Genomic DNA, 72,089 nt, shown 5'->3' with positions numbered 1-72,089 from the left:
ATTTAAACGAAGCATGAAGGAAATCTCTGGGAGAAGTCAGTAGGGCATAGCTGTTAAATGAGCAAGCATTACAGATGGAATTCCTCATGCCCATCTGCACCCACTACCTGTGAGCTTCACTAGCTCAGGCCAGTCATTATTCCTCTCAGTCTTGATCTCCTCTTCTGTAAAGTAAAAAAAAATAATAGCCCCTACCTCAAAGGGCTGTTGTGAGGAAATGAGAACATGTATATTAACAACTGCAGACAGAGGTCAGTAACTGTTAGAAATCTGTTTTTTCTTTACATTTTGTAGAATGGAATTTAAGAAAGAAATCACATTATCTTTTTAAAAATTAGTAAATATATTAGCATGCTATCTAAGGATCTTTATACAGTTATAATCTACTGACACTCTTTAATGATAAGATTTGCTACAAAAGCTACCATTTAAAGTACTTTTACTAGGTATGAGTATACTTAGTTAAAAGTACACTGAATTATTCAGGATAATTAAGATTGTTGATGCTTTGTTAAAATCTGAATACATCATAGTTTTATAGTAATAAATAGAGTTTTGTTATTTGTCAACCCTTGTTATATGACAAAGTTTTGGTCTGATTGAGCAAATGAGTCAAAACAAGAAAATTAAATAATAGACTTTGTACACATTTCATGACCCTGAAGATTGTGCCATAATTACCCAACTATCACTATGTAGCTGAGAATGATTTCACAAAGGCCCACCTTCATCCTCTGAACATACTCCTCACTGAAATCTTCGGTTTGTAGATCTCTGATTATACTCATTACGTATGTACAAAAGTGATATTTGCTTACAGATATGTCTTTGCTGGGTTTTATTTTTGTGAATAAAGAGAGGACAGTGTAGTTTCAGGAGGAGGGAAAGTAGGGGAGGGAAAGAATTCATGTTCACCAGTAGCTTTTGACAAACCCTATAGTAGATAATCTCAAGGATTTTCTTCTCTTCCCAACCACTGTGATAGTCCAGGAGGGCCAACAAAATCAACTCTTTGCAAGACTTAGAGGAAGCTTCAGGAGTATTGGTATTCTGTAACGTCCGACTTCTAAGAAAATGATCATCATAGGCTGTGTGCTATTGTAGAGATTATGCAGAGTAAATGTGTGTAGGGCCACAGAGTGTTCTTGAGACATACACTGAATTATTCAGCAAGAGGGAAATCATTGGAGATGGGTTTGGGGACCAACTGGGCTCACTGAGACTTGTGAGTCGGCTAAAATTCCATCGATCTTCTATAAACTCCCTCTGGGATTTGTGAGAAGATTAGGTTTTATTGGTCCTTTGATATAAAAATTAGAACAATAATCTAATTACTTGTGATTTTCTACTTTGCCTATTTAATTTGCTAAGAGCAGCCTTTTGATATGTGAACTATTGAACTATGCTGCACAGTGGGCATCGTTGTAATGCTTTTGTCTTTAATGAGAAAAATTCCAGTATTTTACCACTGTCACATTTCTGAAAGGTGTCTGGCTGATATTGTCTGCTATGGTGAGGGTTTTCTCTCTTTTTTAAAAATCTATGCTAAAAGTGCTGCACTGCTACATAATTTTACAGACATTACTTCACTTGTTGCAGCAATTAGTATCATTATTCCTAATTTCCAGATGAATAAAATGAGACTCAGAAAGATTTAACGAGCCGCAAGTTCATGGAACTAGTTAGCGGGGGCAGAAATCAAACCAAGGGGCATAAATACCATGAACTTTCAAACTTTCACTGTTCTGTAAAGCACTTCCCTACTCTATTTTTCTGTTTCCAGTTTCCCACTTTTACAACATATCCTACAACTCATAATCATATAAAGCCTTCGAAGACAGCACTTTCATAATTTCATTACTTATTTTCAGATATTGCCAGTGAATCTTGTTCCATTTTATAATAAAATATTTTATTATTATTTCGACAAAATTACTGGCTATTGTGTGTCCTAGGCACCAAGATCTATTCCCTTTTAGTCCCTATTAGAAATTCTCAGCCCATTAGACCAAAACAGCATGCATGAACAAGCTCTGTATTGGGCACACATTTACAATGACATTCCAATAATTTTCCTCTATTCTATAGAATAAAAATTTTGAATATCTGATGTTTCAGATGTCCTAGAAGCTAGAGGAAGCCATGTAACATAATTTTGGCCGAAAAAATATAATGAAAAGTGTTTGAGTAGGACTTCTTGGAAAGCAGTTTTAAAAAGACAGGCTCAACTGGCATCCCTTTCTTGTGTTTGGCCACCAGGTCTTACCCTTCTTCCCAACTGGAATGTAAGTACCAAACCAAAGGTGAAACAGACATATTGTAGCCATAATGAAAAGTTACTTGCTCCAGATAAAAAGGACTTGCTGGATTGATAATATATGAGCTTCTACACTAACTCACCTCTGCCTAATTCTGTACTTACTTTATATATATATATATATATATATATATATATATATATATATATAAATTTACATTACTCTCATCAAGATTTCTGATATAAACATTCCCTGTCTTATTGTCTTCTTTCTTTTAAAAAAAATATTTTTTATGAGAGGAAGGGAAAGGGAGAGAGAGGAACATCCATGTGAGAGCCAAACACTCGCCTGCTGCCTCCTGCATGCCCCCTCCCAGGGACTGAGCCCACAGGCCGGGCATAGGCCCCGACAGGGACTGAGCCCGCAGGCCGGGCATAGGCCCCGACAGGGACTGAGCCCGCAGGCCGGGCATAGGCCCCGACAGGGACTGAGCCCTCAGGCCGGGCATAGGCCCCGACAGGGACTGAGCCCGCAGGCCGGGCATAGGCCCCGACAGGGACTGAGCCTCAGCCTTTTGGCGCACGGGATGATGCACATCCAACTAAGCCACACTGGCCAGGACTTAATACCCATTTCTATCCCTCTCTTCCGGTATCAATCTAGTATGTGCAATATATGCCCGTAATATCAATGATATTATAAAATATGTACTGTTGTTTTTTGAATATGTCATTTTAATTTACACAAATGGTACTAAGCTGTAAGACCTATTTACTATTTTTTTATTCATCTCTGTATTTCTGAGGTTCATCTATGTTGCTGTATGGATTTCAGTCCCTCCCTCTTACTGATTCTAGCTTTCCTTAGTATTTCCCAGTTCCTTATCTATATACCTGTCAGGGCAAAGTTTCATAAATACCTGGTTACATGTCTTCTCAGGTACTTTGAGATTTTTTCCTATAGGAACATATTACACAGGAGTAGAATCACTGAATCATAAGTATACATATACTGAGTTTCCCTAAATACTGTCAAGCATTCCCTTTCTTCAGGGCATTGTTGTCAGTAGATTGTATACACTTTTCTAAACTTTTTCACTCTGATGTTTTACTTTGCATCTTGGCCAACTACTTAAGAATTTTGCACAGCCACTGAGCTACAACTTCCTGTTCATTCCTTTGTCAGTTTTACCCCTGAAATATTTCTCTTCTTACTCTCCTGTGTTTAAAGCTCTTTCTTATTTATATTACTAATCTTTTTCCCCACTGGTTATCTAGCTATAAATTTTATTATAGAAAAATGTTAGTAAAGATAATTCTTAAAAAATTTTTGTTTTTTCAAATCTGCCTTTTTATTATCTTATTTGTGCTTTTTTAGATCTCATTTAAGACATTTTCCTACCCTTGGTAACCAAAACAGTTCTTCCCAGTTGTCTTCCGTTATCTTTAAACCTTTTATTTTCTTGTACATTTAGACATTCACACATTTTGAGTGCAATGCTATTTGGAATAAATTAGTGATATAGTTATGCTCCTTTTCCATAGAGTGGGGCTATTAGCTTTCTCAACCCTACCTACTAAAATAACCCATTCTTTCCCCTTTTATAACAAATCATTTCTCATTTTTACATAAATACACACAAGAATATATATATTTATGTATATATACAGGGGTGGGAAAAAGTAGGTTAATAATAATAATAAATAATAAAATAATAAATAAATAATACAAGAGTAAACCACCCTTATAGAAAATTGTATGCTTCTAAACAAAAAAATACATGTTTATATTAATCACCAATAAAAAAGTAAATGTTTGCCCGGCCGGGCGTGGCTCAGCGGTTGAGCGTGGACCTAGGATCCAGGTGATCAGGGTTCGATTCCCAGTCAGGGCACATACCCGGGTTGCGGGCTGCAGCCGATCAATGACTCTCTCATCATTGATGTTTCTATCTCTCCTCTCCCTTTCCTTTCCTCTCTCTGAAATCAATAAAGACATATTTTAAAAAAAAATTAAATGTTTACCATGAAATCATGTACAAAGTCTTATATTTTTCTCAAAGAATCAAGAGCAAAATGTGCTTTCCATTAACAAAGCAATAAAATTAACTTTTGTTTAAATATGGCAAAAAATACTAAATGTTTGCGTACTAAATAAAATACAACTTACTAACATTTTGGTCAAAAGAGAAAACAATAAGGAAAATTAAAAACACTTAGAACTGAATACCAATGAGAACATTAGAAGCCAAAATTTATGTGATACAGAAAAAGGTACATAGAAAGAATTTTGTAGTTTAGACACATTTATGAGAAAATAAATTAGAGGAATAAAACTAAGAGCTAGCAACCATTTCAAGAAGCTGGAAAAAAAGAAAAGTGGAGAAAACTGAAAATAAAGATTAAAATAATAAAAATAAGCATAAAAATTAGTAATATAGGAAACAAAGACTATATAAGTAAGGCTTACAGAAGCAACAATGGATTTTTGGAAAAGATCAACGAGCAGTGCTAACTTCTAGTGATGCTGACCAAGAAGAAAGAAGGTGAAAATACATGAATAAAAGTGTTAAACATGTACTAACACAATAGGCCTTTAAATAATAATTACAGAATATGCTAGAATAGCATTAAGAATTAGGAAACTTGAATAGACAGATATACACTAAAGAACCTGAAATGAAGTAAAAGATAACCCTCTATATATTTTTTAAACACATTTCACACATGTGAGCCATCCATGGTAACTAGACTAGTAGCCCCCCAAGACGTATAAACCCTGATCCCTGGAACCTGTGACTATGTTAAACATGGAACAAATGAAATCGAACAGGCCTGTATAAGTGGAAGAGGGGACAGAAGAGTCCCTGAGAGGCATGCAACAATGGAAGAAAAGGCAGAAGGGGTTCTAAGCAAACAGGGAGTGGGCCCATCATTGCTGGCTTCGAGCTGGAGGAAGGAGGCCTGAGCCAAGGACGGTTGGCAGCCTCTAGATCTGCCAGCCATACAGAAAACAGGGACCCACAGTCCTAAATCGGTAAGAAACTGTTACCTGCCAACAACTGAAATGAGTAAGAGAATGGAGTCAATCCCAGAGCCTCCACAAAAGAAAGCAGTCCTGCTGAAGCCTTGAAGTTAGCCTCAGTGTCAGACATCCTAACTACAGAATTCTAAAATAATTAAGTCTCTGTTGCTTCGTTATGTTTGTGATAATATTTTATAGGTGCAGTAGCATACTAATACATGATTTGAACTTATTTCAGCTTTTATTTTCTGCTTCTCCTCAAAAATCTTGTGCTCCGATTATATTAATTTACTTGCAGCATCACAGATAACTCATAGATAATAAATTGTAAGCTTGGACAGTTTTTTAAAAAGTTTTCTTTAGAATTCCCTTTCTTTTTTATTTTAAACTTCTTTTTTTATTGAATTTATTGGGGTGACATTGGTTAACAAAACTAAGGAGTCCTGATTAATTATCAAGCAGAACAAAAAGAACTCTTCTCTGTAAAGACTTCTCTAATGCTCTTGTTTGCAATTCTACTGCCTCTCTTCTCCACTCTTTGGAAAAAATAATAAATCTCTTGAGTCTGCTAGGAAAAAAGCTGTATTTTATTTAACTTTCAATTTCTGGCTCAGAATCTCACAAATAGGCAGAAGTAACAAATACTTGTTGTATGAATGAATGGCACATTGGCAGGAAATCCCTGACTCCATAAATCTAGGGAGTCAATCAGCATACAAAATAGGAAATAAATTTCAGGATACATAGAGACAGAGAGGAAACACAGAAATGAGGCTTTGGAAACATTTGTATAACTACCCAACACTGAAGAAAAAAAAGCAAAAGAGCATAATGCTTGGATGTGCATTTTCCCCCCTGGAAATTGTCTTTCTGTTGATCCATGCTTCAGTCAATTCCCTTTGACAAATAGCCTCCTGCATCAATACTGACATATCACTAAACTCTGGTACACATTTTGGGCCAGAGGAAACATCTTGGAAATTATTTCCAGGATTGCCTGACTGCCTACATGTCCTCATCTTTTAAATATTTTATTTTTGGTGACTGAGCAAATGTTATCTATCTCTAAAGGAAAATTCTCAAGGGTAAATAGTAGGTCTATATTTGATTTACCCCTCAATATGTACATATATATATATGTGTGTGTGTGTATATACATATATATATATATATATATATATATATATATATATATATAACATGTAGATGAGTATTCTGTACCTTGTATACATTCAAATGATCTAAATCATTTTTTTTTAATTTAGAAAATGAAATAAACATGATTTCACTTCTCACTAGATTTTTCCTCACTAGCCAAGTGAGTCAATCTGCCTCTCTCTGTGCTGAGCACCCAGCTAGGTACATGGACCAACAGGCATTGTTCAATACTCTGAGCCCTCCAGATGGCTTTCCATTTGTGAAACCTGCAACCAGAAGTCTGGCCTAGCTTATCTTTTGATTACACTTCATTCTGGGCTGCCAAGATATTCAAAGGATTGAGTATTGCATGTGTATACCTTGATACATATCAGGTGCTCTATTTTTTAAAGTGTCATATAATTTATTGAAACTAATATCCTAGTCAAAATAAAATAGAATCAATATTAAGCTGAAAATTATTTTAATTTCTACTTCCATTTTCCCCTGATCATTCATAAAGATGTTTTAAATGGTTGTTTACATAAGCTTGATAAATCACTAAAGAATGAATTAACAAATTAAAAAAATCTGTTTTTAATGACAAATGTGCAGAAATGAATTGAAAACAAAGTACTATTGATTTCAAATAATACTGCCCATGTTAAATAATTTATCACATGAAAAAAATTATATTTTAGAACTTTCCAAAATAAGACAAGATACATACTCAAAATCTCTACAACACTTATCAATCTTTGGCTTTCCCAGTTTTTCAAAATCTAGAGCTTGAAAAAAAATACTTACATAAACAAATATTTATTTTGAATCCTTATGACAATATTATGAAAAAGCAATATTATAAAGATCATGCAACATTAGCTACTGTTATTCATTTTTTGGAAGTAGGAAAAATGAGGCTTACAGAGGTTAGTTTAAAATAACCTAGTGTAGCCCGGCCAGGCGTGGCTCAGCGGTTGAGCGTCGACCTGGGATCCAGGCGATCAGGGTTTGATTCCCGGTCAGGGCACATGCCCGGGTCGCGGGCTCAATCAATGACTCTCTCATCATTGATGTTTCTATCTCTCTCTCTCTCCCTCTCCTTTCTTTTCTCTGAAATCAATAAAGATATATTTAAATATATATAAATAAATAAAAAATAAAATAACCTAGTATATTTCAGAGTCAGAATTCAAATCCTATGAATTTACTCCAAAGTCAAATAATATAGCTTCTATTATACTTCTCTTTTCTCAAACTAATAAAAATAAATGTGACTATCTTTTATTTAGCATATACAAGTATCAGAGTATAGTAAAATTTTTATATGTAAAATATTCTTCATTCTACACAACAACCCTGTACCGGACTATTCCCTACAAAAAGCGCTGAATTCAGTCCCATGTTGTAATTCACACTCACTGTTGGTTTTCACACTATGAGTATTGTTATTCTTGTTACCATCTCTCCTTTAGAGATTTAAAAACATTGAATTCAAGAACCCAGTAATTTGCCCCTAAATCATACTGATAGTAAATGGCTGAGTAAAAATTTGAAAACAAATTGTTTCTTGCTCTATTTACTAGAATCTACCAAACCAAATCTGTCAACCATAAAGTGTGCATGTCCAAAAGAACAGCATCACAAAACATCCTTGTTTCCCAGTTCTTCAGCATCCTGGTAGCAATATATGTATTGCCCTAGTGATGTGTTTACCGTTGTTAACAAAATCTCCCTGACGTGATTTAAAACAAATTTCTCCCTCATCTATTTATTTTGCAAAACTAATCCTTTAAACTCAACAGCTTTGTTCCTGAGCATATAATTTACTTTTGTGTATTCATCATGTCACCAGAAATACATAAGATTGAAATTATAATATTAATTTCTATTTGTACAAAACACTGTGTGACTTGCACAATATGCTGGTATTTTCTTGTAAATAGTCATTGAACTCTAATACCAATCATCTAAAAAAAATAAAACCAAAAAACGTGAGATAAGACAAAAATATTTTACTGCATTTATCAATTAAGTAAGTGTTGAGAAGATGAACAACATATAAAATTACATAGCTAGGAAGTATCAGAGCAGCAATTAGACTAAGACATTGTATGTTTGATTACCCAGATTTTTTCATAGCACCACATTCTCCTGATCTCAGGAAGTTCCAGATTCCAAAAAATACACTGAAGCTGCTCATAAAGAGATGATGGAGCCAGAACATATATTTAACACTGTCCTCTTCTTAAATTGTTGTCTTTTAGTTTTTTATTTAATAAGAAATACAATAAATATGTGAGAAAGAATAAAATATTCAAAGATCTTTTTGTTGTTAGTCATTTTATGTTCATTATAAAATAAAAATTTTATAGAACAATTAAATTTCCATGAAAAAAATGTCTTCTATGAAGTAATACCACAACTGTGAATACCAATGCTATAGTTTCCTATTAATGTATATCCTTTCCACTTATAAAGTTAACTATGGAAACACAGCATTTTGTTCATTTCATAGTGGTATTAAAAGTGAAATTTCTAAGAAAAATGATATCTAATTATCATTTCTAACTTGAGGCCTGTTAGACTTTTGTGTCACCATCACTTAAGCTATTAGTCTTACTTTTAGAATTATTGACATTTTTTAGCTTTGTATTTAAATAGATTGAAAGTCTTATCTTCAAAGGAAGAGCTTGTGATTTAAACTTAGTGTAATGCCATTTGACTTTTATATTGAAACTCATATTAAACCACATTTGTATAGAACAGAAAAGAAATATTGTGTGTGTCAATTGGCTACTGTTTTATTAATTTACATTCATTTAAAATGTCAAAAGTAAAGGAGGCAGTTAATCTAAAGCACAGAGTTAAATTTAAGAACCTAATGAGGTATGATGTGATGTTATTTAGGAAAAGTTTTATTATATAAATCTATAAAAGTTTCTGCCATGATTTTAAAAGCTTTATTCAAAAATTTATAACACACCAATTTCCTAAATTCTTGGATGATAAATTTAAAGAACTGAAATATTTTTCTGACAATAATAAAAGCATTTTCTATTTTACTGAGTTTTCTTTTGACCCAGCCTCTAAAACTAACTATCCAAAAACGTATGTGCACCCATGTAGATCTACTGCGTGTTCTTTACTGTTTGTAACACCTGTTCTTCTATTCCATGTTGTGGCCTCCCTCCTCTGAGCGCATATTTGATTCTTGAATTTCTTACTATTTGTCATTCAAAATTGAGAGTTGAAATGTCACTGGATGCTGATTGGGTTGTACCGTTTTAAGAAATATATTTTTATTGATTTTTAGAGAGAGAGGAAGGGAGGGGAGAGAGAGACAGAAACAGCGATGTGAGAAAGGAACACTGATCCACTTCCTCCTGCACGCCCCCTATTTTTGGTGCATGGGAGGACACCCACCCAACTGAGCCACACCAGCCAGGGTGGGTTGTACCATTTTTTTATTTGTTTTTGTTCTGGTTTGTATCTTATATATATTGTTAAATATTTTATCTATATGTAGAAGATAGTATAAAAAATCCCCGTGCGACTACATTCAGGTTTGTTGAATGTTAACATTTGTCATATTTGGTCAAACTCCTTTTTCGAAACAAAAATATTACAGGCACAGTTGAAGTTCTATGTAATGTTCCACAACACAGTTATTCTCACAAATTTTTACTTTCAATAACAAACTCTACTCAGTTGTTGTGTTTTATCCACACTCATGTACTTTAGAATTATATTACATATGCATGAGTTTATCAACAAAATATACCAGTTGTAGCATGTTTACTTTTTAAATTAAATTTATTGGGGTGACATTGATCAAAATGATCATATAGGTTTCAAGTGTACATTTCTATGATACGTGATCTGTATATTGCATTGTGTAACCACCAAAAGTCAAACCATCTTCCATCACCATATTTTTGGCCCCCTTTATTATTTACTACCCCATCTCCCCTTCCCTCTGTAACCACCATACTGTTTGTGTCTATGAGCCTCAGTTTTATATCCCACATATGAGTGAAATCATGTGTTTTTTAGCATTTTATGATTGACTTATTTCACTTAGTATAACATTCTCAGGGTCGGTCCACGTTGTGGCAAATGGCAGTATTTCCTCCTTCCTTACAGCCGAGTAATATTCCATAGTATATGTGCTACATCTTCTCTATCCAGGCCTCTATCGAAGGTCAGTTTGACTGCTTCTGTGCCTTGGTCACAGTGAATAATGCTGCACTGAACAAAGCGGTGCACATATCTTTGTGAATAAATATTTTTTTAAAGTTTACGTATATCATATCTGTGATACTATGCTTCAATTTGCTCTTTTTTTAAAAAAGCATTCCTTCAGATTTATCCATTTGCTGTATGAAGGTAGCACAAGTTCATCCTTTGCTGCTTTTCTGTATATTTAATCATGTAAGTACGTATGCCCAGATAGACTTATTCTCATATTGTAGTTGCTTCCAGTTTTCACTGTTGCAAACAATTCTGCAGTGAACATCAGAAATATCTTCTAAGTAAGTTTATGCTTGTTGTATAAGTGTAGTAGCACATATGCCTGTTTTATTTTTATTACATATTTTTATATACTCTCAAGGGTAGTTGCACCAATTCTCCTGTCACCAAGAGTGACTATTTCTTTAGTTACTTTCTCACCAACACTTGATGTTGGCAGATTTTACATAGTCTCCAATCTGTTACTCTTGTTTAAAGTTCTCTTTAGTTATTAATCATAGGCTGAACATCTTGTGTTATTTAGTCTTTTTGTGAATTGATTGTTAATAACCTTTACCAATTTTCTATTTAATTGTTGTTTCTTATTGATTTGTTGGAATTTTTAAAAACACATTTTGCACATTCATCCATGGTTTGTTATACATGTCACAAGTATATTTCCAGACTCCATGGGTATACTTGTGAAGTTTTTTCTTTTAATCTAATCAAATTCTTTCAGCTATTTTTGCTGGTTTATCCACTTAACAGGTGATAGGTTAGAGACTGTCTTTTTGCTTTTATTCTACAGGGTGAAAATTTTGTTTTGTCTCATGTTTTATATCTAAGTGTTAAAAATACCTAAAATAGATTTTCTTGTACAGGTAAAGAAATGATCCAATTCTATATCTTTTTTACACAAGAATAAGCAATTTCCCAGCATATTTCTTCTTTCTGTATGTGGAGTAATTTCATTCATCTCACTCTGAACTATAGGTTCATAAGTAGTTTGGGGGTGTATCTTTCCAGTCAATAATCTCCTAACAGAAACCATCGTATCAAGTCTGAAGATACAGTCATGTGGTCAAGTGCATTAGTAACACAGATTTGATCACTGAGATACAACTTTACCTGTTGAATCCTATCTGTGTCACTTTGTCATGCAATTTACTTGTTTTCTCAGGATATACTTGGTGCCATTCCCATACATTCATCTCCCTTTAAACTGAGGTAGTGACCCTAAAGTCCTCTAAATCTTCTTTGGGGTAATTTTTTCCACTTGTTGAAGAATAGCACATGTTCACAGCTGAATAGCTCTATTATCATGTCCTGTCAAATCCAAAAATTTCAACAGCCTTCCTTCATCTTGTTCCATCTTATGCCCCTTCAGTTCAAAAGGGCAGTGTTTTTATTTGCATAATCCCATAAACTATTTATTGTGTGATAGTGCAGCCATACCCTTGGTTATTTTCAAAATATGCTTTCTCATTTTTTTGCACTATATATAGATACATTTTTTTCTCAGTCATTTAGTTCTGATTCCTTTTTATTTAACAAGTTATTCTTCAATACATTTCACTATGACAGTCAGGGGGAACCAAGGCACTCCAACATCTTTCTTAGAAACCTCGTCAGTTGAATATACAACTTTATTACTTGAAAGTCCCACCTGCTACAAAACACTAGAACACAGTTCAGGCAAGTTCTTTGCCACTTTATACAAATGTCACCTTTCCTTCAGTTTCCAAAAACATGTTCCTCATTTCTGTTTTAGACCTCACTGAAATTCCCCTTAATGTCCATATCTCTAGCCTCTACCCATAACCAGTTTGAAAGCTGCTTTCAATTTTTTTAATGATTTTTTTTTAAAATATATCTTTATTGATTTCAGAGAGAAGAAAGGCGAGGGAGAGAGAGAGATAGAAACATCAATGATGAGAGAGTCATTGATCGAGCCCGCAATCCAGGCATGTGCCCTGACCGGGAATCGAACCCCGATCTCCTGGGTTCTAGGTCGACGCTCAACTGCTGAGCCACGCCCGGCCGGGCTCAATTTTTTTTTTTTTTTAGGTATTTGTAACAACAGCACCCCACTCTTAGTATCAAAATTTGTCTTAGCTTGGGCTGCCATAAAAATACCATAGTCTGAGTGGTTAAACTACAGAAATTTATTTTCTCACAATTCTGGAGACTGGAAGTTCAAGATCAAGTCACTAGCATGCTCCATTTCTGGAGAGAGCACTCTTTCTGTGTTATAGATGGTTACCTTCTGGTATGTCCTCCCATGGCAGAGAAAACAAACACGCTCTCAACTGTCTCTTCTTATAATGGCACTAACCCCATCATGAGGGCCCCACCCTTGCAATCCCATATAAATCTAGTTCTTTCTCAAAGGCCCTTTCTCTAAATACCATCACACTGAGGTTAGGGTTTCAATATGTGAATTATGGGGGTTCACATTTCAGGCCATAGCACTGGGAACTGAGTAATGGGAAATAATTAGATATTGGGGAGTTGTTATACACTGTCTCTAACTTACACAGATTTTTGTACACCAAAACATTAGTGGTCCACTAGCCAGAGTTGGGGCAGAGGATTTTCAGGTAATTTATCTAAGGTTTGTTTCTTGGTCAGTTGAATGCGTCCTTGATTCTATCCTGTGATTATCCCAGTTCTAAAATGTTTAATAAGAACAGTGTACATAGCAACTGTCAAAATTTTTTATATTAGTACCTTGACATATGTCACAAAGCTAATCATGTAGGGCAAACTCATTGAAACTTCCTCAATCTACCAAAATGGTAGTCAAAGAGATCTGCATTACTGAAAAAAATTAGATACCAGTGCCACCACCAAGGGCTTGAAAGAGGCAGGGAGTAATAATTCCTATCCCCTGTACATTTGACATGCCTATTTGAATGGTGCAGAACAGAAATGTATTTTGGATGATAACAAATTATTATAAACTTAAACAGGCAATGACTTCTATTACAGTTGCTAATCCAAATATAGTTTCATTGCTTACACAAATGAACAAATTCTCTGGAAAACATACGCAGCTATGGATCACAAAAACATTTTTTCCTCTATACTTGTAACTAAATACCATCAGAAATAATCCCCTTTCTGTTGTTATAGCCAGCAGTACATCTTCACTATTGTGCCTCAGGGTTATATTGACAGACCAGTCCTATAGCATAACACAGTCATAAGGAATTATATCATATATCCATTCTACAGGACATCAAGTTGGTTTATTAAATTTACAGTATTATGCTGATTGTATCCTGATGAGCAGGAAATAGCAACTACAATAGACACATTAATAAGACACATGCATGCCAGAGTGCGGGGAATAAATACCACAAAAGAACAATGTCCTGTCACTCAGTAAAATTTGTATGTGTCCATTGATCTTGGGCAGGGTTTCGCAAATAATATTTTAAAGAAGTAAATGGTAAATATTTTAGGTTTTGACATACAATTTTATCACAACTACTCAATTCTTCCACTGTAACATGAAACAGCTATAGGCAATATGTAAAATAATAAGTGTAGCTGTTTTCCAACAAAACTATCTTTACAAAATAGGCAGTGAACTGGATTTGGCCCACAGGCTGTGGTTTACTGCCACTTGGTATAGGGCCTGAGACATTCTTCCAAAAGAAAAGTTGTTAAATTTGGTCCTTTCTGCAACTAATAATGCCTTGTGGCCTCTTTGCATTTTGAGGCAACATATAACTCATTTGGGCCCACTCCCATAATCCATTTTTGAGTATCCTGAGAAGCAGCTACTTTTGAGGGAGCACAAAACAAGAGAATGTCTCCTTCAGTTCCAGACTGCCCTGAGCGCTGATTGGCCACATGGGTCATATGACTTGGCTAGATACACTATTACCTGAAATTTATGGAACGCCATGGAGCCTTGTGCTGTAGGTGAATCACAGCATATACAGCACACACCTTTAAGGTGTCGAAACAAAGCAATTCTACCCTCTGCAGTTAACTTTCCTCATTTTGAGAAGGTTTAACACTAGATCTTAGTAAACACTAAATACTTGGGCTAGGGGACAACAAGCTGCAATGCAACCTGAGCTGCCCATCATAAAAAGTGGCATCTTACCAACAAACCATGAATTTGGGCATAAATAGTAGAACACCCTTATTAAATGAAGATAGGCTAGACAAGAATGACATAAATCAAATGACATGCATGTGATTCAACAGGTAAGAAATGGATTCCCCCCCCCCCAAATTCATATGTTTAATTCTGATATTGGTGGTAATCATTTTGGTATTTTATGGCAATTTGCCACTTTTTTAATATATCCGGAATCTACCATTTATCATCATCTTTAATACTGCTACTCTGTGCCAAGCTTTCACATAAATTAATTTAATAACTTCCTACCTAGTTTCCCTTATCCTCATGGAAGTAATTCTCTACCCAGCAGCCTGAGTGTTTTGTTTTGTTTTCATGTAAGCCACAATACCTCACTTCTCTGATAAAACACACAAATGATTTTTCACTTCACTTAGTGGGTTATAATATTATAAGTGGCTTATAAAGTCTACTGGTTGTACTGGTACCAACATTTCACCCCTTTGAGAGAAGTATGGAAACCTCACTTCCATTTAGATTTTTTTACTTTCTGAAATATCAAATATTGTGTTGAGGATCACATGGTATTACAATTTTTATTACAATCATCAAATATGACTTATAAATCATATATTTACATACTCATATATAAACTTATAAGGAATATCTTACATATTCATAAAAATATAGGAAAAAGGATAGTCTACTGTATGCACCCATATTCTGCACTTTCCACTGTTTGTACTTCCTCCCTGGTGCTCCTACATTCCTTCTTTTATCATTGATTTTCTGTTTGAACAGCTTCCTTTAGCCAGTTTTTAAGGATAGTTCCGCTAGTCACAAATTCCCTCAATTTTCCCGTGTGAGAATGTCCTATTATCTTTCACTCCCAAAAGATAATTTTACCAGATGTAGAATTCATGGTTGACAATTCTTTTATTTCAGCTTGTAGACAAATAATATGCCACTTCTTTTTGGCCTCCACGGTTTCAGATGAGAAATTGAATTTCATCTGAATCATTTGTCCTTGCAATTGATGTATCGTTTCTCCCTGACTGCCTTCAAGAAATTATTTTTGTCATGAGTTTCCTTTTTAAACTTCTTTAATTAATGATTTTTATTTTTAATTACAGCTGACATACAATATTATATTAGTTTCAGGTATACAACACAGTGATTAAACATTTATATAACTTATGAAGTGATCACCCTGATAAATCTAGTACCCGTCTGGTATTAGTTTTAAATAGTGTAATCATGATCTGTTCTGGTGTGGTTTCCTTTGGGTTTATCTTATTTGTGATGAAGATGTTATCTGCTAGGAAACTAATCATTTACAATATGATAGCACAATTGGTTTGATAGGAATAAGTTAAAAAACGATAATGTAGAAATCAGAAAAGATATCTAAGGCAGTTTAATATAAAAATGTAATAAATTTCACAGGAATAAAGCAATTTATTATAGAGAAAGAAGTAATTCAAGTTGCTGGCATGAAGAAGTTTGAAAAAGAAAGGCTAACCAAAAGAAATAAGTATCGCGGGCAGATTTTCTATTGTATGCTGATAGACTGAATTTAGCCAGCCTTTGTTTCTGGATTCCAGGGAGGGAGCCTCTAACTCTTTAGGGATTTCCCAAATGTTAGGACTGTCTTTGTTATTCATGGTGCCTTCTAATTATTTATGTTAATTAGAGGACTCAAGGTAGACCCTTGATAGTTCATGATAATGAGATAACTCAAGATGTGGTCTGGCCAAGGCAGAGAGACCAAAATGTGATTGATTACAAGGATGGGGCTTTGAATCACTTGATGTCAGCCCCACCTCAAGGGAGTAAAAGGGGATATGGATTGAGTTTAATCACAGGCCAGTGATTTAATCAAGCATATCTACACAATGAAACCCCAGTGAAAATATCAGGGGAGCTTCACTGGTGAACAATACTCTACCGATTGCTGCATATTAAAATGGGAAAAGATTCTTGAGGACATGAATGCTTCATGTTTGGGACCCTTGCTCCATGCATCTCTTCTTTGGCTGGTTCTGATTTCCATCCTTTTTGCTCTAATAAACTGCATTTATAAGTATACTGCTCTCAGCGAATTCTGTGGGTCATTTTAGCAAATTATTGAACATGAGAGTCCAATAGAAACTCTCAATGTGTGGCCTGCAGGTCAGAAGGGTGGGTACTTGGAAATCCCCAAATGTTCATCTGTTGTCTGAATTGAGGGAAGTCTTGTGGAGGAATGTGATGTAACTCCAGGTAGTGATCTAAGTCATTGAGTTTCTAAAAGAGCTTTGATTGATGCCGTTTTTTGTCAGTGCTGTTAAGATAAATCCTGAGGTTATATTGTTCAATATTTCCATCTGTATATCAAGAAAAAATTCTTACTAATTAATATTTTTGTTTATTTTGCATTATAGCATGGTACTTTCTATTTTCTGTTTGAAGGGAATTTATATACTTTTAAAATGCTCATTGTGAGTGCAGCAATCAATAAATGGTTACAATCATTACAATATATTTCACAATTTATATAAGTTGTTATTTTCTATTTTAAATCAAGTTAAAGTTTTCAATAGTGATAAAAGAACAATAGACAAAGCAGTCTTCATTTGATTTTCAAGATCTGTTTATGTGAAATAAATTGCATTATAAGATACACAGTCTTTGATTTGTTTTTGTGTGGTATGTTCCATAGTGTGTTACCTTAAGTCCTCTTTTTTCTTAACCAATATTCTCTTTTATGGAATAGGGCATTTCAATTCAGTACTGCTATCAAAAAAACCTTGGAAGTAAGAGAACTTTCTAAAATGTTATTCCTTCTGCAAATTGATTACAATCGTGGTGCGAGTTTTGAGTATGTACTGAATGATTCCAGTAGAATTTGAAGGCGCGCTATGATATACTTATACCAAAAGCTTTTTGCTTTAAGAGCATAATCAGAGGACATATTACTTGTCAGAAAATCTGAACGTTTGTATCACAGCCTAATTCCTAATGGATTCATTCTTGAGAACTATAGAAAGTAGGTAGATTATAAAGTCATATAAAATAAAATAAATACAGGAAAGATTATCTGCCTAAAACTATCGAAGGCAAGGTACAATAAGCACTTCTTGTGAAAGTCTCTAAGTCTAAGAGATGTATCATGAGAAAGAAGAATTATCTTGCATTTCACCAGGCATAGAGTGGAAGAGCCTTGGAAACACTACTACCTCAACGCATTTCTGGGGTGCATAAGAGGAACATGAACTCAGAAGCAGCAGATACACCCAGTCCTCAGAGCAGCGGCACCTGTTCAAGTCTGCACTTCCTAGTGCGCCATCAACAGTGTCTGAGTGGAGATGTTGATGGAGGCAAAAATACTCGGGGTGGTGCCATTTCCGCCAGGTGTAACCCTGCTGTGCCTGCTGAAAAATGGTGAATCTGGCAGAATACCACCTAGCAGAATAAATGTACTTGTAAAAGACAAGTGGGACACCTGCTGGGGTGTCCTTGAGCAAGAAGAATAAAGAAACATTTGGAGGGAAATATAAAATGTCTAAGGACCTCCATGATAAGACATAGGTAACAGGAATCCCAGAGGTTTCATATTAATACTGCTAATGTAAACCACAGACACATGAGATCTGGGAAATTCAGGTTATGTGTAAGTAGCATTTTTTAAATTACATTTTTGTCACTAGATAGTAAATTTGTAATTACAACGAATGGGTGGTTTATTAAACAAAATATATTTATGTAGTTTAATAATTTCCTGAGTTGCTGTTATTGCTGACTCATAAACGCTGAAATAATTTTTTTAAGTATAGCATTGAATATTTTTAAAATTACATTATGGAGATAAAACAAAAATTTACCCATCACTTAAAAATCTTAGCATTTCCTAAGAACAATAATGAATAATTTATCTGGAGTAAATCCAGCAGTTTCCTATAATGTATATGAAGCACTATTTTATGAAAGTATCTTCTCCTTCAAAGAGAAGATATGTTCTTTGCCTTTTCACTCAAAAAACACAGATGTTTTTGAGACACAATATTGAAAAATATTGCCAAAGAACTTGCCTATGATATAAGCAGTCCTTAGGTTGTGAGTGAGTTGTATACCAGGAGTTCTTATTTATTCAATTTATTCTATTTGAGTGCAGAAATGCATGCTCCCACATAGTCAATGTTATTAAAAACTCCTCATTGCAAAACAACTCTTCTACCAAATATTCATAATACCTGAAAAGGGCAGCAACTAATTGGTGGTAATATAACAGTGGCAAGGTTAAGGGGAAAAAACATTTGGAAGAAAGACCACCATATTACTTTCCTTCATGAACTCCATGGACCACCACATTGATTACTCCTTATACTCCATTATATTCCTTCAAATAGCAGCTTTAACATTGTTATTCCAGCCTCATACCCTCCCAAACCCTGCCCACTTGAACCCTGTTTCAGGTCCCAGGGAAAGGTACTCTGGAAACCTACCTTCCTGCTTTCTCCTAAGTGTGGAAGAAAAGAACAGAAGGAAATTCCTCAGATTTGCTTTCAGAGATAGAATAAAGTGTGGAGGTGGGAGTGTGACTATCTGGCACCCCAAGGTGAATCTTAGCAGGTGATTTATTCAACAAAAGTGAGATGACACAGACACTGTTATTTCTATCACTTACTTGTACACTCTACATTTGGTTAGGCTCCATCACAGAAGTGCCATTTCCATGGTAATGGATTGCTACTACACTGTCTAAACCTAGAATTTGCCACTCCTGACACAGCAAATCCACGCCCATCAGCTCTGATCCCATAGTCACTCACTGTCCTGAGATCAGGTGCTCAATCTCTCCTGGGGCTTCTTAACATGTCAAAAACTACTGGTTTCCCCCAACTCAAGTCACAACCTTTCTCCAGAAATGTAGGAGTCTTCATGGCTATTTCCCTAATATTGTTTCCAGAAACTCAATACAACATCCTGATTTACCTCCTGCACTTTGGGGTCTATCACTTAACCTGACTGAGCTGAAGAACTACTGGTTCTTCAGAGCCTGGACCTGCTGCAGAGCACTCTGGGTCCACTAAAAATTGGTAACCTTGAATTATCTAATAAATAGGTTGAAGCCATATTCCAGAATGATTAATATTCTGCTGCAAAATCCAAAAAGGCCTACGGAGTGCTGTTCTTTTTATTGGTGGTAGGAGAGGTAAAAAGTAATAATTTGTCCTTCCACTGAAGGAATGTCCTGGTGTCTCCAGATAATTGGAGCCCTTAAAGCTTCAACAACATGACAGGTCTCTGAATCATAGCAAGGTTTATTTTCTACACTTTGGTGCACATGAATCTTACCAGGGAAGTGAAAGTACTTGCTAATACTGATTTGTCAGGTTCCCTTAATGTGATTCATCAAGAGAGTTAACTAATCTGATCTAAGGAATAACAAGCTGACCAAATTTCCTTTAGATATATTTGTAAATGTGAAGGAAAGTTATAGCTCTGGAGCAAGACACTAAATGTGTGCTGATTCAGATCTTCTTTGCTAATGGAGATTGAAAATAACATGCCACCAGATCATTATATACCGATGTCCAGAGCTGATTAAATCTTTCCTAATAAAGATATCACACCCATCACAGCAGCCACCTGCGGAACTACAACTTCATTATGTTCAAGTAGTACACTGTCTTCCATCAATACCCATTTTTTTTTATTGCAATGTTGCTATTCATGAATTAAATAAAATGTGATAAGAAACTAGTAACATTGCATCCTTTAAGGAACCAATCTCTAACATTCCACATGGGACATAGCACTGATTCTGATTTACTATCTTCTCTAGGTCGAGGGGGATGTTTTAGAGACTCCCATCTGGGTTTTCTTACCATAATCGCTCTCATTTCCTGGACCAGAAAACCATTGTGAGAGTTCTGCCAGCTACTAATTATATTCATCTCAATTGTGCATCTAGGAACTAGAGAATTAACTGTAATTTGGTCTGCAGATCCATAAGACAACTATGAGATGGAATGGTAATGGCATGCCATTTATCATCTGGCCTTTTCACATTTCTGCACTAAGTGGAGAGGGGCCATGATGGTGTCTGTAAGCTGAACCCCACAGGTATCAGAAGAGCTTGGTTTCCTTTTTCCTGAAATGTGGCAACCTCGATAAAAATTTTAGGTCCCTTTGGGGAAAAGTTGGCTGGTATTTATTTTAAACACTTGTGATAACGTTGAATGGCTCTTCCTCAAGGGGATCTGGTCTCCCTTTCAATCAGTGAGTTCAGGTCTGAGAACCAGTTAGATCTGAAAACTATCTGAGAGAGTCTGAGTTTCTGTTCCAGCAGCTGGCATCGCTCTTTTTCTCACTGACTCTTGAATTTTTTGGTGTATAAATTAAGTAATATTGTCATAGGCTGCCAATTTACTATGTCCTAGGAACACCATGGCTTGTAAATTATCATCTCAGATCCCTGCCGGTTAGTAAACCTATCTCGTTCCCTCCATTCTCCCAGAGTGGTATCCTCCCCACTGACACTCTCAGGCCTCGTTCTAGGGCAGCAACTGCTATCACCACTCTGGCCTCAGAGGACTGTCATCTAAGTGGCCCACAGGTACACTGACGCCATCAAATAAAATAACTTTCAAAATCACAACTCCTTCCCATGCCAACTTCCTCAACACACACACCTTTAGAAGAAGTTCAGGAGGAGGAGGAGAACAGGAGTGGGGAGGGGGAAAAGGAAGAGGGGGAGGGAGAGGAAGGGGAAGAGGGAGAGGAAGGGGAAGAGGAAGAGGAAGGGAAAGGGAAAGAGGGAGAGAAAGGGGAAGGGGAAGAGGGAGAGGAAAGGGAAGAGGGAGAGAAAGGGGAAGAGGAAAAGAAAGGGGAAGAGGGAGAGGAAGGGAGGAGGGAGAGGAAGGGAAGAGGGAGAGGGAGAGGAAGGGGAAGAGGGAGAGGAAGGGGAAGAGGGAGAGGAAGGGAAGAGGGAGAGGAAGGGAAGAGGGAGAGGGACATCATTTAAATACCCAAGGAAAAAGATCAGATCCCTCTTATGAGGTGAAAAACAAAACAACAGCAAACACCGGACTAAAACCGATGTCTGAGTTTTCAATAGCAATGCTTTATGCTGAAACAAATGTATTTAGGGCTGGAAAGAATGAAAACGTAAACCAAGCATTCTATTAAGCTAAACTGGTTTTCAAGTACCTACGCTACAGACCATTTGGAAGAGGAATCTAGTACAGCTCAGATCTCCGAGAAGCAAAATGACTCAGCAGACACTGACATACAGGCTCCTTGTGAGCAGTAAATAAAAATGTGCATTACTACCAAGACTAAAGGAGGGTTTTAAGACAGAGAAACTATTGTGCACACTCTATATACTCTGATAATGTAGACATATGACTAAAAAAGGGGGGTGAAACGAGGCGTGCATATGAACAAACATGCAATTTCTTTTTTGAATCATAATAATTGTAGCAGTATTGGCTTTGTTAAATAAGAATAGTGAATAATTATGTGAAATTCAAATTCTATTATCCTCTCTGTCCATGGAAACAGGAATCTTTAGTGTGAGTAAAGAGATATAGATGTATCTGGGGCAGAAAACACAAGGTATGTCTGGACTATCTTGTCAGACCACACAACAAGTCCACATAACACTATCAAATATTAGTATAGTATAGAAAGGTATCCAAAGTCAATGTGAAGAGACAATGTTGAAGGTTTAGGAACATATAACATTTCTCCTTATTTCATAGATCTTCAACTTGAGCTTAATCAATCAAATGAAATTGAAAATTAAAGCAGGGAAGCCAGCCTACAGCGTCTGTCACAGTTGACAAGGAAAGATACAAAATACAAATATGAATGAAGAGTCACATTTTACAAATGTGGTTTTCTTACTTTATAAAGTAATTTAAACAACCTCACAGATTTATAATCAAAATCCCCCTTTTCTTGTATGACTAAGAGTGATATAAAATATATATATGATCATCAATATAGTAGAGACACCAAACTATCAGCAAGGACATCAGCTGCAATTATGAAGTGCTGCCACACATGGGCAGGCTGGCTCAGAGTCCACTTAATATGTTTTAGAACCGCTGAGCTAAAACCCACATGAAGACAGAACAATCTGAGAAATCAACTCATTAATATCCAGTAATATAGCACATAATATAATTTTGTGAACACCTTTCATGCTATAGACACTGTGATAGCCATTTGAAATATATTATCTCTAATTCAACAATCATATAGTTTTTCTCTTACTCTCCATATAAGGAAGGAAATCGAGTTGAGTTTAAATGACTTACCCAAAGCCACATGGTAGAAAATAGAAAACCCAGATATCAATTCATTTGACAGTCTCTGAGGTTCTTCTTTTCTTCCCATTATGAAATTAAAATATTTTTCACTATAATATACACCAAAATATGTTTTTATTTGAATATAACTTTTTAATTAAAAACTGACTATGATAATCCAACTTGTTTCCTGATATTTTATTAATATAACTTGCTGATATTTCTTCATTCTGAGTATTAAAATAACAATATTTTGTCAATATTTTGTTTTAAATGGATTTTAATGTGGTTAATACTCACATAACTTAATTTCATTGTGAATCTGTAAGGAATATAAATTACAAGCTACATAAAACCATATCTCTCTGATTATAGAATAAATGTTTCTAAAAATGTATTTGGTTAGTTTACATAATTGCCAGGATAACTAAAAAATTAAGTGTAAAAATACACAGACAGGAAAAATACACCAAATTTTCCCTGTGATTAGTCATCTGAGGACATAGTTGCCACAACTGATAAGATGCTAAATACTGTCACTGGCCAGTTCTACATTTCTGGACACCAGTGCTGCCACTGATACCTAGGAAACTGCTTCCTGGAGGGCCCCTAGGTCACACATAGTTGCACACTAGACTCCCACTTTATTCTGGATGAATGCATCTCATTGGCACAGTTTGGGTCATGTGCTATGTCTTTGCTGGAAAGGAGAATGGGAAAGTGAGTTTCTGTCATTTCTACTCGCTAGGAGGTGGCATACCCTGCATTCCAGCACAACTCACAAGGGGGAGAGTGCCCAAAATGTCAGAGAAGGCTTAGATGCTGTGCCACCAAAAAATGACAAACCACCACCACAGCCATGCCACCTGCATTTTAATTAATATAGAACTTCCTAATACTTCTACAGTTCTTTCTTCAGTCCGTTTATTTTGGACAACCATAACTGAATGGGTTTAAAAATCATTTATAAGTTAGTTTCATGCATTTTTCATGTATTTATAGGAAAAATATTTTAACAAGATAAAGAAAACATATTTCCTTTGTTTTAATTAGTAGAATATTCTCTCTCATTTTATTTTTTTTTAACGCTGTAGGACCAGAATATTTAACTGCAAAGGAGTGCAAATCTCACAAATACACTAGGATTAGCAGAGAACAGTGCTATTTCCCCCTGAAGAATCCCAGGAGCTTAATTCTATGTATGCTAAAGGATCCCCTTGTCTAGTTATATCTCACAAAGCAATTTCAAGTAGAAGAGATCACTGTGCTAATTAGATTTCTTGTATTCACAAGACAGGGCCAGTGATGAGGAGTAGTTGCTTTAGATATCACGCACACCTTATTCGACTTAATTAAAAAGTAAAACCACTTCTTATTTATAAAGCATTTTTTGATATAAAGAGGTAAAACTGTTGCCCTAGACGGTTTAGCTCAGTGGCTAGAGCATCGGCCTGAGGACTGAAGGGTCCCTGGTTCGACTCCGGCCAAGGGCACGCACCTCGGTTGCAGGCTCGATGCCTGGCCCCGGTCAGGAGGCAACCAGTCGATGTGTCCTCTCACAGTGGTGTTCCTCCCTCTATCTCACTCATTCCCTCTCCTTTCCACTCTCTCTGAAAAGCAATGGAGAAAATATCCTCAGGTGAGGATTAAAATAGAGATAAAACTAGTTAAGGCTTTCTTCCCATGCATTATAAAATACTCTTTACACATAAATGTTATATTATATAATTTGATTATTTTGTTTATTAAATGTTTACTATATTTATTGTAATATTGTCATATAAATATAAATGTTATATTTATTATATTTATTACATTATTATTTTATTTATTTTACAGTTGAGGAATATGAAATATAGAAAAGGTAAGTATAAAAGCTTGTCTTACCACAATAAATATCAATTCAGGGGTAGGAGAAGAGAGAGAGGCAAGGTCTTCTCACTGTCACTGACTTAATAAAAAAATTTTGGAAAATGGTGTCCTTCATATAAACTAATAAAATCCCAAGACATATGTTGAACTCATATAAGCTAATTTTAATGAAGTTAGACTGATGTATAGCTCTTACACAACAATTCTTGTTTGAGTGTATAATTCAATAATCAGATGACTATCAGGGTGAATACCATTTCCCAATACTAGGGCTGATTTAATTCATGAGATGTGCAGTTGGTGAGATTTCAAATCACCCTCTTCCCAAATGGAAGAGCTAGAAGTAGGTGTGTTTGTCCATCCCCTTCTGGCATTCTACCTCAGCAAAGGTGGAAGCTGAGGTGCCAAACTCAAACCCCTGAATGGAATGAGAGGTTAATCAATGTTGGAAACACCAACTAACACAGTGGCCACAGGTTGCAATCTGAAAAGGCATTACAACAACCTAGTTATTGTGAGAGGTTTTTGTTTTGTTTTGTTTTGTTTTAATGAAAGGCATATAAAACATTTTCATGGGTCAGAAGGATATTATATGTTATCTCCAGGTTTGGATCTATTGCTATATGGATAGTGATGATTCTTGGAGATGATTATCTTTTTATGTCTTTCATCTGTGTTATAGAAAGAACATTTCTATTTTCTTTCTTTGTGCTACAGCAAGAATAGTCATATTTTCCCTTATACTAAGTTCTAAAATTATTTTAAAAGTCCAACCCATGGATAAGAGAATGTGTGTACTGTAGTCACGTTCTCACATTTTGAATTTTGACGCATAACTTTAATTACCTAAATAGTTTGCTTTACTCTTATGCTTTAATATATTAAGATGCATCTCTCTTCTTAAAAACAAACTCAATTTATTTATTGTCACTTTTAGGATGAAAAGTCTTCCCATTGAGCATTTTTGCCAGATATGTACTTGGATATGATAGAGAGAAAAAAAATTATTAGAGGCTAATTCAGATCCAAGTTAAAAAAAATAATTCTAGTACTTGTTCAGCCTTTTCATAGAGACATTTAACAGAGGCATGTTGCACTTCATTAACATCAGTGCCTTTTCCCTGCCATGGCTCAGGTGCCATCAAATAGGAAGACAGCCAACAGGCCGACAGAAAGAGGAAGAGGGAGGGGAGGGTATGCACAAATCATAAAATGGATAATTAACCCCTGAAATAATCCAAAATTGACAGCTGTGAATAAATGATAGTACCATGTTATAGTCAAAGACACTCAACACTTCAAAAGTTCAATAAATAATTTAGGTCCTTTTTTGCATAATATTTCAGGAATAACTATTCAAGCACACTGCAGGTGGTGTTTGATGTAAGTAAAATATTCATATCTATTCGATTGTGACTTAATAATTGCATACACTTTAATATTGTAATTAGGAAAGAAGCAATTCAATTTCTACGCTTAAAATACTCTAATTCTGCTACCAGACTCAGCATGTATTTCTGATTTTCCCACTTTGAGGGAAGTTTTTTTATTTATGTAAATTGTAATGTTGGCATTCTGCCCATTAAAAAGTCAAGAGAAAATACAGAAAGAAATGTAACTCGCTTGATCAAAATTGCACAGAGGTAGAAGATGGAAAAAAAAAGAAAATGTGTCATAGTGTTTGTACACTTTAAATACGAGCGGCACAAAATTGCTGTAACCACTGTGTATTCTATTATTTATATTTTGGAGGCATAATACAGGGACTTATAAAGAATTTTCAATTTGGGAAACTATTTTTTTATTTATTTCTTTATATCAACTAAGTTGAGGAAGTTAAGGTACAATAATTTCTGACCTCCTTATATTTACATTCCATGTGACTCAGCCATAGCAAATTAGTAACACGGAATAAAAATGGGTTTAAAAATTAAATATAATGAAATAGAATTTAATGGAGTCACTCTACAGTATAAATTATAGAAAGTTAATAGACATGCAGTAGAGCAATGATTCAAGAACACTGATAAGTTCTGCTCTTGTCCCTCAAGTCTCTCCTGTTGAGATTGTTAGAGGTGTCCTCTACAGGGAGTTGTCGAAATCAATAACACAACCCTAATGCCAAATAATTGGCTCCTAAGTAAAAAATTATAAAACAATACTTTACATATAATTAAAATATAATGCGAACGGCAGAATAATTTTTGTCACATCCTCCCAAACCTCCAACCCTCCCTTCTATCAGAACAAAACAAACAAACAAAAACACTGAAACGTTTCACCAGCTGGAATATCTGCTGGAACGCTGGAAGCAAGCACCCAGGCGTCAGCAGGCTGGTAGAGGAGGCGGAGGGGGTAATGCCTGCTCGCAGACGGCCCTGGCTCTCCCGGGGGACTCAGGGGCACTCAGGAGAACATCCGATATCAGGATGAGAAGGGTATATAGTAAATTATTTTATGTTCCTTTATATTTTTATTGGATTCTTTCGCATTTCTCAGCTTCTCTTACATATTCAATCTAGTCGTGGACAGTTCAGCACAAAGGGCACTATTGTCAATCATAGATAACACACAAGATCTGAGCCTGTTCAAAAAAAAAAAGAAAAGAAAAGAAAGCAGAAGAAAATATTCTTTTCTCCACAATTGATGAACAGATTGAAGAATAGTATTTTAAGGAGGTGAGATGTTAGATTCCCGGTTCCACTGGCAGGTCCCATGTCCTCACAGGCATGGGGGAAAGCTTTGGAAAAGGAAGAGCTCTTCTAATTTTCTATTTGTGATTCTAGAGGGAACCTGCTGCCCAAGGTCCACACATCCCAACGAGGGCATCAGCAGCCACCTGGAAATGGCAGGGCGATGATGTGAGGTAAGTCGGGCCTTCACGGTCCCGGTGGTGCTGATGCAGAAGGGGGACAGAGAGCGGGCAGGATTTTACCTGCTCTCAGCAGAATTTGGATGCCCAACGGGGCAATGAAGAGCCCTGTGCAGTTAACTAGGCGCAGAGAAGCTAGCACAGCAGAATCGACGCAAACCATAATAGCCTTGTCCCCCAGCTGCCTTAAACCCAGTTGTCACATGGAATAAGAATGAGAAGGGAAATTCGGTGAGACTGAGCCCTTACACTGAGTTGGTCTGAAATGGAGAAGTGGAGGAGGAATATACTTGCTGAGCTTAAGCTCTGTTCTAGTCAGTCCTTGCTCAACCCACCTCACAGCTCCCCAGAGTGAGGGACAGAGGAACCCAGCACATCATAGCAAGTAAACAGTGGGCCCCGGGATCTCCAGCTAAACATGAAAGCTTAGCCATGCCTATGTGTCTTTCCCCTCCCAAGATGCTCATGGAATGACAATATAGAATTTAAAAGATATAAAACTACAAGTTTAAATAAAATGGGAAGCTTGGCCAGGCGTGGCTCAGTGGTTGAGCGGCGACCTAGGATCCAGGAGATCGCGGTTCAATCCTTGGTCAGGGCACATGCCCGGGTTGCGGCCTTGATCCTTAGTCAGGGGCGTGCAGGAGGCAGCCGATCAAGGACTCTCTCATCATTGATGTTTCTTTCTCTCTCTGCCTCTCCCTTCCTCTCTCTGAAATCAATAAAGATATATTTAATAAATTAATTAATTAAATGGGAAATGTGACTTCTTCGGACAGCAGATGATAACTACATTTTTGAAGATTTCTTTTTTTTAAAGCATTTTTTATTTTATTTTATTTTATTTTATTAATATATCTTTATTGATTTCAGATAGAGGAAAGGAGAGGGAGAGAGATAAAAACATCAATGATGAGAGAGTCATTGATCAGCTGCAGCCCACAACCAGGGCATGTGCCCTGACTGGGAATCGAACCCTCATCTCCTGGATCCTAGGTCGATGCTCAACCGCTGAGCCATGCCAGGCCGGGCGATAACTACATTTTTGGAAGATAGAGGGTTGTTAAAAAATAGGCAGAGCAGGAGAGAGATAAACTATAGTTTTAAAAAAAATAAGATTTATGAATTGCAAATACCAGGCATTTAGGAGTTTAGGCTGAACTGCCTCACCCACAGGCATGAGACTAGTAGTTTATTTTCTACAGAAATTGAACAATCTATGCTTCTCTTTCAGGAACATCAGATATGGCAGTTGGCAGGAGTGAGTTATGGAATTGAAAACAGGGGATTAATAAAGTTTTACACACTTAACAAAGGAACCCTAGGCCTCTCCCTCCCAAGGCACAGAACGATTCTAGCAAGGTACTAACACCTAGCGAAGGGTGGAAAGTTATTGTTCAGCAAAACTGAGACACACCAAAAAAGCTTTCTAGATATTGACAATTAAGGGTCCTTTAAAATATAGCTCTGTATACCTAAGCAGATTTTGTCAAAAAATCAATCACTTCACCAGCCTAGCGTCATCCACTGAGCTTTTTTACTCTTAAATTGGAACCTAAGTTTCATAAAACATTTGTGGAATGCCTTTCATACTATAGACACTAATTTTTAAAAAAAAGAAAAGATGTTAGTATAAAATGACAATGCAGGAAACAAAGGGTAAAGAGAGATAGAAATTACAACAATTAAGTTTTCTGAAAAAGATTTAGCACATATAAAAGAGCAGGAAGCTATGGAGACCAATCTGAGATCAGGTGATAACTCTCTGAACTGAAAGATATGACTGCTAAAATAAAGCACTAAAATGATAAAAAGTCACAATTAAGAAATCTTCTTAAATGTACAGCCAAATGATAAAAATATAAGAAATAACATCGAAAATATAAAAAAAAAAAAACCCACACAAATAGCATGTCCCTGGCTCAGTCGGTTGGGCATTGTCCTGTGCACCCAAAGGCTGCAGTTCAATTCCCAGTCAGGGCGCAGGCCCAGATTGTTGTCCTGATCCCTAGTATGAGGCGTGGCAGGAGGGATGTCTTACTCTCATATCAGTGTTTCTCTCCCTCTCCCTTTCTCCGTCTCCAAAAGTCAATAAAAAAATATTTTTTAAATAGCATGAATGTAAGAATTCCATTGATGGAGCAGCAGAAGTTCTAGAAATTATAGGTGGAAAGGATCAAAAGGAGGACTCCATCAAGGAAACAGCAAAAGGAGGTCCCTCTGCCAAATTTACTCAAGAAAAGAGAAACTGTTCCTCATATTCCATTCAAGTAGGGAAGCTTTCAATACAGAATATTAGAGATGGGAACAGCCTTGGAAGGGACTAGAAGCAAAAAAGGTACAGGGAACTGGGTAAAAGGAGAAGAGAGACCCAGGAGTTCTCCACGCACCAACTGTGGGCCTCAGCATTCCCATGGGCACCAATCATTTTTATTACCTGGCATCTAGAATTCTCAAGGGAGGCTGCTGTTCACGGTCTCAACAACCAAAGTGGGTGATTCTCAGCTTTGTCTGGCAGCGACGTAAATCAAGAATCTTGGGGAAGGTGGGTCCCTGCTGTTCTTTTTAGTGTTTGCAATCCTGAGTCAAGAGTTTACCATTTGCACATTGGGTAGGACGTGCCTGGAGTGCATCTCTCTGACACGCTCAAACCCACAGCTGCCTGGGAAAGGGGACTTCAGCAGCCCTGGTCTGCCACGCAGAGGGCACAGTAGAAGGTGCTTGTGACGCTGCTGCTTTAGCCATGGGGGATCCAGCGCAAAGCCACCTATCATTGAAGAACACCCTTTTCCAAACTTAAAGTGGCCAAAAATTGCCCGAGCACCAGAAATAAAAAATGTCAATGCTGATCGCTCCATACCAATATGAGATATCACATCTTTAAGGCAAAAACAAGTTACAGAAAGCTTCCAAAGAGAGGGAGTGAAGACACGTCAAAACCAAAAATACGTGTTAAGAGGAGAGACAGCCAGAATGATAACATTTTTAAAAGCAGCAATAGATAATGGGGGACAAGAGAAGAAAGCCTTTAAGCATCCAGAGGAAAAGGAATTTTAACCGAGAATGTTATGAGCAACCAACATGTCAATCAAGGTAAAAGTTAAATTAAAAACGTTTTCAATAAGCGAGTACTCAGAAAAATTGTAAGCTTTTCTTTTCTTTAATTTCTAGGTAATTCCTTGGAGATTATTCCTGAAAGAGAAAGAAAAGAAAGAAAGGAAGGAAGGAAGGAAGGAAGGAAGGAAGGAAGGAAGGAAGGAAGGAAGGAAGGAAGGAAGGAGAGAAAGAAAGAAAGAAAGAAAGAAAGAAAGAAAGAAAGAAAGAAAGAAAGGAAGGAAGGAAGGAAGGAAGGAAGGAAGGAAGGAAGGAAGGAAGGAAGGAAGGAAGGAAGGAAGGAAGGAAGGAAGGAAGGAAAGAAAGAAAGAAAGAAAGAAAGAAAGAAAGAAAGAAAGAAAGAAAGAAAGAAAGAAAGAAAGAAAGAAAGAAAGGAAGGGGACAGGCATAGGCAAAAAAGAAAAATATATGACATCCAGGAAGCACTATAAGAGAGTCTAAGGATATCAGTCATGTAACAGTGCTTAAAACTAAATAATCCAGGTTAGAGCAGGATAGAAAGATGAAGTATTCCGGAAAGGAGACTTCTGGAAGTGTGGGAAGGTATAAATTAATAAATCAGGGAAAATAAGTTCAGGCACACAGATGATATAACAAAAGGAAAAAGCTTAACAAGTCTTAAAAAAGGAAGAATAATCAGAATGCCTCATTTGATCTACAATTAACAATATTTATATAGTCATAACAATGCTAATACTTCATGTTTGATAGAGGTTAGCTGTGTGGGGGAGGGGAGATGGCAGGGTGAGTTAAGAAAACCGATCCTCGTGTACCATAATGTAATAATATGTAATATATTACCTGTGCAATGTACTATATATAATCCTAATGCATCATAGCAGCAAGTGAAAGTAAATAAGGTCTACATTTTATAAATAAAAAAATAGCAATATGAGAATAATACTTCTCATTGGGAAGTAAATACAAAAAAAAAAGACTAAAACAGCTAAGAGATAAAATGTGTTGCCTTACTATGAAGTGTGAGAGACTGAGCTATAGATATGCAGTGTTAGCATGGGAGGAGAGAAGAGAGGAGCAAAGTTCAGCCTGTATTCTTTTTCTCTCTCAAAAAAAAAAAAAAAATCAGCTGTATATCCTAAATTGAACAATGTGTCTTTATTTTCTAACCATTCCAACTGAGTTTCCCAGGGATGCTGGCTACAGAGCAAGGCAGAAATATATCCAATTAAATAACTCTGATTAGGAATTGAGAAAGCAGAATGACTTACACAGAAAATAAATATGTTCAAATTCAATATATATTACACTATAGAATTATAACAGTTTATCAATTTATAGACATATAAAGAGTTGTACACATTAAGAAAAAGACCTGATGTTACTTTCTGTTTGAGTTGTTTTGGAAAAGTTACCAATTACATAATTTAAGTGACTGCTGTGTATCCATATAAAATAATAATAGCAATAATTATAACTATAGTCATTATAATCACTTAATGCTCAAAACAACTGCAAAAGGTAGATGCTATCATTATTCCCATTTTATAGATGAGGAAACCGAGGCACAGAATTTAAGAGACCTGCCCATGGTCTCACAGACAGTGAGTGGAGGAGCCATGATTCAAACCCGCGTTTGGGACGGAGAAGTGACAGGATGTCTCAAAGTCGCTAAGTATAAACCTGAACATCTCTCTAAAACCTGTCCCTTCTGCACAATCCTGCAAGGCGAGGGTGCTGAATACTTTGCCCCATGGCTCTCTTTTCTCCTTGTCTCTCCTCACACTGACAATCTTTAAATTGAACCCCGCTGCGTTTGCACCCTCTCTCACCTTCAGTCCAGAGCTGCTTTATGATCCCTCCTCAGCCTCTCCATTTCTAACCCACTGTGCTGACATGGAAATCAGCCCCTCATACAACTCTTTCCATGTTTTGCTTTCTTGAAATATAGTGACTTACATTCTTGATGCCCATGATGCGTTGTTCTCGACCTGTTCTAACCTAATTCTCACACAGCTCTATACCAGGCCATGGAGAGGCGGGGTGTGTCCCCACATGCCTGCATTTCAGTTTACCTGTTCCCTTGCTTAGCCATTTGTCCACTTCTTGTCCTGTGGATATCCTGCTCATCCTTCAAGCCTAGGCCGAGTATTGCTTTTTCCTTTGAAGCTTTCCTTAAGCCTTTAAAAAATTAATCGTTTGAAAAAATTTAATTCCAGGTTTCTTCGTGAATGTGTTCATACCATGGTTTTAGAAATGTATTAATATGCTTGTCTCTTCTAGCTCATTATTACATTTAATTTTATATGCAGTTATGAAAATGTGCCCATCAGATCTCCTGCACAGGGAGCATTGTTGACTAGCAGCTACTGCTGGGGACCCTCTAGATCTACCTGTGAATTCTCGCCAAAGCCCTGTTTCCCTCAGGCTGCTTACAGCCAATGCCTGGGTCGTCAGGCTCTTTCCTCTAAGATGTGGAACTCATTTAATAAACGACACTGGGCTTGCCAAAACCTGCAACTCTTCCTACTCAGGCCGTTTTCTTTTCCTCTCAACTTCACAGGGGTCAGACCCACTCTTTCCTCCTTCTCTAGTTCCCTCTTCCCTTTTCTTCACAGATATTTCCTCTGAATAATCCCTCTCACGTCCAATCCTCTAAGAGGGCCCTCCTGCTTCATGGAGGATCCAAATAATACACTGTCCTCTTGAGCAAAATCTCTGTTTCTTATTTAAATTTGAATTCCCTAAGACCTGATACTGTAGGGTGCAGATAGTGAGCCCTTGACAAATATTGTCAGTTACAGTGACATTGACTATAGAATCACTATTATTGGAATTTTCATGTATTTAGGTGAATGTGGGCCAAAGTATTTTTATCTTCTCTTAAAAGAGTTCATTTTGTGGGTATGTGAAAAGACAGTCACCATAGAACATAAGTCAGCTAATATTGTTCAGGCATTTGAATGAGCAGTATTTTTTCTGGTATAAGACAAAGGATACTCAATTTTAATTGGTTCTTGAAAATGTACAGAATAAATATATTAACCCACACTTTTGAAAAATCTAGAGGTGTTTGTCATTAGGCACTGTTGGACCCAGAAGTCCAAATAAACTCATCAGGATCTACTCTCATACTTTCACATGTAAATTCTACTTCCTATTGGTTCTGCTATTTCCTCTGATTCTTGGAATATGTTTCCACACATGATGGATATAAGCCACCAGCAGTTCCAGGCTTACATCCTTTCTTCTTGACACTCTCAGTAACAGGAAATAGGGAGATTGAGATTGGTGAGAGAGGTAGGGCGATGGAGAGTGGGGGAGAGATGAGGCAAATCTTGTTAGTGTGGCTATTGCTTAGCTGTCACTGTACCAACTGGGATACCCACCTATGGACAGACCACTCATGGGTCATGGGTAGACAAGTTAATCAATAGGTTATATAGATAAGTAGAGCTGTTGTCATTTATATAGCTAAACAGCTGCTTCAAAGTCTAGAAAAGTATGTTAATATCAAGGGTTAGAGCACTTAGCATTAGGAATATTTGAATAAATTCATTCACAGGGCATAAAATAGCTCACAGGCATTCATCGAATTCAAGCTAACAAGAAGAGTTGGATCTTCATGCTGTGCTGCAGCTATATTTAGTTAATTTTTAGTGAATGGCAAATTTTGTAATGTGAGCAGTATGTTACTTCTTCAGAGCTCTTGTTGGCTGTGAGATCTCCTGTCTCATGGAGGTTAGGGACCCTCCGAAGGCCTGGCAGTGAGCACTGGTTTTCTGTCTCTTGTCTCTTCTTTCACACAGGTTGCTCCTCCAAGGAGCATCAAGTCTTTCTAGTGATGTGCTCATCACCCCGATTGTCTATGTTTTTGCTTATATCTTAATTTAAAAATTAAAATTCTAAGTGATATAGGTCAAAAGGATTCCAAGGATTTACTCACCTGGCATGCTACATTTATTTAGTTTCAAATTATTTCAAATTCAGTGCAGGTAGAGCTCTTTTTGTTCGTTACAAAAACTTTGGCTATGAATGCCAATCATTCAGCCACAATTAAATTTGCTCTTACAGGCCAAAAATAGATTTTGCTTTTCAGGGTTAAAGTGGACCTTCTGATTCCACTCTTATCAACTACCACTGTGGTGCATTCTCCAGGGCCCCATCAACATTTTGGGGAGAGGGTAAATAGCAGTCTGGTATGTCATCTGCTTTGCTTTTGAAGAAGAAGGTAAACATGGGAGAAGAAAGCCTGTCTATGAATTTCCATCAATTTTCCCAAAAAAGAAGGGAGGGAGGGAGGGAGGGAGGGAGGGAGGGAGGGAGGGAGGGAGGGAGGGAGGGAGGGAGGGAAGAGTGTTAAGAAAGCTAGTTAAGTATTGTAAGACAATAAAAAGTCTGAAACTAAAGGATTAAAAAAAAAAATCAACTTGGGACAACAAATATTAACATCAGCCCTGCCATTAATTTAATTTAAACTTAAATATGCATTATGATAAGAGACATGTATAAAGTCAGCTGCAAAGTTAGCAGGAAACTATAATTCTCCCAAAACCATGCTGCAGCTCTAAATGAATTTTCACAAAATTTATAAGACCAAATAACCAGTATACAAAACAAAATTAGTATTATCAGTACCATAGAAGATGCTTTATACCCTTCCAAGTCAATATCCCTCCAAGGAAACCATTATCTTGACTTCTGTAATCATAGATTATTTGTTTATAGCTTTGAACTTCAGATCAATATAAACACAGTATGAAATGACTTTCTCCATTAGCTTAGATTTCATATTGACCAGAGAATTTGCCTAAAATTCAGAACTAGAGATTCATGCCTCCAATACTGATTGGATCCACTGAGCCCTGCTGACAGATGTAATAACAGAAATTCCATAACTTTAAAACACTGGTTAGCTTTGCTCTCAAAGCTCACATGCCAAACTTATAAATTATATACATTACCAAAAGCATTTTTACAGTGAGAAGTATGCAACCCTGCAGATTAGATTGTAAATGAAATTGTATGTGGTATCAGTTATATATGCATTTTTAACGCCTTTTAATATATCTAAATAGGGTTTTGACCTTTGTTTATCTTAATCTGCTTACTATAATGTGTCACATATATTTTAGGTTTCATATTATGTATGCAACAAGTTTGAGTGATAGGAATTTTAGAGAAAATAATAAGATACCTCTGCGATGGTTAATTTCAAGTGTTATATATCATTTGCCCATGTCCTGATATTTTGCTGAAATAGGCCTGCATAGAGCTGAAATTTGTTCAGTTGGGAAGGGAAAATTACAATAGAAAAAATATTTTTTTAATGTAATACTTGACTTAACTAACATTGTGCAAACATGGTGCTTTTGTAAAGTTCATTATCCAAAGCTACAGTACAAAGTACAAGGTTACTGTAGTTTTAAAAATATTTTTTGACAAGATTAATGTTTGATTTGATAGACTGAGTAAAGCAGGTTGTCCTTCACAATGTGGGTGGGCCTCATCCAATTCACGGAAGGCCTGAGTAAAGGAAAAGCAGGATAAAAAAAATATTCACTTTCTCTAATTGTTTTCGTGCTGGGACATTGACTTTCTCCTGCCTTAACACTTCGACTTGTATCCAAAATTATACATCAGCTAACCTGGTTCTCATGCTTTCAGATTCAGATTGAAACTGTACCATTGGCTCTCCTGGGTATCACACTGCTAACTGCATGTCTTAAGACTTTTCAGCCTCCATAACTATGTGAGCCAATTCCTTATAATAAATCTCTTTATATACACCATATTTTTTTCTTGAAGATTTGTCATTATTTAATAATGAACCTAGTGCTCTCTACAGAAGGCATCTCAGATATATTTTGAGTATTTCCATATGATAGAGAAATAATGAGTACTTAATTTAGAGACTGGCCAAAAGACCATGGGAATAAAAGTGATCCTTGATAGAGGATAACTGTGTAATTGTTGCACAGGGGTATGTTTATCTTGCCTACCTGCTCCTAAACAGGAAAATAACATACAAAAGATGGCTTTAATCAGATTTTTAAAACCTACATACCTGTTTTAAATTACTCAGATTTTAGGATAAAAGAAACGCTTTAATGTTAAGTGCACTACAGTATTTATTTTTAATGCTAATAAATTTGGCTCTTAAATTCAACTAGCTTTTCCCATCATAGAAGTGTCAGAAATAAACAAGCTTTATATTAAGTAAGCATAATTAATTTTAATTGGTTCTTGCTTATTTTCATTTATTTTGAAGAACACAGCTACAGTCACCCTTTGTTTACTTGGCATAGGCTGATAAAATATTAGAAATAACCATTTAAAATTACGTTATTGATTCCTCATTTCCTGAAGAATAAAATTGAAATTGAACTTCCTGGGTGTCAGTTATATGGCTAATCATAACCTTGTTTATGTGTTCATATCTCCAGTGTCATCTCCATCTCCTTGTCTTCTGACCCTGACACAGTTGATTGACCTAAATGAACCATGCTAGCTCATGTCTAGTCTTTGTTTTGATTTCCTTTGTTTTGATTTCCTTTACCACCTCTTAAATTAATAACTATCAGTTATCTCTAGCAGAATGCGTCCATGCAATAATACTCCAGTGTTTTGATTCATCAAGAAAAGTCTAGAAGTGCTAATTTTTTGTATGAAATCTCCTGAGTTTTAAATGTTGCAAAGTAATTCGAAGTAATTCATTCTTTCTTTCCCTCCCTCCCTCCCTCCTTTCCTCCCTCCCTCCCTCACTCCCTCCTTCCTTCCTTCCTCCCTCCCTCCCTCCTCCCCTCCCTTCCTTCCTTCCTTCCTTCCTTCCTTCCTTCCTTCCTTCCTTCCTTCCTTCCTTCCTTCCTTCCTTCCTTCCTTCCTTCCTTCCTTCTTTCCTTTGTGTCTTTGAGGGTCAAGTCAAACTGACACATGAAATTCACCATCACAGAAGGTATGTTATTATTTCTTTTAAAATTCCCCTCACTCAAGCTTCTTATTTGCATGCATAATATACAAACTAAAATATATGTGGCACATTGTAAGAAGCAATTTAAGCTAAACAAGGTCAACACCCCTTCCAAAAAACATCATAATGTTTGGGGAATTTTTTTAGACCTAAGAGATTAAATAAGGTTAAATTTAACATTGAAAAATTGCTGGTATAAAATTTTCTGGCCTGACTACAAAAGCATAGTTACTCCCTTAATGTATGAAATATTTCTCTCTCAAGGATGGTGTGGATGTTCTATTATAACTCTGTCTGTTTCCTAAGTGATTAGTGCTTTAATAGGCCAAATGAAATCTTCCTGTACTTATTTTCTGTTTCAAAATTTTAGAAACTGAAGATGCGCACTCAGTATAATGAAGCTTGATATTGCAGATCCTAATTTCTCAGGGAATGTAAATTAAAACAGAAAGATAAATTTCAGTTACAGAGGTTAATTATCTTCATAAGGAAATATACTAGATCTTCTTTAAATACCTATAGACTATTCTCTTGTAAACAGCCATATGTGTTTTATTTCACAAATAAACCCTTTATCTATATTACCAATTAATCAAAATTCTTTGAAAATGGCTCTACTGTGGTAAATCTAACAGTATTACCTCAGCTTCCCCTTATGTTATGTTTCAAAATAAGGAGACTTTAGGCAAGTCATCTAATGACTTACACAAAAAGAGAGGTGAAACATGAATAGAGATTTATTTTTAAAGAAGGAAACAAGCACTGAATCATAAAGGATTTATTTGTCCACTAAATAATTTTTTAAAAATATTTTTTGGAATTTTATTTTCCCCAAGTAGTGTTTAGACATATATTTGTTTTTATTTGTGCTTTCTTTGGCAACTGAAGTAAGAACCTCTGTTTAATTAGACATAAATCAGACTTCATTGGCTCAACTCCACAGACTGCAAGCCTAGAATCATAACTTGGCCCTGGTTCTCCGCCAAAGGTGTTGGTGTCAGTGCAGATTTATGTTGAGGTCGTCAAGAGAACTAGTAAATTTTCCAGAACATATAATGTCCTAATAGTGAGAGAGTTCAGGAAGATTAGAAATATGGCAGGAAGGTTTTACAGGCGGGGTGCCCTTTACAGAAAGGGGCATCCAGGATAGGCCCACAGGTTTTTAAGCCTCAAGTCACACTCACAGCTTTAGTTTTGGTGACCGCAGAATCTGTTATTTAAATTTAAATAAAATTCAGGGTTTTAAAAAGTGTCTCTGACTTCTTAAGTGGGGGATGCTTTTCTCCTTTTTATAATCTAAATCAGCCTTAAAAGTAACTTTCAGTTACTAATGGAACCTAGAAAAATCCTGTTGGGTTTAATTGTTTACATTAGTTTTGCTGGAATTTCTATTATTCCCCTCTCTAGTCATTCTCTCCACTATTTCCCAAAATACATATTTTGATATATGTAATATTTTGCTTTTACCTCTGAGATGGATAATTCTTAGCCAAGAAAAGATTGGTAGAAAGAAAGGTTTTAATATCACTTTTAATTTTTGGCCTTCAGTGAAATTCAACATGACAGAAACCCAACAGGGGTCAGGGTACTTAATAAATACGTAACAAAATCTACAACCTCTACATGTGTTAAATGGTTATTGATCAGTAAATTTTATAGATCAGTAAGCATTTGTATATGGAGAAAGGCGGAGGACTATCTACAATCATTACAAAACGGGATAAACATCATAAAAGGATAATATTACTTTGAGGAAAATTGAATTAAGATAATTATATAAGGATGAAAAATATGAAACTTCTTTTCAATAAACAGTAGAATTATTTAAAATCATTCAGGAATCTAAAATGAAATTATTAGAAAGATTAAGATGTAAATGCACTCTCAGTAAAGAGTTAATTGAACCTTTTAAGAGAATATGTTATGATATGCTATATTTTATCAGTTCTCTTCTATCTAAAATATAGAGCAGAGTGTTTAGCAGCCCATGGTGATGCTATTTTTCCCTCTCTTGATGTTTTTGATGTCTTTTCATGTAGTACTCTAAGAGAATGAAGGCAAAGAACAATATGAATTTAAAATTATTTTAAACATTATTGACCCCTGAGTGAATTGCTGTATATCAAATTATATGTCTTACTTTCAAAAATATTTTTTCTGTGTAAAACATGAGCTTAATTTTCCCCTTTCCTGGAATCTATTTTGAATTTAATTTGAATGCAAATCGGTTGGTTTCTAAAGTTCTAATGCAAAATCATTGATCTCCTCTTGGTCAGTCTGAATCCTTCTCTGCTCAACTTCTCACTTTATGTTTCACACTCCACCCTGCTCCTTTCATCTACTCTTCCAAATGTTTTTGAGATACCCGCGTAAGGATGTCCCAAATCACTCAAATTCACTGTGGGCTACATTAGGTTCTTCATGTGGAATGTAGAGCATGCTTTGCTAACTAGGACTGCCCGCCCATCCATTTCGCTGCCTATTTTGCATGGCCTGGGAGCCAAATGTGTTCCTTTTCATATTTTTTTAAAATTTTATTTTTGTTTAAAATATTACAGATGTCCCTTTTTCTCCCCAATGACCCATTCCACCCCAGTCCCTCTCCCCACCATTGTCCATGTCCTTGGGTTGTGCATATATGTGTATAAATTCTTTGGTTACTCTCTCCCTCCACCCACCCGCCCTCCTCCATCCCTCTGACATTCGTCAGTCTCATCTATGCTTCCGTGTCATTGAATCTATTCTGTTCATCAGTTTATTAAGTTCTTTAGATTCCACATATAAGTGATTTCATGTGATGTTTGTCTTTCTCTGCCTGGCTTATTTCACTCAGCATAATATTCTCCAGGTCCCTCCATACTCTCCCAAAGGGTACGAGATCCTTCTTCTTTACAGCTGCGTAGTAGTCCATGGTGTAAATGTCCCACAGCTTTTTTATCCCCTCGTCTACTGATGGGCACTTGGGCTGTTTCCAGATCTTAGCTATTGTAAACTGTGCTGCTATGAACATAGGGGTGCATAGATTCTTTCTGATTAGTGTTTCAGGATTCTTAGGATACATTCCTAGAAGTGAGATCACTGGGTCAAAAGACAGCTCTATTTTTAATTTTCCATAGTGGAAAACAGTATGGAGGTTCCTTTACATATTTAAACAGCTAAGGAAAAAAGTAAACAAGAATACTATTTCATGGCACTTTCAAAAAATAATATAAAACCCAAATCTTAGTGTCTGTAAATACCAGCCTTATTAGATATTATATACACGGTGACTTGTTTAAATCTTGCCCTTGACTTATTTAGTGCTACAAAGATATATTATGTCCAGGAAAGCCTAAATATTTTCTGTTTGGTCTGTTCCAGATATGTTTGGTAACTTCTGATGTAGCATATAAGGCGCAGAAGGGCAATGATTTTCTTGCCTTTTCCATGACTGTCCCTCGAGAACAATGGGCAGAGGACAACACAGCATGCTGAACGGAAGCATTGTGCTCGTCTGCTCTCAGAACGATTTGTTCAAAGAAAAAGTTAGCTACATCAAATCTTATTTTCTAATTAATTTTTCCATTTTATATTATGAACAATTTGAGCTAAAACCTAACATAATAAAATCTCGTTTTACAATTTCATTTCTTGCACGTCTTATTTCTACCTCTGCATTTTGCCTCACAGTTTCCCTTCCATTTGCAGCTTCCTTTGCCCTTGCTTTAGTAAGACCTTCTAGTATCACACCTGTAATGTGATCACTAAATGCCACTGCATTCGTTTGCTATCCCCATCAAGCCACCCTTCAGATTGCTGTTCTGTGATATTCTTTCGCTAATTAACACCCAACTCTCTGCACTCAAAAAGCATATGATAGAAGAGAAGGGGAAGAGGTGGATATAGGGGGAAGAAAAGGGGGTGGAGATAGAGATGTGTTGTTTATTGAGCCCTTAGGGTGTGCTAGTCATTTTTCTCTATTCTTTGCAGAGATGCTACCTGACAAATACTCTATGCCATGTTTTTCAGGTGAAAAAAACAAAACGAAACTGTCGATCAGAAAAATTACCATTTGCCAAATATTGCATATCATATGAACAGACGTGGTCACAATTCGTAACTAATCCTCCCTCATTCCAAAACCTTTATTTATTTTTAGTTTCTAAACAGATAGACAGATGGAAATACACTTGTTATAGGTGAAATATACCAATTACTGGAAGAATCACTGACAGTAGGTGCAGGGCGATGACTGGCAGGTGCCACAGAGTCAGCAGCAAATATCCTGAGGGACAATGAGACATGAGCTGTGGGAGGAATGGACTGGAATGTGCTTTGCTCAACCTGAAGGCATTCAAATCAAAGGTCACAGCCACTGCCAGCAAAGGTTATCATTGTATATTCAAGGACAAGTGAGAGAAAGGAAAACATGATTACACAGCCATAGGAAAGCCTGGGAGGAAGTAAGGCCTGTGACAAATGTATAAAGTATTATATATAATTACAGATAAGAATGCCAAATTAATGGACAGAGCAAACAGATATTTTTTCATAACCATAACAATTCCTTTCCTGATTTTTTTATATGTTCCAATTTATATTACATGCTGTTCAAATTTCAAGGAACATGATTAGTGGACATTAAATTGTAGTTCATTTGCTCATTTGGCTAACTTTTAAAACATCACTGCACACCATTCAACATCTATAAAACGCTGGTATTTAATTAACTGTTCTATAAGGCAGTCCTGGGTTCTTCATACAATGATTTTGTGAGTTTTGAAATGCTGATGTTGAAGCCTATTTTTGTATGATAAGGAAAACAATTGTTATGGATTTGGTAACCTTAGAATTCTGTGTATGTGAAAATAAACAAATAGATTGTGATACATGTATATATATATGTATATATATATACACTTAATATATAATTTATCAGCTATATACATAATCATATCATTTAATCTGTAAATTTAACTGTTCTATCAAATTCCTCATCCTCAATTTTTCTTCTCAAATAAATAATTTAATGCTATGAGCAGTATTATAAGTTAATTTGGTCTAGATTGCAATTTGGTACAGTTCAGTTTTACACCAGTAGATTTAATAAATGCATGTCAATAGTGTAGTGAAGGCCTGGGCAGGAGAGTGGGTGCAGGGTGGAAAGGGTCAATGGGGAAAAAAGGGAGACATTTGTAATACTTTTAACAATAAAGATAATTTTTTTAAATGCATGTCATAAAATTATTTTATTTCAATAGTGTGAGCAACTTTGTTTCTCTTAAATATTCTTACTTGTGCCCCAAACAAAGTAATAATAGATGAAATAATAAATATATAATTTTTTCCTCAATATCCTAGGTAAGCATTTGACCAAAATATAAGACGTTTCATCGAGTCTTTTGCAGTAGAGTCCTTTGCCTGAGTTCCTGTCCAGGTTGTTTCTGGTGAGGTTGAAAAAATAATTCATTATGCCTCTGAGAGACATTTTTGGGGGCAAATCCTTATTTTGATATAACTATTCCTGCACTTAGAGCAGATCAAGCATTTTTTATTTTTATTGTTGAGAATATTACAGATGTCCCCTTTTAATCACCATTGATCCCCTCCACCCCACATCCATCCCACCCCCAGGCTTTCCCCACACCAATGTCTGTGTCCATGGGTTTAGCTTATCAAGCATTTTTAAAGTCAAGTCTATGTATACATTATATAACTTGACTAAAAAAGATATAGGAAGTTAAAACTCAAATATTTAATATTATCAAATATTAGCATATAAAATTTTATACAGTATTTTGATTAATGTACAAAAATAGTGTTTTGTAAATATTGTATGATCTCACTTACATGTTGAATCTAAAACACTGAACTCATGGAATCAGAAAATTGAATAGTGGTTGCCAGGGTCTGGAGGTTGAGAGAAATGGGATGATGCTGGCCAGAGAGCATAAGTGTTTAGTTATATGATAAGTAACTCCTGAGGACCTAATGTAGAACATGGTGATTATAGTTAGCAATACCACATTTTATGCTTAAAATTTGTTAAGGGAGTAGAATCTCAAGTGTCCTCACCACCCACACAGGCACAGGCACACACACAGGTAATGAATATGTTAGTTAACACGATTACGGCAATCATTTCACAATGCATATGTATATGTATATTTAATCATCATATTGTATATTTTTTTATTTTTTTTTAATATTTTTATTGATTTCAGAAAGAGGAAAGGAGAGGGAGAGAGAGATAGAAACATGAATGATGAGAGAGCCATTGATCGGCTGCCTCCTGCACGCCCCTTACTGTGTGTCGAGCCCGCAACCCGGGCATGTGCCCTGACCGGGAATCGAACAGTGACCTCCAGGTTCATGGGTCGACACTCAACCATTGAGTCCCATGGGCAGGGCTGTATATTTTTTAATGAATCACATTGTACACCCTAAATATATAAAATTGTTATCTGTTAGCCATACCACAATTAAGTTGGAAAAAAATTAAAAAAGGTTCATGTCCTCAAAGTAACTTTTTAAAAAACGAAACTGTAAAACCATTTACTATAATAACTGAAAAGCATATCAAGAATGGTAAATGCACTAATAAATTGTACTTTATGCTTATATATAAACTTTCCTCCTCATCTCCTAAGTGGTAAATGTTTTCCCATTAGGCTATAAACCATGTTTGTTAACTTTTCGCCCCTCAGAAGTTAATTCTTTACAACAAAGAATTTCATAAAACATTTTATCAAGACTGTTTAGTTTATTAATGTATTCTACCTTCTGTATGTGGGCTGGACACTGGCATCTAGTCTAAGAGACAGATTTAGAGTCAAACATATAAAACCAGATTTTAGGTGCTATAATAAATCTGGTGCAATAGGGGGACAATAAGGCACACCAAAGTCAGTCAATAGAAAACTTGTTGTTAGCGGTTTGTTTTATAATTCTAAGCTGTCCCTAAAGACATAATTTTGTTCTAAGCTAGATAGTTCAGACCCGCATTCTCAGGTGGGAGGCTGCATGAGCAGGAGGTGGGTGTCGGAAAGGAAAGGGGGTGCGGGAGGGAGAAGAGGGTAAGGGGTATAAATGGTGACAGAAGGAGACTTGACTTTGGGTGGTGAACACGTGATGCAATATACAGATGACATATTATAGAGTTGTATGTTTGAAACCTGTATAATTTTATTAACTAATAACACTCCAATAAATTCAATTAAAAAATCTAGTAAATTTTTAATGCTATAAACAACTGATATCACAGATTCTAATTCTTTGTATCCTCACTCACTCCAGAGAGACGCAATTTGTCAAAATTGTTCCATGTGTTTTTAATGCGATGACCTCTAGCTGAGCACCAGTACCTTAGACTTGAATCAAGAAAAAAAAAATCATCTTGGACTTGAAAGATAGATAACATATTATGTGCTTGAGACTCCACCTTGGCCTCACACTGTGCTGTCTTAGACTGCACTCCCCTAGAAAGGAAAAGGTGTTTGCACCTCTTTACTCAGGTTACTTTTGTTGGATTCACTTGACACTCCTCCAACATTAGTACACTTTCTGTTTATTTTTTTATTGTTTACCTACCTTACTAACAGGTTTAAGCAAAGATAAGTGAACACTCAATGGTGAAGTTAAATCGATGGCTGTAAGGTACTTACTTGAGCCCTCTCAAACTATGAGTGGAGCAAAGGGTCTGGCTGAAAAAAAGTACAAATGTCATATAATCTGCAAAATGACACTACAGCACCTGTGAGCACCGGGTACTGTCCACACTCTAAAAGACAATGGACTTCAGTCCTACAGCTACCTTGGCTCCCTGGTGGGGCATCATGACAGCCCTCGGGGCTGTGCAAACCCCACGCTCGGTATAGGTACCCACCTTCAAAGAAAAAAAACATTGTCACTCTTCTTTTCCATCCACACCTAAGACCTTTAGGTCTTCTTAATAAATTCACTGTTCTTGCTCAAGAGAAAAAAGTTGAGACTCTTATTTTGTGTGTATAGTATATTTGTAAAAGATGAGGTGCACACACGTTTGAATTAGGACCTGATTTTATGAGTTAAGACACTAATAACATTGCACAGAGTTTAATGCAAACTTTCCTTTCTAAGCACTCATTTATTGTCAGTTAGATGTGGCCTAAGAGATAATATCCCTCAGAACCTGTAAGAAAGGAAAACAGGGTCTCCATTACGGGTCCCAAATTAAATATTCTGCTAATTAGTGGTAGTTTACTACGATGTTCATTAAATTACAAGAAACACATCCATGTAATATGGTTACTAGAAAGATCTCTGCCTTAAGAACAAGAGAAATATATTAGATCATATTGCTTAGCAATTTTTCTGGCTGACAAGGGCAATTTTTCAGCAACAGCACTACATTTAGAGCAGCCACATAATGAGAGGATAGAGCAGATGCTCAAGTTGAGTCAGACATAAATCTTTTTCCCTTTATCTCCTTTGCAATACAGAGAAGACAAGAAGAAAAACTAATAGCCCAGCGAGCAAACAAATGATGGGTGTCTCAAGGAAACGTAATACCCCAATACTGAGATCATATACATGTTGCAGGATTGACATCTGGAAAAATAAATAGCGTTTAATTAAATAAGATGACAGTAATCAAATGTCTGGCATTTTTTCCAAGTATCAACATGTAACATGGACAAAAATGAAATGATTCTTACCCTTTTGACAACCTCTTCAGGCATGCAATTATTCAAATTTTTGTCTAGATATTCACCCATGGAATTTATAGACTCAAAAAACTTTCATTCATTATATCAATTGAAACGTATCATTTCTTTAAAACTTGAACCAAAATTACATCTTCAGCAAAGCTGACTCTGTCTGAGATCACTCTAATTCTTAGCCTTTTTACCTGTATTTGTTCACATTGGGCCACAAGGTCAAGGCAAGGGTCACAAGACAAAACTCTGCTTTCTACCTGAAACTTTGTTCTGACACTCTGATCCCCACCGATTTCTTTCTTATCTAAACTCTGGTTAAATTTATAATCATTAATCATACAACTGAGCACAGAGTAATTTCAATGGTATCTGGATGTAGCTTTCTTTCACTCCCCATTCTGTTGAAGACAGGTTGCTATTTCAAATATTTTTCTTTTACTTAATATTCTCCCAATATATAAATTAATGGAGAATGGATAGCAAAATTGCTTTTTGTTTAGAAATGAATTTATTCCAGTTTTTAAAATAATGTCTTATTTGGGGGGGGGGGTTTAATCTCAATAGAGCTTCCATAAATAAATAAATAAATAAATAAATAAATAAATAAATAAATAAATAAATAAATAAATAAATATAAAAATCACCTTAAACCCAGCTCCCAAATCAGTGTTTACATTTCAGTTAACACATAATAGTCCTACTATCCTCTCTCTCTCCTTCTTCTTCCCTATCTGTGCATCTCCGTTTATATATTTACATAAAAGTATAAAATAATATTTTCCAATAATAGTAAATGAATTGGTCATGTTTACTTAATTATTACAAATATATATTTATATTTTGAAATTTTGGCAAATATGTATCTATTTTAATTTTTTTCTCTAGCTAGGGGCTGGGAGGAAGGGGAGCGGAGAGTTACTGTTCAAGAGATAGTTTCAGCTTTGCAGGCTGGAAAGAGCTCTGCAGATGGAGGCTGGTAATAGTTGCACAACAATGCAAACGGGTTTAGTGCCACTGAACTGCACACATAGAATGGTTAAGATGGTACATTTTATGTTATGTACATTTTACCACAATTTAGAACCAAAAAAGGAGAATGAGTTCAGACATTTCAACTCAGAAGTATACAATAGCCTGGCCTGGCTCATACAGCACTACAGGACTTGGCTTTAACTAAAAAGAGACTGGTCCAGCTCCATATGAATTTCAGTTGTATGTTTTTCAATATCTCTGATATACTAAGAATGTTAAACATTTTTTTCCAGGGAAGTAATTAAGTATGAATGTTACTAAAAAAGGTCTACGCTTATTGTTGGAAAAATAAACCAAATATTTTGTGAATTAAAATTCCAATTTCCTTACTAAAAACAAACAACCCAACTTATATTTGTAAAAGAAAATGTAGATGATATTTAGGCCTTGGCTTTGAAACTGTGTGAAACAGGATGATATATTTTAGTAGGACTTTTTGGTAGCAAATAACATAAAAACAGCAACAACCTGATATTGGCTTATTATACATTCAGGGAAACTCATTTCCTCAAGGAATTGAAAGTTCAAGTTCAGTTTAATCAGGGCATGGTTCATTTCTCTGTTTTTCCCCATTTCTAATTACATCATTTGGTTGTAATTCCTGGGCTCGTACTAAAAGGCAGCAGGACTACCAGACTTCATAAACACCAACCCATTACCCAGAAGGAGATTGTCTGCGTGCCAGAATTTCCAGCCAGTATTCTGAACTTCATTCTAAAATAATTATAGTTGCCAAGTAAATGCCATGGGCTGATTGACTTAGCCCTGCATTAACCAAAGCAATCACTGTGAAAGTGTAAATAAACTTATCATGCTTATTTTAGATCAATTCAGATCTACTCCTATAGTCGAGTGTATTTGTGGAGTAGTATAAAGTCTGAGGCCAAAGAAACGACAAAAAAATGAGTCTAGAAATGGAAACAGGATAACAGCTGAGATGCAACCAATAATGAGATATTACATCATAATCAATTTAATAGGGAGCAACAGAGGGGAAAGCCAGAAGGGTCTAAATCTAAGATTACTCAAAACATTACTGAGGACCCAGTGTTTGACATAACAGGTCAGAAGAGCCTTATCCATGGGAGTAAATGGCTTTTTTTTCCATTCATTCATGCAGCAAATATTTTTTTGAGTTCCACTAGGTACCAGCCTCTAGTGATAGTACCATGAAAAAAAAAATTCCCTGCCTTTGGCACATACATTCAAGAGGAAATGAAGCACAAAATAAGTCAGGGAGATAAGAAGTACCTGTCAGGAATCGTGTCTTGTCATATTTTACATGAGATGATTGAGTATGGCCTTACTAAGAAAAAGATATTTGAGCAAAAATATGAAGAAAGCTCTCAAGGCAGAGAGGGCATCGGGTACAAAAGCTCTATAGTGGGAGCCAGCTGATCATGTTCAAGCATCAGCAAGGTCACACGGTGGATGGGAGGAGGTTGCGCAAGGGAGAGACTAGTAAGAGGCAAGACAGCCAGAATCCACGGTGCCTTCTAAGTCATTTAAAGGCTTTTTTTTTTTTTTTGCATAAGAGGAGGAACATTTGAAGGGTTTTGAACAGAGAAGCAATATGATCTTATTTATGTTTAAAAGAATCACTTTTACAGATGGGTTGAAAATACTATAAGATGAAAAAAGCAAGGCTATTAAATAGGAAACTATGTAAATAATCCAGGTGAAAAATAAAGATAGTTTGGACAAGAGTGCTAACCATGAGAGCTATAAAGAAAATGTTGCATCATGGATATTGGTGGTGGAACAAACAGAATTTGCTGTTTGATTTAGATACGGGATATACGAGAAAAAAAGGAACCGAAGATAACTTCAAGTGCGGCCTGAACAATGAAAAGATCAAATTTATTTTGGGATACGTTAAGTCTGTGATAACCGTTAGATTTCTCTGTGGAGATATTAAAGAGGCAGCTGGTGAACAAATTCGTGGCTCACACAGATAATCAGGCAGAGAGTTTAAGACATAGACTTGCTGTTGATACATAAACTTTAGGTTAAATGATATTGCCAGGGGTATGACTATAAAAACAAAAGTGCCCGGGGCTCTCCAACATGTTTAGTTCAAGGAGATGAAAAACAACAGGTAGAAGAGAAACTAAAAGGGGCAGAATTTAAACAAGGTGAAAAAATGTCTCAATAAGAAAAGTTTATCTATGTCAAATGCCACCGATGGGTCAACTAGGGTGAGAACCGGGACTTGCTCAATGGATACAGCCATTTAGAGATCATCGGAGGCCTCGATAAGGGGTGTTTCAGTGCAGTGGGAGTGGCCTTAGCCTGGTTGGGATGGGCTCCAAGGGAAAATTCTGAGGAGAGTTGGAAACAGCAAGTACTGATAATTACATACATAAATTTTTGCATTAATGTGGATTTTTGCATTAAATAGCAAGTGAAAGTGAATTTGACACCAACAGAGATTATTGTTTATTTTCAAGTGATATCATAGCAGGTGCTTGTACATCTATACAACAGAGAAGGGAGATTATATGAAGAGAGGAAAAGAACTGTGTTGTAGAGAGCAAGGAAAGGGAAGGAACTTTGCTTGGAGCTGGTCAGATTTATTCATCAGTATGTTTTTAATTTAAGGACTATGCAGTCATTCATATTAAATGTTAGAATGTAAAGATGGCTTCCTTTACAAAAGAGCTTATAAATCATAATATATTCAATATAAATAAATTTTATAATTTAATATATTTAATAAAAGTAAATATTTTTGAGGGGATACATTTAAATATATGAATGACAGAAACTCATTTGATTCTGAAGAAAAAAACATAAAAGATTAATTAATAAAACAAATCCAGCAGGATTTGAACAAAGCTAAATACAGTGTTAAATGTTAAACCAAAACATGAAAATAAAATTATTTTATTGGTGTAGTAGAACCCTTGGGAATAAAGGAAATGATTTTGTACACATACTAGGTTAAAAAATGAGACATATAAACACTATTGAACTCATGCTATTTCCTCTTTGGTCCTTTGATCTATTTGAAAGAAAATGTAGCCATTGCCTTGACTGCACCGTCTTGAATACCGGGGTAAAACAGAAGGAAACACTCTACAGAGCCCTTCAAGTACGCATGGCTGCTGTGTAAGTCACTTATTTGGCTTGCAGCTACTATCCAGGCCCAAAAAGTAGAATGAAATACATAACTAAATGTAGTTGGTTTACAATGCAAATTCAGTAGGTAGAAATTGGAGTGGACAGAAATAAGATAACCACAGTTTTAGTATACTGCACAGTACTTAATGCACAAGTTTGACATGTAAGACCTGGCTTTGCATCCAGATTTCACCCTTAGTAGTTTTGTGGTCTTATACCATATCCCTTAACAAGCTCTTAGAAACCTGTGTTTCTTTAACTGTAAAATGGGGATAAACCTATCTCACGGTTTAAGTCAAAATGCTAGGCCTAGCATATACTAAGCAGTACATACTAAGCAGTACATAGATGCTAGCTATGTGACATAAGGCTCAGCGTCCTGTGAGCTATTGTTATCCATTGTTATCCTCTGTGCATAGCGGAAAAGATGGAGCATAGGTTTTAGTACAGTTCCAACTCTACAAGGGCCTGGTCCTACCAATGTGAACAAGTATTAGACAAACATAACTGCTAAATCTTCCTTTGGCTGTCCTGCCCCTCCTCGACTTGAAATCCCATAGGTCCAATGTACTGCTATAGCAGCTGTGAAATTTCTATAAAATGGTGCTCTTTGATTATTCAAGATAAAAATTGTTTACTGATAACATGGCAGTAAAAGGGTCATGGGGAATTTATAAGTTAATTATAATGACAAATTCACAAAAAGAAAAATACAAATGAGCTTTTATCCAAGAAAAGGATTCTGTGTACGAATATGGCCTACATTCTTCAGACATTAAGAAAAAAACTCTTTGACTACATTTTATTAAAAGTAGAACAAGGATTTATTAATATTTTATAAAAAATAATCAGTTCAATGACAGAGCTCTCAAAATATAGAAAAACAAACACAAAAGATGGCTAGATAACCTTAAATGAGCTAATGCTTAAAATTAGTAAAAAAAACTATTTGACAACTTTAATAATTTGAACCATTACTCCAAGTAAGAAATTTTTACTTTTCTTTATGTCATTATAAATTTTAAAAAATAAAACAGCTTTTTCATTTGAGAATCTTAAATCATCACTCAGTTTTGCCATCAGTGACATTTAGTGATATATATATATATGCGTATATATATATATATACATATATATATATGAAATCTTTTCCCAAGTAAATTTATGTCAACTTAAGGGATTGCTTTTGAAATCTAATAACAGTTAAAGTTGAAAAAAAGAATTCTAGCTAAAAACCCATAATTAAAATTTCTTTTGCTAACTGCTAAATTATACAATGCCCTTAATTAAGAAAAACACCTAGTATAGAAAATTTCAGTTCTACATTATCACTATTGCAAGCCATTTATACTGCTTATCTGAACAAATACAAGGGGAGAAATAATTGAACTCTATTAATTGAGTTCTACCTTGTAAATCCTCATGTTTATTCAAACATTTCATTCTAAGAATGAAGAAACAGGACCTGAGAGTTGCTAAACCATTTCCTGTGAGTACGCATGTGACCTGCCCAGGTTCGTCTCCAGGTGTGTAGGGCTCCAACGTTTGTGCTCCTTTTGCTGAAACAGCCACTCTCGATGGTGAAAGTAATGATGAGTAATGATAACATCTAACACTACCTGGAGTAGTTAATATTTGTGGGGGCAGGGGGAAGGGTGACCAGGGTTTAATTTGAAAATTTAATGAATTCTCTGTATAGGAAAATGCACAAAACTCACAATTTTGCATAAAGTATCATGAGAAACTTGAAACTTCCCTGTGAGGAAGGAGCATGGTCTAGTACTCACCTACCCACAAAGAAACGGAGACAAAATATCATTAATTTTCTGAACTTCACACACTAGAAACTGGTTGAGCCAGGAACTGACTATACATCCTTTGCTCTATCATGGATACCAGGTTGTCTGACGTACACAAAATTATTTTATTAATAACCCTTTTTTATTGTAAGAAAATTATCTGGATCTAATTTTACAAGATTTCCTAGAAATGTCTGAAGAGTTTCAAAGAAACATCTCCAAAGGCCCTTTAGTTCCTTTGTTACCCATTTCTGCCTGGGTGTGAAATGTTTTCTAAATGAGGCAATTGTCTGCAGCTAGCTAAATGGGGCAGTAGCCATCCCAACCCAGACAGAGCAACTACACTCTACATCACCGAAGAGCAAAACTGCATGGGCTATGAAGTGGTAAATGTTGCAGCAAAATGAAAAGAAAGTGATGGCGAGAAAAGGAGTGACAAAATTTTTCAACAACCCATTTATTATTTTCAGAAGAACAGTTTCAGGGGTATGGAAATATCTCATCAACTAAGCTGAATAAATTTCACTTAAATGAAATATTTAGTTTCTAATATGAGGTAGCTATTGTGTCAATCATACTACAGAGGGTGCCATGTGGATGAATAGTGGTAGAACTTGAATGTGTATCAAGTTAGGACAAGAGGAGTTAATGACCAAGGAATAGTTGTGAAATAAATATAATAGACATGATCAGAAGTAAAATAAAGATTTAATTGGATTCAATGAAAAGACAACTACAATTAAATCTTAGTAATGTGATTGGTAGAGATGTTATCTAAATAAGGGAGAAAAAAATGTACTTAAATGAAAAGTTCCATTTTTTAATATTTTAAAATAGCAATGTCTTATCACAACTATTTGGAAGAGTTTTAATGGAATTCAGAATACCATTTCTTGTTAACACGACTCAAATTATCCAATTATCTCCATCACTTCTGCCAACTCAGAGGTCCAAGTTACTATCTTTGGCCTAGGCTAGCAGAACAGCCCTCTAATTAGTCTTCCTGGCATCCAGCTCTGCCCTCCTTCAAACTATACTGCAGTCAGAGTTATCTTTTCAAAACTAAAATGGAATCAAGTCATTTCTTTCTAAATCTCTGTACTAGTTTCCAACTGCTTTTGTGGACAGAGACCAAAATTTTCAACATCCTGTATCAGACTCTGCAGCCTGCCCTTTTCTATCTCCCCTTTCTCATCTCAAACACACCTTACCCTCTCCATGACCTAGCTAGAATCACCTTCTTCAGATGCCTAGAATGTCACGTTCCCTCCCATTTCAGAGTGTGCATAATTCGTGCCCTTTGCCTGGCACACGGTTCCATGACGTCCCCCCAGCCACTTTTAATGAACAGTTCTTGATTTGTCAGATCTCACTAGAAACAATATTCTCAGGGATGTTTTTTATTCTCCCAGGCAAATTCTTTTCTTCTTGTTGTTGCTGTTGTTACATATTCTTAACAGATTCATGTCCCTCTCCACTGTGTATGTATGTATCTGTTTGTAATTATACATTCATTTGTATGATTATTTGATTAATGTTTGAAGCCCCTTAAGACCCTAAGATCTGTGACTGTCTATTTTTGTTCAGCATTTTATCTTCATTTTTGATCATAGTACTGGACACATCATAGCCATTCAGTAGGTATTTATTTGACAAATAACAGAAAGCTTTAACAAAAAATGATTATAAACATAAAATAAGACATTTATTTTTTTTAACTTGGGTTTATCTTCAGGAAAAATGTTCACTTATGTTTAAGTAACATGGTATATAGTCAGGTAAAATGGTCTTTATATTCACTACTCTATTGTTATAGTCTAATAAATGTATCAAATCTTATCTCCAGTACCTCTCATAAGTGGATACCTCTACCAGCCCGGGCTGCCTGGGTAAAGAGCCTGGAGACACTGGGATTGCCCCCATTGCAGACAAAGCAAACAAGGGATTCAGCCTTTGATTTGTACCTTATCATGAATTAACCTGAGTGAGACACCTCCTCTAGCCATTAAATCCAATGTCCACTTTCCTTAAAGAAACTGCTCATGCCAAATCCAACATACCATTTATCCTTGTTTTCAATAGTCAACACTCACAGCTTAGAGCCCCTAGCATCCCATTCTGGGTGCCTCAAGTGGCTTTGCATGTTCTTGAGCCCATTCTATCACCCTTTCACTTTTTCCAGCTCCACCCTTCACAGTTATATCTCTCCATCAATTTCAAACTCCATTATGTCAGGAAATTTTCCTCTACATCCAGTCATTAACTGAACACTGGCTCTATTCTACAAATGCTTTTTTTCTAGACCTCTCAAATATATTTCAGGCACCCCCACTAATGCTTATTCAAATAGTGTGATATGGTGACTCCACACATAGTTTCTTCTGTTTGTGGGGGTTTAAGTCCAAATACTGTACTTACAGTTAATAATTGGTTCACCTTGGAAATCTATGTGAGATGGTCTATATATAGTTCTTAGCACAGTTCCTAAAACACAATATTAGCATTCACACAATGAAGAATAATACCATTATTTCAGAGCATCACTACCTCATCCTTGTTATTATTGATGAAAAAATTTCTAAAAATCCCACCTGATCCTGATCCATTGAGGCTAATAAAATTTGGATACATTATACTGTGTCTTTACTTTCTGCTTTCAACCACAGATGTTGCAGTCATTAATGTAGTCATTGAACCTTTGATATCTGCCTCAGTCAACCTTCTACCTTAATCCTGCTATCTTCCTGAGTGACTTCAGTATTCCATTGGCTGATACACCCAAAAATTGGGCTTCTCAAGTCTTTGAGAAGTGATTCATCTCTAGTGATTTATTTGTCCCTAAACTGTACTTGTTTAGTGTTTTCATGCTAGAATGTGTTCCTGGAATTTCTCATAAATTTAATACTTTACCAAATTCTTCAGTCAATAAATTAGGAAAAATGGGAAAATGCATTTTAATTCTATCAAGAGAATTAAAACTTAATGGCCAACCTAGACATATTTCTCTTTGAAACTACCTACTGATTTAAAGTCAAAAGCAAAAATAGGACACATGGGGTCTCCTCACCTTACCATTTCCAGGAATATAAGAGTATGAAGAGGAATGATTAAATCCATGGTCAGATCATTCAGACTAGTTTGCAGCTCTGCCAGGTTATAAGTATGTTTGTGGCAACATCTACTGCTAACTGTGAGTCACTCCTCTAAATAAAATACACATTAATGGCCTTTTGGCTTCTGCTTATGATATAGAAAGATTTTTTAAAATCATCATAGGAATAAGGAAAATTGAACAATCTACCAAATCATAACTTTTCTTGAATTCACCTGAGATGGGTTTGGCGAGGCCATAAAATTCCATGAGAACAGTCCTTGATAAATTTATTAATGATTTTTCACACTACCCAAGTCAAAGGTGGGCTATCTTTTGGAATTTCTTGCTAATCTGTTCTTGAAACACTTTCCTCTTGGCTTCATGACATGAAACTATCTTTTTAGCCTTTTATCTCCTCTGACATTCCTCAATTTCATGCTGTGGCATCCTCCCTCCCCCTTGCTACTATTAGATTTTCTCAAGGTTTACATGAGTACCTCTTCCATTTTCATTGTATCCGCTCTCCTCAAGTGATCTCCTTTTTCTTATAGATGACTTGTAATCTCTCTAGTCCTTTATGTTATGGTACCGTACTCGATATCAAATTCTTACTATGATTTCACTTTTAGTATGTTCAAAACAAAACCCTTGACCTTCTACAAAAGTTCTGATCTTACCACAAAACTCACCCCTTTTGATTGTCAAAACTATCTATTCAGTTCTGCATTCCAGAAACCCAAGATTTCTTTCCTTTAAACTCTGGAAATATCCCATATCCAGTAATTTTGATCTCCAAAATATATGCCTAAATTCTGTCAAAACCGTAGTGCAAGCTACATTACCCCATCTTGATTGAACATTAGAATACTTTAAAAACAAATCTGTCCTCCTACACACCTACTATCTATGTGAAATCAGACATTCCAGAACATGTTAACTGTATATTGAATACACACATTTTAAAAAGCAGTGGTAGGAGAAAGAGTAGGAGATAGGATAAGCTATTAAGATGATAGAGGTAAAAGGAAGAGGAGGGGGGTGAAAGGGAGGAGGAAGGGAAATTCCTAACTGTAATCACAAAATGCAACCTGAAGCAATATCCTTTTTTTAAATTTTTTATGTGCTTTTATCGATTTCAGAGAGAGGAAGGGAGAGGGAGAGAGAGATAGTAACATCAATGATGAGAGAGAATCATGGATTGGCTGCCTCCTGCACATCCCCCACCAGGATCAAGCCTGAAACCCGGGCATGTGTCCTGACTGGGAATCCAACTGTGACCTTCAGGTTCATGGGTCAACACTCAACCACTGAGCCAAACCAGCCAGGCAAAGCAATATTCTTTAGAGGTTAGAAAATTATTTAAATAGTTGATGGTATTTTTATGGAATAATGACAATTATGACCTCAAAGGAACTTGGAAAGGGCTATCAATCTTAAACTTCAGAGGTACCCAAAACATTCTGAGGACTTCTACATATTTATTTGCACACAAATAATATCTGACCTATAAGAATAGTAATTAATTTTGTCTTGATCTCCCTTCTTCCATCACCCCTTCCAGTGAGAATTAATTTCCAATACTTATATTTTACAAAATGTCTGTAAGTCACAATTGTCCAGGGTAAAAGTTAACTTAAATAATAGGCTTGGGACAGGATGGAGATAATAACTTTTAAAAATATAAATTGTAGCATACTTTCTAAAGTAAAAAGCTAACATTTTCAGTATATGTCTATTTAGGCCACTGTATCCTACTTCTTACTTTCTTTTATGTTAGTTGATGAATCATTTACATATGATAAAATAAATCAATTTTAAACATACAGGTCAATGGTTTTGCCTGTTCTGGGATTTATATAAATGGAGTCATATAATATGCACTGTTTTGTACTTGACTTATTTGCTCAACATAATGTGTACTTGCAGTAGTATATATGCATGAATATACTACATTTTGGTTATTTATTCACCTGAAGAAAGACATTTAAGGCTTCTGTGTTCATTCTGATAAAAGTCTCTCTTAGGGTTGTATGCTTTCATTTCTCATTCTATTGCTAGATCAAAGGGTAGGCTATTTTTAACTTTAAAACAAAAAACCTGTTAAAATGTTTTCCAAAGTAGTTTTCCCATTTCGCATCCTCATGAACATTATATAACAGTTTCGATTGCTCCATGTTCTTGGCAATACTTGATATATTTTTAATTTTAGCCATTTTTGTGTGTATCACCTTTGATGATATGGCTGTTGAAATCTTTTGATATTTTAGAATTTAATTATTTTTTTACTATTGAGTTTAAAAAGTTTTTATACATTTTAGATGTGTATTCTATCCAAAAAGAATGTTGCAAATATTTTTCCCAGTGTGTGCGTTATTTTTTTAAAAATGTTATTTGAAATTCAGAATCTTTTTTAAAGAAGTACACTTTAATAATTTTTCTTTTTTGATCTGTGTGGTCTAATAAATTCTGCCTAAACCAAGTTAGTGTAGGTTATATACTGTGCTTATAATTTCTTTAAAAATTTTAAAGTTTTTACTTTTACATTTAGATATATGATCCACTTCATATTAGTATTCTTTTTTATTTTATTTTTTGCTTGAGATAGGTGTTGAGTTTTATTTTTTTCTCCTATTAGAATATACAGCTGTTGCAAGCCAAAGGTTGAAAAGGTCTCTATTTTTAAAAATTTTATTATATTGGTAGTTAAACTGACATAAATTGAACTTATATATGTGGGTCTATTTCTGAACACTCTGCTTCATTCTGTTGAAATATTTTTTTAACCACAAGCCAATGTAACCATATCTTGATTACTATAACTTTATGACAATTCTTGAACTATAATAATGAATATCCTAGAACATTATTTTACTATTTCAAGATTATTTTTTAAAATAGTTTTAGACCCCTATAAATTTTCGATTCAGCTTTTCAAATTCTACTAAAACAAAAGCATGCAGGAATTTTAATTAGGATAGCATTAAATCTATAAATCAATGTCAGGAGCACTGATCTCTTAGCACTGATATTCCATGATATGAATAAAAATACTATATACCTTTATGTCCTCTCTTAAAGTCACTGATGGGAGAAAATAAGTTAAATATATTCATGGCCTAGAAATATACCTAAAACAAATAACCAATATGCTTTCCCAAAGTTTTGTTCTAGCTCAGCCAGGTGTGCTCAGTGGTTGAGCATTGACCTGGGATCCAGGAGATTGCGGTTCAATTCCTGGTCAGGGCACATGCCTGTGTTGCGGGCTCCATCCCCAGTGTGGGGCATGCAGGAGGCAGCTGATCAATGACTCTCATCATTGATGTTTCTCTCTCTCTCTCCCTCCCTCTCCCTTCCTCTCTCTGAAATCAATAAATATTAAAAAAACAAAAAAAGTTTTGTCCTAGAAATTTTTTTCACATTTCCATAATAGCTACAAAGGCGCACACCTTAATTTATATGAACAATGAAACGTATGGTATATTCTTAAAATAGAATATTTTATAACAATAAAAACAAATGAACTACTGCTTAATCTAAGAGCATAGTTGAATGTCTCAAAACTACTATGGAATGAAAGAGGTCAGTTATAAAGGGATCCACATTACACAATTCCATTATTTTTTAAGTCCAAAAATAGGCAAAATAGTGATCTTTGGTTTTAGAAGTCAAGATAATGTCACCTTTTGGGAGGATCCAAGGCATAGTAATGCTGAGGAAACAAAGTGTTTCTGATATTGATAATATTTTATTGGGTAGTGATTAAAAAAAAATGGGTTAACTTTGTGATAATTCATTGCTATTTCCACTTAGGATCTGTAAACCTTCATTTGTTCTACATCAATATAAATATTTGTTTTAAAAAAGAAAAAATAAGTATTGAAAAGAATCTGTACATTGCAGACACTTGTACAACGGTGCTACAAAAGAGCATTCCCGGCTGTCAGCCAGTGCTGGCTCTGCACGGGCTCCTCTTCCCAACCCCACTGTGTGCTCATGCGGAGCCTCACTTTTCTCCACAATTAAAAAGATTTGAAACTCAGAGAAGCATTTTGCACAGGTTTTTTGATATTTGGGATTTCTTTGCTTTCTGAAAATATGACTGGATATTGTGTACATGAATAGTTCTTAGACGATGATATAGGCTGCATAGATTATTCACAAGGAAGAGTTCTTTTGAGTTTTTAAATCTTTGCTGTTTTCTATCTCTTCTTTATGCCTCTTTTGAAAAACTCATGTATATTTCATACATGTGTTAACTTTTTTCTCTCCCTATGCATAAAATTTTGTCCCTCTCGAACTTATATCTCTCTCTGCTTCCACTTCCCCCTCCTTCAGGACTATCTTTCTTTGGAAGTACCTTGCGGTTCTTTTTTTCTTTCATATACAAAGATCTTAGTCTTCCTAAAGCTATTATTCTTATTTTAGTAACGACATTAACATTTCTAATTTAGTTCCTCTACGTCCCTAATTCTCCTTTTTCATTCTCAATATTCACTTTCTCTTTATTGGGTCCTGATTTATCTGCTAATTAATCTTCCATTATGCATAATTTTATTTCTAACAGTTTTTGCTTCCTTATGCATGGGAAAGTCTGGTTCATAGAAACCAAGCTATTCTCCTAGGACTTCCAATTATGCATGAAAATCTCCTGTCACACACACACTTGTGTCAAGCTATGCTGGTAATGTGGCCATTTTTACTTCACTGCTAGAAATTATTCCAATATTCCATTTTGAATTAATAAAATCTACAGACCTACCAGTTATCATTTTATATCTCCTGAATTCTAAAATATTAAATTTTTAGACTAAAATATGACATCATTCTAACCATCTTAGGTTATTTTTATAGGCTTAATAACATGTAAACTTGCTTTTTGTTTGACTTGTTACTGACATACTCCTTGATGACATTGACAGTGCTTCATGCCTTAACAGAAATTCTTCATTATTTACTCAGTGCCACTTATCACAACACGCGCACACACACATGCACGAAACAATGGGATTTGTGTTCTTGCTTGTTTTAACATTGCCTATCATGTTCAGATGGTTGCATTTGTATGCCCACTGCTCAGTCACTCTTTGTATGCTGTAAACTGTCACCTGCCTTTTTGAATTTGTATAATTATTCAGGTAATAATTCACCTCTGACATAGTTGTTATATGGGCCACTCAGTTCTGATTCTGACTCTGATATTTTTTACTGTTCTCTGCAGGTTTATGGCTTTTAATAAAGGCATCTCCAGTGACTCCCTTTTCATTTCTGTCTGATGTATTTTCATGTCTCATTTCGCACCCTTCCCGCCTGGGAGTCTCTCTGTTGTTTTCCTCTTTCCTACCATTTTCTTCTTTGGGGAATTACGGAGCAGGACTAAGTCAGCTTCCAAATAATGTCCTGCTTCTTCTGCCTTTTTGAAACTCAGTATTTTCAGCAATGAACTTGTTTTTATTCTTTATAATTTTTCTCCTCCCTCTGATTTCCCTTCTACTGAATAGGCTTCATTTATTCTTTGTACATAATTATTCTGAAATACATTCTTTTTTTCACACAGCTGCTTTAATATGCTATTTGCATATTTTTAGTGTTATCCGATATATACCTGCATTATTATTTTGAAGTCAGTGAGACCAGAATTGGAATCCTGCCTCTATAAATTAAAATCACTCAGTCTGTTTTTATTTTTTATTGAATTTGTTGGAGTGACGTTGGTTAATAAAATTATATATTTTTCAGGTGTACAATTCTATGCTACATCATCTGTATATTGTACTGTGTGTTCACCAACCCAAGTCAAATTATGCTAAGTGAAATAAGCCAGTCAGAGAAAGACAAGTACCATATGATTTTACTCATATGTGGAATCTAATAAGCAAAATAAACTAACAAAATAGAGACACTCATAGATACTCAGTCTTTAATAAGTAAACTGAGGGACCTTAGAGGGAAGATGGGGAGGGGGGTGTGGGTGGGGAGGGATTAATCAGGGAACTTGCATGTTTATGGGCATGGCCCATGGACAGGGACATTGGTGTGGGGAGCGCCTGGGGGTGGGATGGATGTGGGGTGCAGGGGATCAGTGGGGTTAAAAGGGTGACATCTATAATGGTCTCAACAGTAAAGATAAAGAAACATTAAAAAGAAAAAGAAAAAATAAGTTAAATTATTTGTCTTCTTAATTGTGCTGCCTTAAAAAGTGAGAAAATAACACCACTTTCATAAATTGATGACAGTACATGTTGATTAAATATGTTAACATGCATGAGTATATAGCACAGCATCTGGCATTCATCAGAACTTTAACAATATGAGTTCTCTTTCACTGGTAATATTTTAACTCACTCATTTTATGTTTAAATAAAGATTTTCCCATAGGAGATTAAGGAAATTAACATTCTTGAAAGGCAGAGTGGGTATAAAATTATCCACATAATTTTACTTTTTAAAATAATTTTATAATATTTAATCATTATTGGATAATACGAACATGTATTACTTAAAAATTCAAATGTTCAAAAGAGAGGCTGATAAAAAATTAAAGTAAGCCTGTATTTCTATCCCAGTTGCCTTAATGAGAGCAATAACCCTTAGCAGGTTTTTCATTATCCTATCAGAGATATTCTGTGTGTACATACATATTTATATTCACTTCTGTCTCACAAAACTAAATATATATACATAAGAATGTATATGTTATGTGATATGTATATATCATAAACATGGTATATATTTTAAATATTTGATAGCGTGTGTGTTATGTATGCTAATATAGTTGACAGCTCTGCTTTTTGAAATGTAGGTACAAATATTTCCAAAAAATCCTATAGACATATCTTGTTAAGCTAATATCAAAAAGTGGCTTAGAGGGTCAGGATATAGGGTTAGGTTCTATTAACTCTTTCATATGCACATTTTAGGGAAAATTTTGACAAGTAAGTTTAAGTTTAACCAGTATTAGTAAACATTAAACCAACATAATCAGCCAAAATACCCATTATTTTCACAGGATATCCTAGAAAAGTGTAATAAAAAAATATACACAAATTCACTAATAAACAAATACTACATAAAAAACTTAAATAACAGAGCTCAGAAAGTAACTTTAGTTCAATCCTACTTTCCCCAGTGCTTATAAATATACATGCATACTGCTCATAATACCATTTTTTGTAGTAGTAAGTCTGGTAATCATTTAAATTTTCAGAAACAGGAAAGTACATAAATAAAGCATAATATATTTGTATTATAGGTACCATAAAACCACTATAAGAATAAAATAGATGTTGCATAATGAAAAAGAAAGGGGTACTAAGGAAAGTAGATACCAGTTTTGTAAAAGAAAATAAATTAGATATATAGGTAGATAGATGATAGATAGATGATAGATGATAGATAGATGATGATGATAGATGATAGATGATAGATGATAGATAGATGATAGATAGATAGAGATAGATAGATAGATGATAGATAGATAGATAGAGAGAGAGAGAGAGAGAGAGAGAGAGAGAGAGAGATAGAGATAGATTAGATAGATAGATAGATGATGATAGATGATAGATAGATAGATAGATAGATAGATAGATAGATGATAGATAGATAGATAGATAGATAGATAGATAGATAGATAGATAGATAGATAGATGATCGATAGATAGATGATAGAGATGATGATAGATGATAGATAGATGATAGATGATAGATGATGATAGATGATAGATGATGATAGATGATAGATAGATAGATAGATAGATAGATAGATAGATAGATAGATAGATAGATAGATAGATGATAGATAGATAGATGATGATAGATAGATAGATAGATAGATAGATAGATAGATAGATAGATAGATGATAGATAGATAGATAGATGATAGATAGATAGATAGATAGATGATAGATAGATAGATAGATAGATAGATAGATAGATAGATGATAGATAGATGATAGATAGATAGATAGATAGATAGATGATAGATAGATGATAGATGATAGGTTAGATAGATAGATAGATAGATAGATAGATAGATAGATAGATGATAGATAGATAGATAGATAGATAGATAGATAGATAGATAGATAGATGATAGATAGATAGATAGATAGATGATAGATAGATAGATGATAGATAGATAGATGATAGATGATAGATTAGATAGATAGATAGATAGATAGATAGATAGATAGATAGATAGATAGATGATAGATAGATAGATAGATAGATAGATAGATAGATAGATAGATAGATAGATAGATGATAGGTAGATTATAGATAGTCAGAAAAGTAGTATATATGTATATACATGTATATCTCAATACATTTATAAAAAAAAAATCCCAAACACTACACCTTCCAACTGCTAACATTTGCCATCTGGATACAGCGGGAAATCACCTGAATATGGGAAATGGGCTTGGGAATGTGGAACATCGACAATTTTAATTTATGTAGTACTTATGATTTTTATGACTATTATAACATCTCTAAGAAACACTATTTTGAGCTTTTTCTCATACCCTTTCATACCCTTTTCTCATGCTTTTGGATATCATTTTTTAAAAAATGATGCATCATTAAGTTCACACCTCTTTTCTGTACAATATTTCACTTTTCCCCCTCACTCTTCAATGATCCCTCATCCCTTATAATGATGAAGTACACAATCTGAGCTGATAATTACCTAATGTTTCACTGTGAAAATAGAAACTGTCAGATAGAAACATTTCAATCTTCTCAGGGCTGGGTTTATGAAAATACCAATGTCTGCTTCTGGTTTTCCTTTCTTCTTTACTATTTCTGTGCAGGGACCATTCCTTATCTTTTCAATGATCATTCCCTCGTTCCATGTGGATAAGCCAAATTCTCTCTCACCTTATCAAGAATTTACCCTCTTTGGCCCTTTCTTGATCTTTTATCAAAAATCTCATCCTCTTAAAGACTATTTATTGTAGCACAGAAAAAATGCTACATCACTGTACTCCTTTAAGTGCAGGAAGGAGCAGTCTCCTCTGATGTCCAATACTAGAAGCTGTCTTGATTGTCACTCTTTGGAATCAGCTTTCCTAGAAAGATACTGATAATGTGACATGAATTTTCATCATGGGAAAATTTTAGCTACCTCTAAAACATAGCCCGGAAAGAATGTAGCTATTTCTCTAGCTTTCTTGTTTTCTCTCACACAAACCCCTTCCCTTTTCACTCCCCGTGTCTTCATATGAATGTTATGCCAATTCTTTTTGCTACACATATCTGAAAGAACTGAATTTTTCTATAATAGCTATTCACAGGAGTTTCCTGTTGAGATGGTGTTGAGCCAGATAAACCTTCATGTCAAGCTGTCTCTTCCAAGTCAAGGGCTGCCCCCTCTTTTGTCACACGTATATATTCTTCCATTAGTATTTGGCATATCTGAAAGGCTACACACACCTCTTATGCCTCTCAGAATTTACCAGTTTTAGGAAGTGTTATATCGCCAGCTAGCACCTCCCTCAGTTCCCGCAAAAGGCAGGGTGCCCAAGTGGCAAAGCCCCCACCTTCCAAAGTGATAGAGTTTCTTTAAGAAGGTGTATTTTTTGCTGTTGTTTTGTCTCTTCTTGAGATTTCCCTAAGCATTTTTGTACTTGCTCTCTTCAGATTCCACAGTTTTCATGCACTATTTGGTCTCGGTCCTAATCATAGCAATTCTATTCAGGGTGGTTTCTTCTCACAGAAAACTGTTTGGAGGATCTGGCATCATTGGAACCCTCTGCAGGGGTCATTCTTCTTTGCTTTCTTATAACTTCTAGTGGGACTTGCTGCACACTGATTATCTTCATTTCTTTGGGAATTACACATATATAAATTATAATCTGAACACTGACCAGTGTGGCTCAGTTCATTGGGTGTCATTCATGCACCCAAAATATTGTCAGTTCAATTCCTGGTCAAGGCACATGCCCAAGTTGTGGGTTCCCTCCCCAGTAGGGGACATGCAGGAGGGGGTGATCATGTTTCCCTCTCACATCGATGTTTCTCCCTTCCTCTCTTTCTCTCTCTCTCAAATTTAATTTTTAAAATCTTTAAAAAACAAACAAGAAACTGCCTTTAAAAAATTTGTAATTTAAGGTTTTTTTCAAACCCCTAGTTTTTCTAAAAAATAATATATATTTGCTTTATTGTATTGGGTTGTTTCTAGGAATAGAAAGGTGATTCAGAACTAATTGGTCACTATATTTCCACCACTAGCAATGCATTAGCATAAATTTAAACACAATCCTGAGTACATACCGGGTTATATAAGTCTTTAGAAAAACTGTTCATTCACCTAGAAATTGAGCCAAAACTAACAATCTATGTGAGTTTTTGGTTTTGCTTTTGTTTTAAAATAATAGATTGTTTCTATTCTTTATTTACATTCAATATGCTAATTGTGCAAAAATTTTAGTGCCAACCCCTTTCTTTCAATACAGCAAGGTAATGAACCCTGTCTCTACTATTTGTTAAAATCAAATTGTTTGGATATAGAGTCTAGCCTCTAGATTTTCACAGTAGAAAATCACACTGTGTTTAACTTTGCTTCTATTTTTAACTTCTAATGATGCCTCTACTTTTCTGCATATTTGAACATTCATTTTTAAAATTTTAATCGTTGGAGCTTTTCTAAGCATTTGTAGCCATAAGTGTTTTAATATGTAATTATCTATATTACCCAAATTAAAGTCTCCATATCCTTTCTATCCTATTTTAATCTAGATTCAACCTCAACCACTGGAAAAGTGACAATATACTTTGTTGTTGTTGTTGACAGTATTACAGATGTCTCCCAATTCCCTCCCTTTGCCCCGCTCCTCCCGGCCCCTGCCCCACTCCAGGCCTTCCCCACACCATTGGTTACGCATATGTGTATATAAATACTTTGATTAATCTCTTCCCATCTCCCTGCACCCCACCCTCTGAGATATGTCAGTCTGTTCCATGCCTCCATGCCTCTGGACCTATTTTGTTTGTCAGTTTATTATGTTCATTAGTACCCACTTATAAGTGAGATCATGTGATATTTGTCTTTCTCTGACTGGCTTATTTTACTCAGCGTAATATTCTCCAGGTCCATCTATGCTGTTGCAAGGGGTAGGAAATCCTTTTTTTTTTTTTTACAGCTGCATAGTATTCCATGGTGTAAATGTCCCACAGCTTTTTTATCCACTCATCTTTTTTATCCATGGGCACTTGGGCTGTTTCCAGATCTTAGCTATTTAAATAATGCTGCTATCACCTCACACCTGCCAGAATGGCTCCATCAATAAATCAACAAACAACAAGTGCTGGCGAGGGTGTGGAGAAAGGGGAGCCCTAGTGCACTGCTGGTGGGGATGCAGATTAGTGCAGCCACTATGGAAAACAGTATGGAATTTTCTCAAAAAATAAAAATGGAACTACCATTTGACCAAGCAATCCTACTTCTAGGAATATATCCTAAGGAGCCCAAAATTTCAATCAGAAAGAATATATGCACCCCTATGCTCATGACAATGTACTTTTAACAATCATTAATGACCTTTTTGTCAAAACATGTACTTAAAATCTTTCTCATCTTAAATGTAAATCTCTATTGTGACTTTTGTGGGAAAACAAACAACAACAAAACCACTCATGATTTCTCTAATACATTTGATGGTCAACTCACAGTTTCATTTAGAAAATCTTCTTTGTAGAATTCTTTAAAAAATTTTTTTAATTACTCACCTGAGGATATGTGGGTATTTGTTTATTTAATTTTAGAGAGAAAAGAAGAGAGAGAAAAACCTCAATGTGAGAAAGAAACATTGATTGGTTGCCTTCTATACTCCCCGTGACCAGGGGTTGAACCCGAAACCTAGGTATGTGCCCTGATTAGGATCAAACCTGCAACATTTTAGTTTATGGGACGACAGTCCAACCAATTGAGCCTCCCGGCCAGGGCTCTCTAGAATTTTTAGGCCTCGGGTATTTTCTTTCTGTATACTGTATCTGGAAGTAATTGCTTCATTCCCTTGGACAGAAATAAATATAAATATGAATTTAATATATATTTGCTATATTTTCAGAACTTCCTAGAAATAATATATATTTTGTATAGTCAGCAAATGACATTTTAATAGTAAATTTTATATTTAATAAATGCCATTTTTATATTCTAAATGTAACTTTGTGCCTTTAGCATGACATCCATAAAATACACTGTTCCTAACATTAAGTCTTCAGATTTAATGGCTGTCTGAAAACAACAAATAAATAATCCAATATGGCAGTCTAATTACGTATCAGAAAAGGAATGACCAATTCTATTGCCTCAGTGTTTTTTCTGCTCAATTTGGGTCTCTACTGAAAGTATCTATTCTTCTTCCTTTAGTCATTCTATGCTTCATTTATGCATAAGAGTAAACTTCTTTATTTATCACACAATCTTAGATACTTTTAAAACAAGAAACAGAGCCCGGCCAGGCCTGGCTCAGCGGTTGGGCATTGACCTAGGATCCAGGCAATCGGGGTTCGATTCCCGCTCAGGGCACATGCCCAGGTTGTGGGCTCGGTCCCCAGTCAGGGGCGTGCAGGAGGCAGCTGATCAATGACTCTCATCATTGATGTTTCTATCTCTCTCTCTCCCTCTCTTTTCCTCTCTCTGAAATCAATAAAATATATTTTTTAAAAAATAAAATAAAATAAAAAATGAAATAAAATAAAATAAAATAAAATAAAATAGGAAACAGAAACTTTTAACAAAGTAGGTGAAAATAATACTAGCTAAAGCCTATGTCCATGCTGTACTGCTTATTAAATATCTCAAAATATCAGAAATATAAGTCCGCCTGAATATGTAGAAATATAAATATATTTGAAGTAGAAATCAATTTTATGAAGGTAACACTGTTCTGTAAGTAGTTTAAAGGTATTGTGTAGCTGCAATGAAGTAAAACTGAATAATTTATAAGTATAGCCAAATTGTAGTTAATATAATATACTTAGCTTTGTTAACTTTGCTAAGTGCTATGATATATCTCTCTGACACTTCCCAAAATTCAGCAGTCATGTAAGTATTTAAATAGAAGAAACTCTAAAGTGTCATATTTTCAAACTTGAGAATTTACCCGTACACTAACTACATCATTGCCAGGGCCCGGGGATACCAGTTTCTCATAGGAGAAAAAAAGCAAATAAGAACTTTCAAGGGTTACCTAAACAAGCTCCAAAACAAATTTAGAAATGAGTTGGAAAAGAATAAATTTCTTACAACAACAACAAAAGCCCAGAAGACAGACGGAATGAGACTAATTCCTAGAGCAACAACTGCTGTCTTCTTTGCCCTCTCTGCATCCATCACGCCACACTTTCTATCCTATTTAGGCAGATGTAATTGCACATGAATCACAGTCGGCAAATCTAGGTAGACAAGATATACACTCTTATATTTTTATAACTCAACTTGATTTCTGACTATGAGTCTACATTCTTCAAAGCTGACGAGAAGAACTGAAAGTCAACTTTTACTAGATTTAAGCTTACTTGCTCCTGGATTTTGCCACCATTATATTATCTTTTGCAGTTTCAACTCTAGAGCAATAGTGATGGTAGTGGTTGCTCGCCTTCATTTACTTTGTATGCCTTTATTTTTGTCTGGTCCAATTGTTCTCTAATGCTTCTGTTCCATAATTTAAGCACAGGATCTTCATCTTTGTAATTGTGCAGATGGGTATATGCATGGGTATAACTCAGTTATTTGTCACAGGAGCCTCGCTGGCTCTCAGGAGTGAGGCTGTGAAGAAAACAGTGCTTGCCTGTCTGTGGGCTGGTAGTCTGTTTTCATTCTTTCCATCCATCCATAGTTCTCTTTCTCTCTACCAGAGAGAATCTATTACTAGTATGGAGAAGCTGCTTTTGCAAAAACCACTATACTTGTTCCTGGGGATGTCCAATCCCCTATGAGGTCCCAAACCAGAAAAGACATGTGCACGACTCCTGCTGTCTCTATCCAGTGTGTCACAAATTTGCCAGAAGCTAACATGCAGTCAGCATTTCTGTATGTTTTTCTGAACAGTGATTTGGGGGGAAAAATACCAACAGAAAAAGAAAAAATAATAACAATGTCAAGCCACAGATATCTCAAAATGATATAATATCCAATTTAGCTTGCATGCTTGAAAATATTTAAAAATGAGTGGATACCAAAATGAAATCTCGGGCATATTTTGCAAACTCCACAGCACTTTTCTGGATACTCTTATTCAGTCATCCTTTTTAACCAAATGGACTCTAATCAGTGATTTTCATGATTTTCTTTAATTTTACATACCAAACTGTTTTTTTAAAATATTTCAACCCTGCCAGGTTGGTTCAGGCGTTGAGCATGGACCTAGGATCCAGGAGATCAAGGTTCGATTCCTGGTCAGGGCACGTGCCCGGGTTGCGGGCTCGACCCCCAGTAGGGGACATGCAAGAGGCAGCCGATCAATGACGACACTCTCATCATTGATGCTTCTCTCTCTCTCCCTTCCTTTCTCTGAAATCAATAAAGACATATTTAAATATATATATTTCAAGAAAAATTATTCATGCATATATTTTAAAGGTCAAAAAAGTACAAATGCTGTGCATATAGTGAATAGCAACAGAATCCCTTCTTTTTTAACACTGACCCCAAATTCTACTTTCCTGACGCAGTCTTTCTTAACCTCCTTGTGTATTTTGATATTTCTAACATGTTTATGCAGCTCTTTTATGGACTTAGCACTTCATATTACCCTTTTAATCCTCTTAAATACTTATATCATTTTAAATAATTAACTCAGTGGATAGAGCTTGTGTGCAGAGTCTGTTCGCCACATGTTCTACGCAGGAGGAGTAGGACAGGGACTTGGAGATATCAAATGACACATCAATAAAGCAACCCAATTCCTGTCCCATTTCTCATTTCTTTCTTCCAGTGCCTCCAACATTTAAGTTCTGAGTTTCTTTATGATTCAATAGAGATTAGTTCCCTTTTCACACATGGCCTTTTCCACGTATGTTGTAGGCTATAGCTTCCTCTTACCTGCTCCATCCAGTTTACGTTTCTAGAATCTTTACCTTCCCAACACATATACCTCCTTCTCTTCTTTCTCTGGGAATCTTTTTTTTCTAAATATATACTTTCTCATTCTTTCATTTTGTTCATTGTTATTGGCATAACCAAACAAAAAATAACAACTAATAAAAGTAAAAATAAACCAAAAATAATTTTTACGATCATCATAACTTTAGTGAATTCTCTAGAAAAATATAATATAAAGATTTCTGATTACCCTGTCTTTTGAGCAGCCCATAATTTTTTAAACATTTCTTTACCCTCATTCATTGAACTTTTCATCCCTTCCATTCCATATCACCATTTTAGGAGACTTAAAAGATAAAAATACTTATTATTTTATAATTATATGTCTATTACTATGTGCTTCATAATGATTTAATATGGACTTATGTGGTCCAACCTCAATTTAAGATACTGTCCAGAAACAAATATAAAAAATAACAAGAAAAATGTTTTAGAATGAAAAGCAATTTTCATTTTGTAAAAATTAAAATTAAAAAATATATTTTGATTCTAGGTTATAACTAATTCAAGCAGTGCTGTTTTGCACCCTTCTAGAGTACAACGTTGATGCTTGAAAATTTATCCATTGGACAGAAGTGTGGGTTTGGACTGCACAGCTTTCTTTCTGTTTTTAAGCAGGGAGATTTCACACTCAGATTTATAACTTTTCTTGGAAAATAAGTTCTGAAAATCCTAGACCTCCTTTTCCCTTCAATATTAATCACAAAATTTGAGTTCAATAAGTTTAGTCTAGATCAAGTTGCCATAGTTCCTACCACATCTAAGATTGTGTTAGAAATAAAGAAGTTTACTCTTATGCATAAATGAAACACAGAATGACTATTGGGAGAAGAATAGATACTTTTGATAGAGACCCAAGTTGAGCAGAAAAAAAACACTGACACAGTAGAATTGGCCATACATTTTCTAATATCTAAGGTAAGTAGACTGCCATATTGAATTATTTATTTGTTGTTCTCAGGCAACAATAAAACCTAAGACTTAATGTTAGGAACAATGTGTTTTATGGATATCATACTAAAGGTAAAAAGTTACATTTAGAATATAAAAACGTCATTTATTAAATATATAATTTTACTGTTAAAATGGTAGTGCTGAATATATCCAAATGTTTTTATTATATTCAATAATATTTTATGTATCTTTATGGACTAAGAATTGAGCTGCCATTAAACAATGGATACTAAGGAGCCTCTCAAGTAGGTCAGTCATATCTGAAATGCCAAACTGATCCACAAAGCTGTGAACACTGTTTGCTGTTCTTTTGCTAAACAATATGAAGAGTTCTCTTTCATATTCTCTCTCACACAATATATTCAGTATTAACATACGGAGAAGCATATAGAAGTATATAGCCAATATTAACATACAGAGAAGCAGGTTGCCCTACCAACTCATTAGCCTCAGCTATCTAGTTTCA

The sequence above is a fragment of the Miniopterus schreibersii genome (assembly GCF_964146895.1).
Source record: "Miniopterus schreibersii genome assembly, chromosome: 4".
Taxonomy (NCBI): Eukaryota; Metazoa; Chordata; class Mammalia; order Chiroptera; family Miniopteridae; genus Miniopterus; species Miniopterus schreibersii.
This window is presented reverse-complemented; position numbering follows the sequence as displayed.